Here is a 72,089-nt window from a genome sequence, read left to right as displayed (position 1 = left end):
TGTTGATCACTGAATCCCCCCCCCCCTCCTCCTCCTTTTTTTGTGTATTACTTAAGTTTAGGGAACAAGGGAGCAAGGTACCGCAGGGTTAGGACTCCTCAACATGGGATGGGCATAAAAAGAAAACAAAAATTCCTCTAATTTTCAATCATTAAAAAAATAGGATTGGGGGTATAAGTGTTTAACAGACTCTAATTGTAAAAAAGCAAACATAATGTTCTATTGTATTTTTCCTTTCTATTATGCAATACATGTGATATAAATTCAATAATACATTTACATTAATTAAACAAAAAACATATGTTCGTTTTTATTTAAAAAAAAAGGATGAAAATATCAAAAACAAGACAAACGAACATTAACACTTGTAGATTGTCAGAACTGAATTAGCAGAATATTAATGCATCAGTACAAACAATATTTTAAGAAAATTTGTTGCAAAACTGCATAAATAAATGATACTGTTTAAGGACATACTTACATTTTTGGGACTTGTTTATAGAGATGCTTCGCTTATAACATTGTACCTTGTTGTAATAGGAATCAGTTTTCAAAAAATCAGAAGAATCGGAGAACACAGTAATAGTGTCTGACTGATTATGACGTGACAAAAAAAATTAGCCAATGAGAGGCCGTTATTGACCAATGGTAAAATTTATAGTGGCCTCTCATTGGCTAATTTTTTTTGTTACGTCATAATCAGTCAGACACTATTACTGTGTTCGAATCGGATAATTTTAACATACAAAAAATTGTTGTCAAAAAAGTTAAAAATCGACATGTTTAAAATGGACGTACGGACATTCTGGTATTGTTTATAGAGTTGCTACGCTTTCTTAATTGTACCTAACTACTACAGGAATCATCTTGCAAAGTTTGGAATCGATGGGACAATTCTAACCTGTTTAAATTAACGAAAAGAGCTAACTCTCTGTGACGGAAGGACGTACGGACGTACGGACCGACCCTAATTATAGAAAAGCTTCGCTTTTAAAAAGGTATATTGACGTTATGCATTATGTATTTTAAAAAGCATATAAATTTACCTTTTTCACAATTTTTAAAGGGGTACCTTTCTCCTTTTTATGGGCATGCCATTTTATGTCTAGGATGTCTATCTGCCCAAAAAGTAAAATTTATGTTTGTTTTTCTGAATTGAATATTGATATTTTTTCTTCAAATTAACACTTTTTAAAGATTAGGTATCAAAAATAATTTCTTACAATTACGTGAGGTTTTTATGTCTATACACGAAAGAACATTAATATTTCAAAAATGCATAAGTTTTGATGATAACTATTCTTTTTAAAACTATTTTAACTGCAATTAATGTACTCTCTTAATTAAAGAATTAAATAAAAAAGTTTTAAACTAACTACATGATTTAATTAAAAAATTTGTTTATACATTGTAAACTTATCCCATGCTAAATTCTTTTTATCAAGTTTTTAATTTCATTAACATGAAAAAGTTTTTCTTTAGATGAAAAAGTTTAGTTCTATGTTGCTTGGAGCAACAGTTATGTATACCCTCCTCCACAATTTCACTAACTTTGGCAAAAAGAATAGTTATTTATCGCATCGTATTATAGACAGCTTTACGGGGAAATTTAAATGAAAAATTATAGGATGAAAACCAGTTTTGTTAACCCTGAGGGTCCGAAGGCCCGTGTAACAAAACTGGAATAAATTTTATGATTTTTATTTTAATTTCCGTGGAAAATTTTCTTTAATAAGATGCTATACTTGATTTTTAAGTAAGACTTTTAAAATACTTTTTTATTTTTACTTATTCTTATATTAAAGTGTGTAATAAATCTCGCTAACCGCTGAACAGATATGGTTCTCCTTTACCCTAAACCTTCTCATAGGTAATAAAGTTTATAACTATTTTGGGAAAATCGCTAAACCAAACCAGCTAAATGTTTCTTTTTGATTTGTAAAAAAGTTAAGCATGGGTTAGATAAAAATCAATAATGATATTATCATTTTTAAAAGCGAAGCTTTTTTATAATTAGGGTCGGTCCGTCCGTCCGTCCGTCCGTCCGTCACGGATAGCTTTTTTCGCTAATTTAGGCATGTTAGAATTGTCCTATTGATTTTAAACTTTGCATGGTGATTTCTGTAGTAGTTAGGTACGATTTAGAAAGCGTAGCAACTCTATAATCATTTCCAGAATGTCCGTACGTCCATTTTAAACATGTTGATTTTTTTACTTTTTTAACAACAAATTTTTATGTGATCTAATAATCCGATTGATCTGATTTTTGGTATACTGATTCCTGGAACAACAAAGTACAATATTATAAGCGAAGCAACTCTATAATCAAGTCCTAAAAATGTAAGTATGTCCATAAACATTATTCTTTATCAAACAGTTTTTCAACAATTTTACTTACAATTTTGCTTCGACATTTATACATTTATATTCTGATTATTCAGTTCTGACCCTATATAAGTGTTAGTGTCCGTTTGTCCTACCGTTTCAGTGCTTCGTTTTTATGGATGTTGTCATCCTTGTCTTTATTTATCCTTTTTTAAAAGGAAGTGGGGTCTAGTTATTTAAAACATTAATCGGGAAAATATTCTCTTTGTCTGTGAAGAGCAAATAAACTTTTTCTCTTTTAATTACTAATATATGCCGGGAGGGAGGGGACAATGGGCTGTTTATTACACCAGTCCCCAAAGTTTCATAATCACGTTTTCTTAATAAATGTGGGGACTTTTATTAAATTTTTAACCACTATCTGTTATCCATAGATGTGGTAATTTTTTGTATTAGTATCAGAGATGCACATCAATTTATTAGCCATTGTCTTATCCCTTTAGATCCCTGAATATAAATGTATTTTACATCAATTTTATTTTAGTTCTGAATTAATTATATAGTTTCTTCCTTAGGGGATTCTTTGTTGACGGGAGGGCCCTTAAGTTTTGTTTTTGGTGAAAAGTTTTTAGCAGTGGGTAGTTTCTCGTGTGTTTAGTTCAGGTTAGGTTATATATCGCAGGTTTAAGCCCAGCAAGGTTAGATCCTTCTGTAGCGATTAGGCATAAAGTAAAGAAAACTACAAACCCCCTTTATTAAATATTTTTTTAATTAAATGCGGTACTATTTATTTGTATGATTATATTCTTCAATTAAATTAATAACTATAAAAATGAGTAAAAGAAAAAACATTAATTATTTAGACATTGAAGAAAATATTAATCAACTAAATCTAAAGCAGAGTTGGTATTTTGATTTAAAATTATATTTTAGTTTTACAATTTAGATTTAGAAAATGAAGAAATTTATTTGGAAGAAACAATTTAGATTAATTATCTAAATCATATGATGCAAATTTCCATCTATTTTTTTATCTAGCCTTCTTATTATCTTCTATTTAGGTTTATTATAAAAATTTTCTATAATTTCCTTTTTTCTATTTACATTCTGTTTTATTTATCCATTATTATTATATCCGTTATTTTACAATTTTCTAATGAATTAATTTCATGACAAGATTTAATCACACAAACATAACATAAAATAAACATTATTTCCGAAGTTGGGATGTACAGCAGATAACCCAAATATTGCAAAACCTATTTTCAGCTACTCCGGTCAAAGGGGAAAGCAATATAATGAAAAAACAATTTATACATTATACATTCAAAATTTTAATTTTTCAAATTTTATTTTTTGGGAAATTTTAAGCTTTTTTAGCTAGTAGTAAATATTGAGATAGGATGAGGAACCTATGTACACAATCGGCAACTCAAATTCAACTGACCTATGAACATGTTTATAATTCAGGGAGGGAGGGGACAATGTTTTGTTGATTACACTAGTCCCCAAAGTGTTATAAGAACGTTTTCTTATTCTTTGGCTTAACAACTTTAGGGACTTTAAATGAATTTTGATTATTTCGTTCAATAATTTGAGTGCCTAAATGTTTCAACCACTAAGTGTAATCTACAGAAGGGGAAATTTTATTCATCATCATTGGAGATGTACATCAATTCATCTGTCATTGTTTTATCCCTGGTAACAATTAGATGGGGAACATAACTTTATATTACAAACATAAAACTAGTTTTTTTTTTATAAGTTAAGACAAGTGATTAAAGGAATTAGTTTTCTTTTAAGGTAAAAACTCTCTTGATATCATAAATGTGCTACTTTGATATCAACTGTGACAAATAAATGAATAACAGTGTCGGTTTGAAATAATGGTCGTTGGTGGTAAATTGGGGTGGTGTTAGTTGAACGATTATAAGTAACTTGTAATTATGCACAGAAGGGATGCTCTCAATTAGAAAATGACAATTAATTTTTATAAAAAAAATTACATACAGACTTTCTGGTAAGATTTATAGAGTAACTACACTTTTACATATTATACTAATTTTTACAGGAAATATTTTGCACAATTTCATATTAATAGTACGATTCTAACATATCTATATATGTCCATAAAACTATCTGAAATAGACGGACACGTCCTAAATCTAGAAAAGCAATGCTTTAAATAAAACAATTACAAAATTTTTTCCAATTAAAGAAAGTAAAATTGTAAATTGATTAGAAAACAAATGACCTTCAAAAAAATTGCATTTTTAATTTTATTCAATTGATTGTTCCAAAAAATGCATATTTCATTAAAAAATAGAAAAATGAATTCTTTGAAAAAAGAATTGATTGCTCTTGGGGGAATGAAAAATTATAAATGCAAATACAAGAATAGAAAGATAGGATATTTGACGATAAAAATAAAAAGAATAGTTATTTCTCGCATCGTATTATAAACAGCTTTCCGTGGATATAAAAAGTACAATTATGAGATTAAAAACCAGTTTTTTAGCCCCGAGGTGCCGAAGGCACCGGCTATAAAAACTGGTTTTAATCTTATGATTGTACATTTTTATATTCGTAGAAAGCTGGATATAATACGATGCTAGACATAGTTTTTTCGTATGGATGAGAACCGGTTCCTATCCACCGGATTCGAATGAATACAAGAAAAATTATTTATCCTCTAGTTCCTTAAGATGTTGGATTTTAAATATTTAGGGAGAAAATTACTTTCAGTAAGAATTCGATAGTTGACTAATTCTGCTTTGTAAGGCGAATGATATTATAGATATAAATATTATAGAAGATTAAATCCTTCTGTTTTATAGTGAATTGAAATTAACGAAGAAAATCTCAAGACATAGCTTTCATAAAAGGTGGTTTCCTAAAGAGTCATATCGAACACAGACTCCACCCCCCCCCCCCCCTATATTTTGAAATTAATTTTAAATTAGTTTCCATTTGTACTGGCTACCTCCAGGGGGTTATTGCCCCTCACAGGTGTTACACAATAATCATAGGAAAAAATTACCCAACCCCCTTTTCTTATAATAAATCTATTTTATAAGGAGGGGGGGGGGGTACTTCAGTGCTCTAGAGGCGTTTTGAGGAGAGAAAGTACCACAAAAACATAAAGGCTTCATATGATCTAATAATATTATAGAAAATAACAAAAAATCAAGTGCATTATTAGCGCAGCGATATATCACGTTAAAAATTTTATAGAACCTATGTATTATACAGTAATGATATAGATATTTGGGTTTGTAGGTTAGTCAGTAATATAGAATTCGTCGATACAGTATTATTAACGAATATCAAAGGACAGACAAGCCCTAAGCATAGAGTGTCTGTGCTACCAATAAGAATATGATATAATATTGTAAGAATATACCATATTAATCTTATTATAAGATGAACATTCTATGTACATAGTGTAGCAGACTAGGATTAGAGACATACATTCGGATTTTTATATTTTGAAATATTTCTACTTAATAAAGTAACAGGATGTGCGTGTACCGAAGGATCTCACTAACCTCCTTTACAGGGTAGCTTCCCCTAGGTAATGGGAAGTTTTTTTTTATTTTTCAATAGAAATCGCCCCTAAAATAAAATAAATTTATATGTTAGAGGTATCCTTTCCCAAAATAATTTTAAAACTTTCCCCCGAACTATTAAAACTTCAGTTTGCAGGAGAACCATATCGGTACCGGAGTTAGCAAGATCCTTCACTACACAAAGACAGATAGACATCCAGTTACTTTTATATACGGATTGTTGTATGTATACTTTTTTTTTCTTAACACATACTCGAATCTTTGGAGAGTGAGCATACGGCATATGTCATTTGTAGATATACTTATGTTCTTTTTTCCACCCATTGACAATGGTGTTTATTCACTTCTGCAAAAAAAAAACAAGGACGTTCTTGGAGGGAGGGGTAAATGTAAAAAAAAATAACCGCCCCCCCCCAAAAAAAATAAAGAAAAATAAACCGTTGTTAACTAGTTATTGTTGCACTTTAAAAACTATTTTTATGATCAACACTAATATCTTCAGGGAAGTAAAGGAATAAGACAATGGCCGATAAATTAATGTAGATTCCCAATGATGATACACAAAATTACCCCTACAGCAGATTACAATTACTGGTTTGGATACTAAAATTTCCCCAAAATTTTATGACTACTCATAAGAAATCGCTATTATAAAAATTGGGGAACGGTGCAATAAACATCCCAATGGCCCCTCTCTCCCTGAATATCTTATTTGATACTAGCGGCTACGCCATTAGAGGCCTCTTGGGAGGGTTTAAGCACCCTCCAACAAAATAGTTATTAACCATCACTGGACTTATTAAAAGAAGCGGTTTGTAAAATCCGTCGCTACGCACAAACATAAATACATACTTTTACTTTTATACTTTTGACAGCCATGCATAATAATTTGCTAATAATAAGGTGGAATTGCGCGTAATTGATGGAACACCATTAACATTATATATACATTAATATAATATTAATGGGGAAAAAGAAACTATATACCAATATGTATAAGAGAAAAAGGGCATATATAAAAAAAAGTACTAAAAATCATAAAATATTTTACTTTTTCTTCTATTGAAAATAAGAAAAAATTCGCTTGTTATAAGAATTCTGATAAAATCAACAATTTAATTAATTTCGAAGATTTTACTTTTGCCACTTTTTTTCATGGAAAAATTCATGCAATTGCCAGGGAGAGAGGGGATATTGGTCTATTATTTACAATGACACCTAAAGTTTTATTTCATTCGTTGGGTACCTACTCAATCTCAATTTTTATTGGTTGATCCAAATTAGTGAAGTTCAAAATTTTGAAACCAATAATTTGAATCTACAAAAGGGGAATTTTGGTTCATCATCAAATAGGATATATTATTATATATGAATTTATCATCCATTGTCTTATTACTGGATCCCTGGTATTTACAAATATCAATTTTAGAAAATGAAATTATGAAAGTAAATAATCACTAAAATACTATCTTTAAAAGCTGAGTCAATATTTGGTTTTATTATTTAATTTAGTTTAGTGCAAATTAGTTATTAAAACTTTTTTAAATATTTGTAAAATTCGAGAAAACTTAAGTGTGCTAAATATATCCTTAACTATACAATCATCTCTTTTATATTATCTTATTTGCTAAATATTTATGTGTACTGTAAAAATCAAATTTAAAATTCTTTCAAAAGTTCCATTTGTACTTTCATATTCTGATTATAATTTAGATGGTTAGTAGGGCTGGGGGTTGCTAGTGCCCGTTTCCTAACATATTTTACTCTAATATCATAACACAAAGCTCTTATATAGTAAAGAAGTAAGCTGTACTGTAATAGTATGTTATTCAACATTATTAGAACCCACCTAAAGGGTGCAACCCTGAAGGGTTACCTAGCGCCATATTTAAATAAATACACATCATATTTACAGTTAAAATTGCCTCGAAAACATACTGTGATATTGAATATAAAGCAATTTTAAGACCCCGACCCAAGGGTTGCAATCTGAGATGGAGGTTGCAACATACAAATACAAATTCTGCCTTCAAATGCATTCCACAAGGCTCTGCAAGGGTAAGGGTGTCCATACAATCTGGCAACTAACTAATTCTAGAATAAAACTGTCTAATAATCTGACAACTAATTAAATTCCACTACACTTTTTAGTTAAGGTTAAGGGTGTCCTTACAGTCTGACAACTAACTAGTTATAGGGTAAGTGTGTCCATACAATCTGGTAACTAACTAAATTCTACTAAACTTTGCAAGGGTAAGGGTGTCCATACAATCTGACAACTAACTCAATTGTACTATACTTTGCAAGGGTGAGGGTATCCATACAATCTGACAACTAACTAAATTCTACTATACTTTGCTGGGGTAAGGGTAGGGTCATACAATCTGGCAACTAACTAACTCTATGGTAAGGTTGTCCATATAATCTAGCAACTAACTAATTCTATGGTAAGGGTGTCTAACAATCTGACAACTATCTAATTCTATGGTAAGGGTGTCCATATAATCTATCAACTATCTAATTCTATGGTAAGGGTGTCCACACAATCTAGCAACTAACTAATTCTATGGTAAGGGTGTCCATATAATCTAGCAACTAACTAATTCTATGGTAAGGGTGTCCATATAATCTAAAAACTCACTAATTCTATGGTAAGGATGTCCATATAATCTAGCAACTAACTAATTCTATGGTAAGGGTGTCCATACAATCTGGCAACTACCTAATTCTACTATACTTTGCAAGGGTGAGGGTATCCATACAATCTGACAACTAACTAAATTCTACTATACTTTGCAAGGGTAAGGGTGTCCATAAAATCTAGCAACTAACTAATTCTATGGTAAGGGTGTCCACACAATCTGTCAACTACCTAATTCTACTATACTTTACAAGGGTGAGGGTATCCATACAATCTGACAACTAACTAAATTCTACTATACTTTGCAAGGGTAAGGGTGTCCATACAATCTGACAACTAACTAAACTAAACAACTAACTATAATTTTTAAGTTTAAGGGTGTCCATACTATTTGGTAATTAAATTTAAATAATTTAGTAATAAAATTCATATTGGTAAATTTGCACAAATTCATTTCTAATCAATAAATGTTACTTCAAATTAGCGTCGTACGGAAGGAAGGTGTCAAACTCTAATAAATCAAGATATTAGACCTACTTCCCTTTTTGACACCCCTTTCAATTCTCTACACATCCTTGCTAATCAATTTGCAAGCAACGGCTTCAAATAAATTCTTTCATTAATTATTGTTTGGTGTTGAACTTCTTTTTTTTATTTCAATTAGTGCAAGTTTGAATTCAATAAAACATTTAACAAACCAATGTATAATAAACATAGTAGTTCTAAAGAAGTTGTATCAACTTTTTTTTTTATAGCTAGCCGGTTCTTTTAGTAGGTAGTAGATGTAAAATTTTTCATAGAATTCAGATATGCAATCGGTTTTTTTGTAGACCTCTTATTTTTTAAGTAATTTAAGTTTAAAAAAAAAATAATTAAGTCGGTTTTAAGGTACTAAAACGCAACAAAATAAAAGAAGAAAATGGTCAGTAAGAACAAAAATAGTAAGATCTTTAATTTGACACCTTACTTTTAAAATTCTGTTAAGTAATTATTGAAAAAATCTATTTTTTTAACCTCTGTATAATAAAAACTTTAGACCTAAATATTTTCTCAAACAGACATAAAAAACATGGGTTCATATATACCATTAGAATCAGAAAAATATTACGAATCCATTGTAAGCAAAATTGAAAAAAATTAAAAAATTAAAAAATTACAGAAATGGCCAATTATTTTTTTTGTTCAGACAACACTATTGTCTTACCTTTTTTACCCCCTCTTTACCCCCTCTTTACCCCCTTCCCATTTTTATACTCAATTGAAGAATTAAGACGTTGCCTGTACAACATAATATGATATTTTCATATAATTCCTTTTATTGTAGTTTATATACTATATTGTAAACTTTTTTTTTCAATTTTGCTTACAATGGATTCGTAATATTTTTCTGATTCTAATGGTATATATGAACCCATATTTTTTTATTTGTGAAATAATAAAATTAAGTTCAAAGTTTTTATTCTCGTGGGTTTAAAAAAATCGATTTTTTCAATAATTACCTGACAGAATTGAAAAAGTAAGGTGTCAAATTAAAGATCTTACTATTTTTGTTCATAATGACCATTTTCTTTCTTTTTTTTGTTGCATTTTAGTACCTTAAAATCGACTTAATTTTTTTTTTTTTAAACTTAAATTACTTAAAAAATAAGAGGTCTACAAAAAAACCGATTGCATATCTGAATTCTATGAAAAATTTTACATCTACTACTTACTAAAAGAACCGGCTAGCTATAAAAAAAATAGTTGATACACCTTCTTTACAATAAATAAATTGGACTAATGTAAATTAGGCGTAGGGACAAAAATCGTCCAAACATTTCACTCTTTTCATTGGAATTTATACAATGTAACTAAACTAAAATATTTTGTATACTAAAAAATCTTTTTTAGAGGAAAGTATTAATGTGTCAAACAGCATATCTAGGGTAATAAATCCATTCCTTTTTGGGGTATAGCCCCTTTCGTAGCTACGCACCTTAAGGGGCGGTTCTTTGTATTTTTTTACAGTAGCTTTTCTCCTATTTCTAGCCAATGCAGGAGGCTCTAACCCTGCGGGGCAAATTGCCTAACCCTGTGAGGCAATCACCTAACCCAATATAACCTAACCTAACATAAGGAAATGGACTATTCCCCCTTTTTGTTATGTTTTAAATTCAGAATAAATATCCCTCGAAGGCAAAGAAAATATTATCTGTGTAAAAGTCTTGAACCCATCTATACACAATATAAACTAAATTTACATAAATATATTCAAATTCTCAAAATTCCATTTCATAAATAGCCACATTTATTTATATCAACGAGGATAGGGTGTTCCATTAATGTATAGCTCCAACCTTGCCTATTTTAAAAATTAGTAAGGTTTTTATCTTAAACTAAAATTTTCGAATATTGCTGGTGCGAATGGGTTGTACTTTTCAGGGAAGTTTTATTGATGTCTTGTGGTGGTTTTAGGCTATTTTGGTAAGAAGAAAAACTTATTTAACTTTTAGTCAGTTTAGATGTTAGAATTGTCTTATTCATTTTTAACTTTGTGTGATGATTCCTGAAACAGTTAGGTACAATTTAGAGTAATTTTTGAATGGTGATTTTTAGGGTGATTAGACACCATGTAATCTCTAAAATCAAGTTTAAAACGTTCGTATTTTGATATGTACCAAAGGATCCAGCTTACCGCAGAACCGACATGGTTTTCCTTTACAGTGTAGCTTCTTACAGGTCCTGGGAAGGGTACCAACATTATCCAAAGAGAAATCCCCCCCAAAATGGTAAGTTTTAAGAACCTAAAATTAAAAGGGGGTCGGCTTCCCCCCGCGCCATAATGAGTGCCTCTAGGGGCGAATCCGCTAGGATCTGAAAGTCACTTTATGTTTGTTAATGTTTGCTTTATGTATGTTGCCATCTTTGTTTAAGTGTGAGTGTATGGTATGACAAAATTAATATATTATACACTTGTACAATATAGTTCTAACCCAGAGATTATGACAAGTTAATGATTTTTTCTTGTCAACAAAATTATTTACTATATATGTACTTATTTTAGTAAAATAATAAGATGATTAAAATATTTTATTCTCCTTTATAGCTACCTTATTTTCTATAATTACGGTAGCTCCGTCCGTCCGTAATGGATAGCTCTTAGCGTTAAATTGGACATGTTAGAATTTTCCTATACATTTCAAACTTGACATGTACATTCCTGTAATATTTATGTACAATTTTGATCTGTAGCCACTCTATAATCGATTAGAAATTAACAATTGTTTTATGCAATTTAATAATAATCTGATTTTTTAAACATTGATTCCGAGGACAACAAGGCATTTTTTTTAAGCGAAGCATTAGTATAATCAAGTCCTAAAATGTAAAAATTTCCTTAAACAGAATCATATATTTATGCAATTTTGCATTAAGTTTATATACAATTTTGTGTTTGCAATATATTAATGTTCTGCTTATTAAGTTTGACACCGTTTCATTTAAAATCTTCGCTTTTATGGATGTTGTCATCCTTGTTTTATATTTTTTAGACCGGTAGTTATATCATATAGAAGTATCTTAATGAACACTAAACTTTAACTTATTTTATTTGAAAGATTTATTATCAAATGACGTCACTTCATTAAAAAGACAAAATCCCAAATTCTTTGTTGTATTAAACGATTAAAGCAAAGTTACATAATTAATGAAGTAGTTACTTTAATATATGCAAACATGTTAAAATACAAAGTTTAGTAAAAGAAATATTTTTTTTCTTAATAAAGCCTGCGCCTCAAGCATTTAGAGGCTCTGTATTTTGTGAGGTTTATGGACTTAATTTAGAAAAATGACAAACTTAATCGGTTCACTGGTTAACGATAAATTGATGTAAATCCCCAGTGTTGATAAACAAAATTACCCGTTTTGAAGATTAAAATTATTAGCTGGAAAGTTATGACACTTCTAGTTTTACCCAACCAATCCAAATTTAAGAATAACTAAAGTTTTTAAGCCTACCAATAAGAGAGAACATATTCATAAAATTTTAGGTACCAGTATAATTTTCAGTCCAAGGTCCCCTCCCTCTCTGTCCGAGCTCATTGGTAGTATGATAATCAATTAATGCTGGCGAAGGATTAACTTTTTAATTGAATTTCAAATTAAAATTTCAATATTTGACAAGGATTATACTCTTGTGAATTATTATATTACTAGCGGCTGCACACCAAGAATCTATGGGCTCTATATTCTATGGGATATGTTAGTTTAGAAAATAGCCTTAAACCAAACCGAGAATTATTTATGAAAATAAAATGTCCTATAACCATCCCAGGACCTGTAAGAAGCTTCACTGTAAAGGAGAACCATTTTGGTTCATATTAAGCATTTTGTTTTTAGGTAATTTTAGGATAGTTCTATAGTGAATTTTTGTTGAAACTTCTAAAAATGCTAAAAATGTCATCCTTGTCTATCTCTTTTTTATAAATACAAAACTAAAATTAATAAAATTCTAAATATGAATTCTGATGTTAATTTCAAAATTTAACAAAATCCTCTTTGTTGAAACTGAGATATCCAACTCTCTTCTCCATTTGTAATTGACTCCACCTTATTCCTTGTTATAAGCTAAGCGTTTCTATATTTAGTAAAGGTCCGCCCGTGCGTCCGTGCTTAACGCTTTCAGTGAATTAAAACATGTTAGAATTATCCTATCGATTTGAAACTTGCCCTTGTAATTCTTATAGATAGGTACGAGTTAGAAAGTTTAGCAACTCTATAATCGTCCACAGAAAGTCTGTGCGTCCATTTAAAATTGGGCAATAACTTTTCATCTGATTTTTAAAAGCGAAGCTTTTCTATAATTAGGGTCGGTCCGCCCGTCCGTCCGTACATCTGAGATGGATAGCTTTTTTCATTAATTTTTTCATTTAGGCATGTTAGATTTGCCCTATCTATTTCATACTGTAACACTTTTTAAGTAAAAGTAATAAAATTTAAGTATTAAAATTGTAGATAATTGATGTGAACTAAATAAATTTAATCTCTATGACGTAAATAATAGATACTAACCACACTTGTAAAAATGTGATGTATTATTGTAATATTTTGTATTTGGAGAGTTAGATTATAACCATAAAACAGATTACACTGAAATATAATATAGAAGAAAATTATTTGTGTTACCTTCATTAGCGGCGATTATTACAGATTATTATAACCATAAAACAGATTACACTGAAATATAATATAGAAGAAAATTATTTGTGTTACCTTCATTAGCGGCGATTATTACAGATTGGCAACCCCATCGGTCAAGAATCAAGGAAAATTTCTTTTGGATTTGGTAAATTTTTGATTTTTTTTTTTCTCAAAATTTTTTAGTCGGATGAATGGTAACTTTTAATTAAAGTAAATCTAAGTTATAATTTCAAAAGATATCTAATTAATTGTGAATAAAATTTGTGAATAAAAATCTAATTCCTTTTTTAAACGATAATATTGTCTGATAAAGGCAAAAAGATAATACAAATAAAGTTTTGTCTACTAAAAATAGAGGCAAAAAGATAAAATTTAGTTACGGTAAATATACAAAAAAGATAATTTGGTCTGATAAGGACTAAAAGATAGTAAAAACAAAGTTTGTCTACTAAAAATAGGGGGCAACAAAAATTAAATTTATGCTCCATTACGTTCTAAGGTTGATAATCAACATTTTTGAACTAGTTATTATTAAATTTGATGTAAAAAAGAAAACCTTTAATCAATCAATAAATCAAGATAATAATTTTTATGTTTATGAAGCAAATTTCTCATTTAAAATTGGGGAAAATTTGAAAATTATATATTATGCAGTTAAAAGATTAATTCAAGATAGATATAATTTAATAAGACAAGGTAATACAGGTATAGGAGATAGAGGTACAGCGGAGAATCTGGATAATAATTCATCATACAATAGACAAGAAGTAAATCAAGAAATAGCAGGTCCTTTCACATTTAGTCATTTTGGAATAAATAGAACTTTAGACAGGTTTCCTGAGTTTAGAAGATATTTAGGTGGAACGATAATAATTGGAAACAGTCAAATTGATAATATCTATCATTCTGATTCAGAATAAAGTTTTAAAAATATACGTCATCAAAATATTAAAATATTGAAAAATTTCATGAAAATTGTTGTATAAAAGTGTAAATATTTAAAACACAAGTGTTTTCACCGGACATACACTGTAATTATAGTAATTATATCATTTCATTAAAAAGTTGGGAAGTTGAAAATTTTTTAATTACCTAACATTTTTAAATTGTTAAGAAAATAATATTATAGTTTTGTACTTTAGACACAAAAGAAAAGTCTAAATTATAAAACTAAATATAAAGATAATTAAAAAAGGTAAAATAAAAGTTTTATATATTGAACACAAAAGAAAAGTTCAATTTATAAAGCTAATAATTATTGTTAAAGTAATTAAATGATAAAATTTTGCTTAAATATTCTTGGTTTATGGAAATTAAGAATTCTATGTTCTGAAATTAGAGGGCAAAATTGGACTGAAAAAATTCGAAGCTGTCAAATTACTCTTGGTTCTATAACTATTATAAGAATTAAGTTCAAACAAACATTGTAAAATTTTTAGGTAAAGGTAATTTTAAAAGATAATTCTACTTGTTAATCTAAAAATTGGTAAAAATAATTTTGAAAAATAACTCTACCTGATTTATCTGGAAAGTCATCAAAACATTGTTCCTGTTCAAATTTCATTGAAATCTAAAATAAAGATAGTCTCCACCAAGAAAATTGTTCCTGAAATATAATTTGGTAAGCTAAAAATAAAGAAGGTATTAATCAAAATAAAAACTTTCAACGGTAATCAAGTTTTATACTACACTGTAAAAAAAAAAACATTTTCCTTAAAACATAAAGGTAAAGAAAACAAAAGATGTCGGACACAGAACAACAAAATGATCCTTACTTTGCTGGTGCCAGACGAAGGAAGTTTAGTAATTGGTTTGTTAAAAATAAGGAAAAATATCTAGAAAGGCTACAAAAGTATAAAGATAACTTGGAAAATTCAAATGGAGAAAATTACAAAAGTGTACGTGAAAACCATGTAGATTTTAATACAGAAACAATGGATTTATTGCGCAACAGAGAAGCAGAAAGTTATGTGACAAATTTTACAGAGCTTACTGATGATATTTCACTCGGAAATCTCAGGGATGAAAGGGATAGAGAAATGAACTTTGAAAGAAGAAATTTTAATCAACATAAAGATAATTCTAATCAATTTAATTTTGATAGAGAAAATTTTAACACAAATGATCATGATAATAATCAACATCAAAATCAGTGGGGTGAATTTAGAGGTTTTAATTATAGACAAGAACAAAGATATCCAAAAAATGAAAGATATTTTGAAAGAAATGAAAGAAATTCTAGACAATCTAGAAAAGATAGTTTTCAAGAAAATAGAGATTCTTATTTAAATAAAAAATATATGGATGATTTACAAAAGAAAATTGATAATCTAAATATGGAAATAAAATATTTAAAACGAAAACCGGCTAGAGGAGAAAAATTTGAGGCTAAAACAGTATATAGAACTGCGGAAAACAGGGATTCTAGCCCTGCGGGACTCTCGTTGACCCATGCAGCCGAAGCTGTAGAACTATTAGAGGAATATTTAGTATCAAATCAAGCAGAAAAACAAAAAATGAAACAAAATGTTATTAAACAATTATCAAAAATTGGCAAAATACAAACATTGGAAAATAAATATAACTCATCAAAGTATTATAATTGTGATGATTTCACACCAAAATTTATAGATACAAGTCTAAGATATTACAATGTTGAAAAAGTTAGCGATAAGTTAAAAATTATAAAAAATCAACTCCTCTCACTGAAAAATGTAGGACTGATCGATTACATCGACCAGTTTGGTGAATTCGACTTTGATAGCTTTTCACAATTCGAATTCAATGCAGTTTTCCACAATTCTCTCCCAAGGGATACCAAAGATAGAATTGAATGCAAAAACATAAACCCAGCAAAATTGACTACCAAAGATTATCTTAACATTGTCAGTGACATTGTTAACAATGGACGTATAGCAAACCATAACATTGATTATATGCTTGAAACATTTAAAACATCCAAAAGAAACATAGAGGATATTTATGATGAGTATAGAAGGAAAATAAATAACTTACCTCCTAATGTTATGTCTGCTAGTGAGAAAGAAAGAAGAATACATTCTCAAATGATGAAATATCTACCAACTCAATTATTATCCATTTTGAGAATAGAAGAAGCTAAATTAGGTAGAAATCTTAATAGTGAAACACTCCATGATTTCATATTGCTTAATAGAGACCAAATAAATAAATATCTCAGAATGCCTAAAGGTTAATTCTTTAGAGAAAATAAAAAAAACAACCAATAAAAGATAAATTCAATGAAAAATGGTATAAAAAAGTTGAAAAACTAATTAATGATAAAAATGACTCAAAAAATGAGTTAGAGCTAAAAAATGGTTGTTTTTGGAAAAAATTATAGTTGGAAAAATGATAAAAAATAATGAAAGTCTGTGTTTACTGGCCTAACATTGGTTGGAAAAATGATAAAAAATAATGAAAGTCTGTGTTTACTGGCCTAACATTGGTTGGAAAAATGATAAAAAATGAAATCTTCAAAATGATAATTTCTTTGATAAACAAAGAATAATGGTACTATTTATTGATATTTTTACTGGCCTAACATTGGTTGGAAAAATGGTAAAAAATAATGAAAGCTTCAAAATGATAATTTCTTTGGTAAACAAAGAATAATGGTACTATTTATTGATATTTTTACTGGCCTAACATTGGTTGGAAAAATGATAAGAAATAATGAAATCTAAAAAAGATAATTTTTATGATAATTAAATTGATAAATAAAATTTTTATGATGAATAAAATGATAAATTAAAAGGTAAAGAATTGAATGTACGGTAATTAAAAAAGTAATAAAACACTTGTGAAAGAAAATTAAGAAATTGAACGTACTTATAATTAGGTGTTAATGCTTTAAAATGATAAGTCATCAGACCATAAAAAAGGACACCTGTAAAGTGGACCTAATAGTAATTAGGGGTAATTAAATAAAAAATGTACACTAGTTGATAAAATGATTAATAAAAACACTTGAAAAGGTAGATGATTCATAAAAATTTGAAAAGTTTTGAGGTCATATTAAAATTAAAATGATAAAATAAACAATTAAAAGATATATGATTCATAAAAATTTAAAAACACTTGAAAAAGTATATGATTCATAAAAATTTAAGAAAGTTTTGAGGTCATATGATTAATTAAACAAAATTATATTTTAAATGTGTAAAGTTACCAATTATAGTTTTGAAATAGGAGATATTTGCTGATTATTTTGAATAGTCTAATCTAAAAATAGTCTAAAATTTGAACCTAAAATGTATGGCTAAAAAAGATATACAAACAATTATGTGGTAATTAAAAAGACAATCATTTCTTCTAAAAAATTAAAAATTGTACATAAAGAACCATAGAGTAGGTTTTGTGTGTAAAATGATATTAAAAATGAGGTTTCATAAAAGTGAAATAAAATCGAAAATTTTTCATGAAAACAATAAAATTGGTTAGAAGGAAAAAATGTTTAAAAAATGAAGTGTCCTATACATTATAAATAAAATAGGGTCAGGAAAATTAAAGTGGGGTCTCTAATTAAAGAAAAGGACACTCTTTTAGTAAAATACAAGTGCAAAATAATTTACTTTGCATTAAAACAAATGTTGGGAAAAGATATAAAGATAAAAATAAAAGGTCAAACGTTACACACATAACACCACGAAAACTAAAAAACAACACCCCCCCCCAACTAACGGAAAAATTTAAAGATAGAAAATTATAAATACCAGATAAATAAAACCAAAAACACCCCCCCCCAACTAAATTATTCATTTTAAAGGGGTGACATATTAAAATAATTATTTAAGAAAACATTAAATAAAAGAATGTCCTTTTATAGACTAACTTTTAAAAAGGACACTTATAAAGGAAAATTTATAAGTAAAATAATGTGGTTTATGAGACATGATAAAAAATAACTTAGGTTATAAAAATGAAAGACTTGTGAATTATTTTTCATAGAAATAATGTGGTTTATGGAATATAATAAAAAATAACTTAGACTTGTAAATTATTCTTCATAGAAGATAATGTGGTTTATATGATATGATAAAAGATAACTTAGGTGATAAATAATTTGTTAAAATAAAGTTAAAAATAAGCTAGAAAGTCAAAAGAAAAAAGAGACTGTCCTTTTACAAATTATGCTTTAAAAAGGGACACTCGGTCAGTTGATATATCAATTTAAAATGAATATTGTTAAAAAATCATTAAATAGATTATTAACAAAAAATAGCAAAAGAAATGTAAAAATCTGTTTAAAATTGAAATAATAAATGACAGAAAAAACTTTAGAAAAACAAAGATAAGATGGTTCTTTTAAACAAATATAAGACTGTTCTTTTATAAAACATCTTTTAAAACTGGACAAAAAATTGTCAACCCAAAGTAAAGTAGCTAGGTATGACATTAGTTCATTAAAAATACTCTAAAAGCAAACATATCTCAAAATTAAAACAGTTAATCTCAGTTACAGTTTTACAAGAATTCTTGGTTTAATTTATTTTGAAATGTGAAATAAATTAAAATTATAATTTAATGTGAAATTTCAGAGAAGAAAATGGATCCAGGGAGAGATAGAGACAGGAAAAGATATGATAGGTAAAAAATTATTACTTGAATTCCTCTTCATTAGATGGGTTTTTTTCTGTAGCACGCTTTCTGTCGCAGTAATCTTTCAAAGTTTTATGTATCCACCTAAAGAAAGTCACCAGATAGACTAGTGGAACGATAACCTAAACAAAAAAAGTCTATGGGCTCAAAGATATCCCTCAAAAGAACAAATTAAAATGGTAAACGTTCAAGAAATGTCTTTATTTACCATAGCAAATTTTTCTTTGAATTAATTGATTTACGGTAACATTAATTCGAAGCTAGTTAAAGTTATGAAGTATATGTTAAAAGTAACTTTAATTAGATTACCCTTATTAAGTCAAGGGTAATAACACTTTTAAAATGAAAAGTAATAATGGTAAACTCATTTTAAAAGGGGTAATTTTATATGGGGTTCATGTAAAGTTACCTGCAAAACCATAACACAGGAATAACAGATAAGTAGGTAGCGAAGAATAGCTACGTTGATACCCAATAACTGCGTACACAAAGTTGAGACAAGTGTTCCATCCTAGAAAGAAAATTTTTCTTCAGAATTTAATTTCACACATTGTATTAAAAATTCTTACGCTTATGGTATTAAAAAATTCTCAATTTTCAGTGATATTTTTAATTAAATACTCAAAAAAGAAATGTTAATACTCAAATCTCCTGTGATTATAAAATACTCATTGAACTTTTTCTCAAGATTTTTTGTCAAGCTAATTAATGCCATACCTTAATTTATGAAAGTTAACTTTAATGAAAGATATTTATTATTGATAATTAAAACTATATAAGAAAATAAGATAAATTAGTATGAATGATAACTCACGTCAGTATTCAATAAGTTTATAAGACCCAACTGAATCTTGTGTTGAGATAGTAATGGGTTCTTCTCCCAAAACCTAGCGAGAGCGTCGTCGATAATGTGGGGCTGCTGTAAGGTGTAGTTGACCCTAAACAAAGATATAACACTTATGAAAATTCTTTTTAATTCTTTAAGATAAAATTTTGATTAAACTAAGATAATGAATTAAATTAGTAAGAGTAAAAGTTTATAATTTACATAATGCTATATTAAGGGGAAAAATTTTCCAATGATAATCAACAAAATTTTCTAAATGCTTAAAATTTTCTAGATACTTAGATTTGAATTTTCCAATGATAATCAACAAAATTTTCTAAATGCTTAAAATTTTCTAGATATTTAGATTTTAATTTTCCAATGATAATCCACAAAATTTTCTAGATACTTAGGATAAGTTTTCCAATGATAATCTGTAAAAATTTTCTAGATACTTATATTTGAATTTTCCAATGATAATCCACCAAATTTTCTATTTATTTATGATAACCATGCAAAGTTATTGAAAGTTTAAAAGATAATTTTATGCAAAGTTATTGAAAGTTTAAAAGATAATTTTATGCAAAGTTATTGAAAGTTTAAAAGATAATTTTATGCAAAGTTATTGAAAGTTTAAAAGATAATTTTATGCAAAGTTATTGAAAGTTTAAAAGATAATTTTATGCAAAGTTATTGGAAGTTTAAAAAGATAATTTTATGCAAAGTTATTTTAAAAGATAATTTTAAAAAAAAAATTGAAAGTAAAAATGATAAATTCTAGTAAACGTTTATGATCACTGGCCACTGTAAAACTAATTATTATAACATTATAGGAAATTGGGTTGAAACCAGTAACAACAAAAACCTGAAATCAAAGAAGCCAAAACGAACAAGGATAAAGAGATATTTAAATTGATTTCTTATTTAATTTTTCATTGCAAATTAAATGTAAAAGTAGTGGTTTATTTTCCTTGTTATAGAAAATAGAAAATTTTATTATTAAAGAAATTTTTACAATTTATGGCAAGGTCTCCTCAGAAAGTTTTCAGTAAAAAATTTAATTAAGATTTTTTTATTGAAAAGTAAAATTACAGAAGAAAATTTTTTTTTCCATTTCAATCATTTGAATATTATGAATAAGCAAATTTAAAATTTTTTTTATCTTTTGATTAGCAATTAGAACTTAAAAAATTTTTTATATATCGCTTTTGGAATTATTATTGATACAAAAAAAGAAAAAAATATTAAAGGGAAGTCACTTATACCTGCCTGATGAGTCAACAAGTTGTTCCGGATACGAGTTCAACAAACAAGAGCAGAGAATTCACCCATCTGCTGAGACAACATGCACATCCTTCTCTCCCTGAAATATGGAGAAATGTATTCATTGGATATTTGGAATATCAGGAGCTGATGATCCGCAACTACACATCCAGCCAGGAGTGCCTACAACTAGAATTACTGAAATAACAGCTGCCATCAGATGAATCCCTCATTAATCATTTTAATATTTCCAAAATGTGTTTAAATTTCTACAATTTTGAGTTCTAAATCCAAGCAAAAATTCCTTTTTCTTTAAATAAAGCAAAACTACAGTATGATTTTGAAATTTTTTTAAGTAAACAATTAAAAAGGTAATTTTTTTATTTTACATTCAAATATTCAAACTTATTCAAAAAATTTTTTTTTTATCAAACAGTCTAAATTAAAATTTTGTTTTACCTAATTAAAAGAAATTTTTAGCTTTTTGAGGGCAGACTGTAACACTTTTTAAGTAAAAGTAATAAAATTTAAGTATTAAAATTGTAGATAATTGATGTGAACTAAATAAATTTAATCTCTATGACGTAAATAATAGATACTAACCACACTTGTAAAAATGTGATGTATTATTGTAATATTTTGTATTTGGAGAGTTAGATTATAACCATAAAACAGATTACACTGAAATATAATATAGAAGAAAATTATTTGTGTTACCTTCATTAGCGGCGATTATTACAGATTATTATAACCATAAAACAGATTACACTGAAATATAATATAGAAGAAAATTATTTGTGTTACCTTCATTAGCGGCGATTATTACAATACTTTGTATGGTGATTTATGTAGTAGTTAGGTACTATTGTTCTGATTTTTGGTATACTGATTCCTAGAACAGAAAAGTGTAGTATTATAAGCAAAGCAACTCTATAATCAAGTCCTAAAAATGTAAGTATGTCTATAAACATTATCCTGTACCAAGAAGTTTTTCAACAAATTTATTCACTATTTTGCTTTGACTCTTATTCATTTATATTCTGATTTTTCATTTCTGACACTATAAAAGTGTTAATGCCCGTTTGTCCTAACGTTTCAGAGCTTCGCTTTTATGGATGTTGTCATCCTTGTTTTAATAATAATTTTATGACAACAAGGTACAAGATTAATATTGAGGCAATGTATTGCTTTGCTTTAAATTGTAAAAGCGGCTACTATGGCAACTTGAGGTGGGGGGAATTTAAAAAGTAAAAAAATTTAACCCAACAACCTGGAGGGGGGGGGGGAGATTGTTGGTCTACTTGCAATTAATTTGATTCTACTCAAAATTTTGTGATAACATTTCAGAATTTAACGCTCTAAATTTGACTTCAGATGAAAATTTTAATTTTTAACTACATTCAAATTTTGAGTTATTTTAGTTATTGAGACGTAGAAATTTCTTGAAGCCATATTATTCAGCATATTCTACAAATATTTCAATTTATCTTTTTTCTAATTATCAAAATTGCATGGCTTTTTTATCCAGTCAAAATACTTATTATTTAAAATTTCGTACATGTAATAGTGGTATCCAGCAACAAATTTCTTTACAATTTTAGATCTTCGCTTTTATGGATGTTGTTATCCTTGAGATAAAATACACCAGTCGCGCGTCAGACACGACTAAGCCTTAAATTTAAATCCGTTTGAAAAGTGATTGCAATATTTGGGTCAGGTTTCTTTTTTATTGTAAAAGATTTATTTCCTAGAGGCTTGCAGGCGGCTGAGGCACGGCTGCCGAGCCTTGAAAAATAAACATAAAAAGAAATTGTTGAAGTTTATAAGACAGTTGTAAAAATAGTAAAAATAAAAAGTTGTTGAAAACAAGTATTTGACTTGAGTGGAGCCAATCTAAGTTTTAAGGATTAATTACTTTTACGATTACAAATACCCAGCAGACTGGGATTGTACGTTCAACAGTTTAAAAAGTACAAAGGCAAATAACAACTTAAATGCTGTATTATAGGTGAAGCTTTTATAGTCCCTCATACTGGTCTACTATTGAGCAATTGAAATATAAACTGGCCTGCCATTGGTAATTTAGTCAATGTATTGGCCTAACATTGGTCATTTGTATTGCATGACGTCATTTTTTTATAGGATATATAAAGTGCTTCTTATAGGTGTAATTGAAGTTATTATCATGAAAAAACTCTTTGTTTAATATATTGGATCTACTGCAGTTCACGGTAAAATATTGCTGGTAACGAATATTGCCAGAAATCTATGAATTTAAAAGGCTGCTAGCTGGTAAACGTCTGAACCTACAGATCATGCCCGCACACTGTTTTAAGCGGCATAAAATAATCTGGAATAGCCATAAATCAATAATGCATAATTATCTCGCAGGGCAGAGAAATGCGCGAAAAAGGCCTATTTTACGCGTTTTTTCTATAGTGAAGCTTTCCCTGTGCATCATTGGATCTTGGCTATTCCAGATTATTTGTAGGCCTTCTTGTACCGCTTAAAATGGTGTGCGGGTATGATCTGTACGTTCAGCCGTTCGGCAGCTAGAAGCCTTTTAAATTCATAGATTTTTGGCAATATTCGTTACTAGCAATATTTTACCGTGAACTGCAGTAGATCCAATATATTTTAGTAAAGAAACATTTTACAAAATTTGAAAGCAAAGGGAAAAGACAATGGACGATAAATTGATGTCCATTCAATAAAAGCCCCTATTTGAAAATTTTTATGCTGTACAAAAATGAATCCTGAAATAGACTGTCATCACTTTTACAACACCCGCCGTAACCAGACTTACTTAAAACTTTGTGATGGTCAGTTGAATTTGAATTGCCGGAAGTGTACACAGTTTCCTCGTCCCATCTCAATATTTACTACTAGCTAAAACAGATTCAAATTTCCAAACAAAAATCAAATTTGAAAAATTTTAAATGCATAAACGATTTATACATTATACATTGAAAATTTTAATTTTTTAAATTTGATTTTTTTTAAGTTTGAATCTTTTTTAGCTAGTAGTAAATAATGAGATAGGATAAGGAAACACCGAGGAAACTGTGTACACTTTTGGCATTTCAAATTCAAATGACCATTAGAAGCGAAGATTCTCTATAGCTTTAGTATTTACTTTGTACGTAGCATAATTCAGGTTAAGTAAGGGTAAGAAAAGCCCCGCATGGTTTAAGCCCCAGTGAAAGTGAACTGAAAGTAAGGAAGAAATTAGACTTTAAATTAAAAAATTACACTGGTACCCAAAGTTTTATAACCACGGTATATTTTTGTTGGATTAAAAACTTTGGGTACCTTGTTGAATTTTGATTTCTTGCTTAGTGTCCAAAGTTTTTACCCAATAAGTTCAAGACGTAATTTTGTTTAATCATCATTGGGGGTTTATATCAAATTATCGCCCATTGTCTTATCCCTTAAAATCCCTTGGAAATACTTTTCCTTGTTAGAATTATGAATGGCAGAAAATATTATATTTCAAGCATCTTTTACAACATTATTTTAATCTTCTACAATTTAATATAATCTTACACACATACAGAGACAAACAAGGATGACAATATCCATAAAAAACATGGATATTATGACATTGTCGTCAATTTAGGTTGCTAACATACGCATCATTTATTGTTTATTTCGTTCCAGTAGGGGTTTTGTTGGGGTAAATGTGGTAGATGGGGTTTCGTAGTTTTATCCAACTAAAAGTTTCACTTTATCAGAGTACATGATAATCTGGTGTAAGATCCATATAATAATAAATCTATTATAAAAAGATTAGAGTAAATCACTAGAGGGAGAAAGGGTTAATTAACTGTATCTCCCCATCGCAACCGGCTTATGCAACCTTTCTATTGGGTCATTAAAAATCAACCAAAGGTATTACTTATTTCAACACAGCCAAGTAGCATAAAATAATTTAAAAGCAGACGAAAGAGGTCTTTGAAAAATGAAAGGAGGTAGTTGTCTGTATATACATCTATTCTATAGATCTGTTATAAAAAGAAAGGCACCCCCAACCATTTAGGAGGGGGTATTTACCCCCCCCCCCCCAAACAATTTTGGGGGGGTAAATACCCCCCCCCAAAATAGAAAATCTCTAACCAAAAAAATTTTTGCGCGCTTCGCGCGCATTTTTAATACTAAATTTTTGATAAAATTTAAATTACCCCCCCCAAAAATTTTACCCCGGGGGTATATTTTGGGGGGGGGTAAACAAATTTTACCCCTGCCAACAGATTTCAGGGGGGGTAATTACCCCCCCCCAAGCAAATTTTACCCCCGGGGTAAAAATTTTGGGGGGGGTAAAAAAAATTTGCGGCGCGCTTCGCTCGCTATTTTACCCCCCCAATAACCGAATTACTCCCCCCTTCAAAAAATTTTACCCCCCCCCAAAATAAAAAGCTTGGACGCCCCTGGGGAGGGGATAGTTTTTTTTAATAGGCTATTTATCATATTTCCCCCCAAAATAGTTTTATATTTTCTCGTTGACTTTCGTGGCAACGCCTCTTAAGGGGCGATTCTTCGTATTTTCACAGTACCTTTTCTTCTTTTTCTAGCCCCTGGAGGGGGCTCTAACCCTGAAGGGACAATTGCCTAACCTATCAAAAGCCATTTTGAAAATACGACGAATTGCCCCTTAAGGGGAGTTGTCACGATATAACTTCTCTGGACCATAGCAATTCAGTGGTTAGTATGATTTATTTGTAATATACTGATACTGTCATAAAGACAAACACTAGACACCAGACAGACATCCTGTTACTTTTTATAAAAGTATAATTGTGATTACAGTATAAAATAGTTTTGTCATGTTTTTATGTTTTGACAGGAAACAAAAGAGTTTGTTATTGATTAATTAGTTGATTAAGTTAACATAGCGATATTTAAGTCCTTTACTTAATTGTTAATAAAATATTAGCAACCCTGCAAATACTTAAAACCTACAAATTTCAGGTTATCTGAATGTATTATAAGATGGAATGAGGATAACTTTTTCTCACAAACTTTACTGTTAGCACAATTTACCATAAAACTACTTAATTGCATCGGATTAAATTACAGTTTAGTAACTAATTTTATAGATTTTGTTTTAGGATATAAGGACAATACAAAATATTTTAGCTGTTAGATAATGTCCGATCTCCATTGTTTTTTAAAAAAGTAATATGATATCAATATAAATCAAAATATAACATTATGTTTTAATATGTATATATATAAATATGTTTATAATATGTAATATTATCATGTTTAATTTGTTTATGATTTGTCTAATAAGAAGAATAAATCATTTAAAACACACATCTAAGCCAATATGGATAATAAATTTATGTACACTGTAAATTTACACCCCAAATTACGATAAACAAAATTACCCCTCCTGAAGGTTAAAAATTTTTGTAGAAAAGTTTTCACACTGAAGATTTGCAATCAACTTTCAAAATATTCCTATTTTTTATATTACCTTTACCTGACCTATGAATTTAGTAGCATTTTGAAAATTAATGCCATGAAAAAAATAATTCTACTGTACAGAAAAAAAGATGATAATAAATTCTAATTCTGCTTAACTCATTATTATTACGACCACTCATTTTAATCTCCAAGAATGATATTTAATTTTCTTTAAAAAATTTACTTCATTATATCTATACTAGAAGATACACCCCTAACATCTAGGGGTTCTGTATTCACAGGAGCAGAAAGGGGTTAAACAGATTTCTCAAAATCATCACAAGACTGAAATCTGAAAGACTAAAACCTAGTTCCTATCTGAAGCTTCCCTTACCAGAAAAACTCAATCAGTTCAGCAGTTATTTAAATCTTAGGCTTCAGACAAAAAAAACTTACTGCTTTATATAAAGGGATAAAACATGTAATACATAAAAGAAAACAATGTCTCACTCAATTTTCTGCAATTTACTTTTAAATCAGTTACGACAGGTACAGTCAATTACCTTAACAATCAATAATTGACGGAATTTAGTCGTACAGACGGACGTAAATACCCACATCAAAGAGTAGCTTTTCCTCTAAAGAAGTACGAAATGGCCACTAAATTTAATCTTGAAGAATTATATTTAATTTTGTGTGTGGAAATGTGAGATGAAAGAGAAATATAAACTTACAAATGGCCATTCAATTCATTTCAGACTTTACATAATAATGATATTGAATTAAAGATAAATTTTACCTGAGCTGGATCTTTAAATCATTTCAATGGTGCGCCAAATCGGGGTGAGCCAACTTTTCACTAATGAGAGCACAGCATTTTACGAAATGCCGCGCTGTGATTGGCTGAAATTCGGCGCACCCCAATTTGGCGCACCATTGATATGATTTAAAGATCCAGCTCTGTACAATTTCCAACAGGGAGGGAGGGGTCAATGGACTGGATATGATCACTGAAAGTGTATCACAGCATTTCACCATTTGTTAGTGTCAAAACTTTTTTTAGGAGTAAAATGTGAAGGGGTAATTTTGTTTTTTATAATTAGAATGATACTTTAACGAAGATCCAGTCTAACAAAACTGGTATTAATTTCATGATTTTTTCATCGTAAGATTTGTGGATATTTGACTGTAATATGCTGCTATATATGATACTAGCGGCTACGCCCCTAGAGGCCTCTAGCGGCACTTTAAATGTTTTTGTTTGTTAAAGTTAATTTTTTATGTACGATACCACCTTATTTGACGCTGAAGTCTCCCAGATTTAAAGAAAATTTTCAATTTTTTTGTCATTTCTTTTGGGAGGGTGGTAGTACCCTCCCCCAAAATAGTTATAAACCTTCCCAGGACATAAGAGAATCTACCCTGTTAAGGAGAACCCGATCGGTTTAGCGGTTAGCGAGATCCTTTGGTACACACAGACAGACACACAGACAGACAAACATCCTGTTACTTTAGTATAAGGATTTTAGTATTACTGAAAACAATTTCTAATACAGCGGATAATAATCAGTTTTTAAGCCATGCCATAAAAATGTTTAATCAGATTTAAAACTTTTTCTGTTAATTCAGTGTATTTTATAGGTATAATATTTAAAAGGTTAATATTATCTATATTTTCTTACGTGTCTCTCTGTTCTAACCTATCTATTATTTTAACTTTGAAAGATTCTAATCATATTAAGACTTGGTTCCTTTGTTAAAATCAGAAAGTTTCAAAGCATAAACAGTTGAGGAGGTGAAACAATTATTATTCTAACTTCTAACTGACATCATCAATAAAAACGAAGCAATGAAACAATAGGACAAACTGACATTAACACTTGTATAGTGTCAGAACTGAATAATCAGAATATAAATGTAAAATTGTAAGTAGATCTGTTGAAAATTGCTCAAATACAGGATATTGTTTAAGGACATACTTACATTTTTAGGACTTGATTATAGAGACGCTTCGCTTATAACAATGTACTTTGATGTCCTGGGAATCAGTATATCAAATATCAGACCTATCAGATAATTTTATCGCATAAAAATTTGTTATTAAAAAAGTTAAAAGCAACATGTTTAAAATGGACGTACGGACTTTATGGTAACAATTATAGAGTTGCTTCACTTTCTAACTCGTACCTAACTCCTATATGAATCTTCATGCAAAATTTGAAATCGAAAAGACAATTTTAACATGCCTAAATTAACGAAAAGAGCTATCTGTTACGGACGGACCTACCCGAATTATAGAAAAGCTTCACTTTTTAAAAAGTAAGCTTTTGACATTAAATGTGGTGTAGTTAAAATTATTTACTGAACAGGGAACAATAGGCCATTTATTACACAAACTTTATGATAATGTTTTCTTATTCGTTTGCTTAACAACTTTGAGGACTTTAATTGAATTTTGACAAATTGGTTCATTAAGTTAAGTATCCAAACGTGTAAAGCACTAATTGTAATATAATTCTACGGAAGGGAAAATTTGTAAAATGTCATTGGGGATGTACATCAATTTATTAACTATTTTCTTATCTCTTTTAATCTTCTGGGCAACACACAATAATTTTTAGCCTTCTAGATAAAAGTATGAAAGGGTCCCCAAACTTTTCAGGGTTAAGACAAGATAACAAATTCAACCTTCCAACTGCTTAAGAACAAGATTAGAACAGCTGTCAGTTACACTGAAAAGGTTAAATTTTGGTTAATTAAAAATCTTCTCAGAATAAGATTTATTTTAAAATATTAAATCTTATAAAATACCAAAAACTTATGATAATTAACTAAATATAAGTATTAGACAAAACAAATAAGTTTAATTATTCAAAACCTAGTATTCCAATGGATTTTCCTCAAAAATATTATTAAGTAACATTTTTAATTTTTTCTCGTGCTTTACGGCCACACCCACATCAGATTTGTAAAGAATTTTTTTACAAAATTTTGATTATCTTTAATACAAAGTAGAATGATGTCTGTCTGACCGTCCGTCCGTCCATCTGTCCCTTAAGATCTTGGTAACCACTGAACCAAACGGATTCTATCTTCAGGAAATATACCTACTGGTCCTATGGTGGTTTTAGGCTATTTTCTTGAACAATTCCCCCAAAAAACATCATTTTTTTAAAATCAGTTTGAAATTAGTGGTTGCTTCTCCAAGTTTTTTAATTACCTCTTTGGGAAAAAAAGCCCCTAGAGGCTAGGGGCGAAGCCGCTAGTTTTGTATAAAGTAGAAGTATACTAAGCTTTTCTATTTGTAATATACAGAAGGGTCAATTTTTTTAATCGATATTTGTTCATCAATTTTTCATACATTGTCTGTTCCGTAATACCCCTGGTAAATCTAAAAAGATAATATTTTCTCGTATTCATTTGAATCCGGTGGATAGGAACCGGTTCTCATGAATACGAAAAAACTATGTCTAGCATCGTATTATATCCAGTTTTCTACGAATATAGAAATGTACAATCATAAGATTAAAACTAGTTTTTTTAGCCGGTGCCTTCGGCACCACGGGGCTAAAAAAACTAGTTTTAATCTTATAATTGTACATTCTATATCCGCGGAAAGCCGTTTATAATACGATACGAGAAATAACTATTTTCGTATTCATTCGAATCCAGTGGATAGGAACCGGTTCTCATCCATACGAAAAAACTATGTCTAGCATCGTATTATATCCAGCTTTCTACAAATATAAAATGTACAATCATAAGATTAAAACCAATTTTTTTAGCCCGTGCATTCGGCACCTCGGGGCTAAACAAACTAGTTTTATTCTTATAATTGTACATTCTATATCCGCAGAAAGCTGTTTATAATACGATGCATGAAATAACTATTATTGTGTAACAACATTTTAAAACTTATATTTAACAGTTTTTTTGTTATACTGAAAATTTAATCTTGAATAAGTGTTTTGTATTATGATGAAATAAAAGATTAATTTAACTCAAGAAGATTCTTCAAAATAACTTATATCAACAAACGGACTCCCCCCCCCCCCCCTGTTTAACTGTAAATGTTTTGTGCAATATAAAGGGTATAGTTCATATGAGATTACATGTCGATAATATATCAGCTATTTCTTATTTACTAAGTGCCACTTAATAAACAAGCGGCTCTGATCAACAGATCTATAGTATAGATGTATATACAGATAACAACCTCCCTTCCTTTTTCGAGGACCTCTTTCGTCTGCTTCTAAATTATTTTCTGCTACTTGGCTGTGTTTATATAAGCGACACCATTGGTTGATTTTCAATGACCCAATAGAAAGGTTGCACAAGGCGGTTGCGATGGGGAGATACAGTTTTTTAACCCTTTCTCCCTCTTGTGTTTTACTCTAATCTCTGATCATCTAGGGACTCTATTTTCGAGGTGACAGAATAATAGCCTAAAACCAAACTATAAAGTCTATACAAACAAACTTACCAGTTTATATAATACTAGAGGCAACGCCCCTATTTGATGTTTAGTAGGGGGGGGGGGGGGATATTTGTACGGGCTATTTCTCTTGAGATTTTGGAGGTTATGTTTTCCCACCAGCAATGAGAGGAAACCGCCAAAGAATCTCAAATACTCTTCACATTAGGAAGTTCCAAGATTATTATATTTAGAGAAAAAGAAACAGTATTCTTATATAATTTGCTAAAATGAAATATTTTTAGTTTTATATCTTTTTTTTTATGGCAAAAATGAAACATTATTTTAATTTATGAGAATGGATGTAAAATATACGTGGATATTATGACAGAGGAAAAATTGTTGTCAATTTAGCTTGCTAACCTTGGAATCGTTTATTGATCAATTTGCTCATCCAGTTGGAGGGGAGGGGATAGGGTAATAGGGGTGCAAGAGGGAAATCGTTATTTTAGCCCGCTGCAATTTTATTTTATTTATATTTTTTTGATTCAATCATTTAATGTTGAAAAACACTTTTTTTAGTTAATTATGATTTATGTTATTTTTCAAGAGTCTTATCTATGATGTAATAAAACAAGAATTACAACATCCACAAATGCAAAGTTTTAAAATCAGAAGGTAGGACAGACGAACAATAACAAGTGTCAGAACGGACTTTCTGGTAACGATTACAAAGTTGTTACGCCTTCAAAATCGTACATAACAGTTGTTAGAATCATCATGAAAAGTTTTAAATAGATAGGACAATGTTAAAATGTCTAAATTAACAAAAAGAGCTAACCGTTAAGGACGAACCGACCCTAATTTTAGATAAGATTTTCTTTTAAAGATCTTAGGTAGGTATTAAAGAGTTTATAACATTTATTTTGTATTACTTAGTTTAATTACAAAATATTAAAATTATTTTTGGATGACAAAAGTAACTTTTCCTCAAAAAAGCATAGATTTTAAAAATCTTTAGAGAGAAAAAATGTACATTAAAAAATAAATACCAGTATGGCTTTGAAACCGATTAATATCCGCTGGATTACAACCGGTTCTCCTTTGGCCCCTCGGACCTACCAAAACTGGTTTTAAAACTTATAATTTTTCATTTTCATATCCGCGGAATGCAAAAAATAATACGATGCGATAACATTATTTATGTACAGAAATCAGAAGACCTTAAAAAAAAACAAATAAATTTTGAAGGTGAAAAAATTTTTACTAATTTAGGAAGCTCTTAAAATCCTTGATAATTTAAACCAAACTTAAATATACTGTTTTACTTTATGAAAATTAATGTTCAATAAAATGTTTTTATATTCGTCATTTAACCTAGCACCGCATTTCAGAGTGTACTGTAACACAGGGTTCGAAAGGGATAAGAAAATAGCCGATATATTGATGTTCACCGCCAATGATGTTACATAAATTTATCCCTTTTGTAGATTACAATTAATAAACTTACCTATAAAAATTTAATAAATGTCGGAAGTCCCAAAAGTTATTATGCCAACGAATAGGAAAACGTGATCATGAAACTTAGGGAACTAGTGTAATAAACAGTCCAATGTCCCCTCCCTCCCTCACTGTAACAATATGTAATAGTTTTTATCTCCTCACAAAATTGTTAATGCCAAAATAAATATTTTTTTGTCCTTCATGACATTTCGCATTTCCTGTTTAATGATAAGAACTATTTAGTTACAAGAAAGTTTTCATAAAGTTTATTAATAAAATTAGTTGTTAATAACAATTCGGTTTTTCTTTTTTATGGTGATTGTATAATGGATATAGGAAATACGTGGATATATTGACATGGGAAAGTTGTTGTTATTTTGGCTTGCTAATATGGTCCCTATTGATTGGTCAGTTCGTTCATTTAGTAGGAGGAAAGCGGATGGAGTAAATAGATAGCGTTATTTTTTTAATTTTGATCATTACTTTATGCTACATTACTTTATGGTACATGAAAATCCAAGTAATAATTACTCCAATATACTATGATGTTTGGCTGTACGTAAAAAGCAAAGGACTTTTATACACATTTATAGATGGGTTATGGGGATAAAAATAAAAAAACATGATAGCAGTGATTACTCTTTGGAGGTTGGCGTTACCCTCCCAAAAATATGTATAAGCATTCCCTTGACCTTTGCAAGGGAAAACCATATCGGTTCAGTGGTTAGCAAAATCCTTCGGTACAGACAGACACAGAGTCAGACATCCTGTTACTTCTATAAAGAAGGTTACTTCCTGTATTAACTTTATCACATAAATATTTTATTCCGATATTTTATATTTTCAGATAAATGAATTTATAAAATGGCGTTGACTATATCCTCCTTATACAGGAACAGAGTGCTCGCCATGTCTCCACAATATTTATACTACAGGTACATAGATAGATAGATAGATAGATAGATAGATAGATAGATAGATAGATAGATAGATAGATAGATAGATAGATAAATAGATAGATAGATAGATAGATAGATAGATAGATAGATAGATAGATAGATAGATAGATAGATATATAGATAGATAGATAGATAGATAGATAGATTTTATGTAGGTTAAATATGTTTATTTACTATGCTGTATACAATTAAAGCTAGATAATAACCTTAATTACTAATAATAAACTATTCTTTTATGAAGATACTCTATAACTCACAATGTCTGTCTTTCATTCCGTCCGTTTATCTGTACTTCTTATGGGTAAAATGCATTTCATCAGAGCTAGATCTTTAAATCGTTTTGATGGTGCGCTGAATCGGGGCGATTCAGAGGTGAACCGGAGGTGCGCTGATGGTGCGCCACAGCTACTGCTACTTTACATAGATCTTTAAAAAGATTATCGGCGCGGTGTTGCTAGATCGCTGGCGACACTCAATAACATATCCATACGTGCCGGTACAATTTTATAACTTAAGCCGGGTCAGTAAGGTGTTTTATATAAAACAATATATAATTTATTTTAAAAATTTTTTCAAGACTTATGATCTTTTTTAAGTCGGGTTATCGGTAATAATAAAAGTTTTATTTTTATTTTATTTTAAGTATGTTCGCAGGGATCTAAATGGATAAGACACAGGCTGAAAAATTTATGTTCATCCCCAATAATGATACAAATTACTTCTTCTGTAACTTACAATTAGTGGTTGAAACGTTTGGACACTTAATTTAATAAAACAACCCTTCAAAACGCACTATAAAGTACCAAAAGTTGTGCAGCCAACAAATAGAAAAATGTTTTATAATACTTTGGGGACTAGTGTAATAAACAGTCCATTGTCCCCTTCCTTTGTTTGTTCGGTTATTACTCAACTTTGCTACTCAGAAATGATATCGTCCTTGTTTATTGAAAATTCCATACCTGCATAAAAATATTTTTCCTTGTTTGTATGTATATAACAGTTAGGGAGCTGAATCTATTTTTATAGAAGCAGAAATATAATCTATGAATACGTTTTTGACCCTCTAAAAAACGTAATCTACCATTCTACATTATTATTTATGATTGACTTACAAAAAGCCCTGGGCGGCTTTTGATTTTCGTCTGCTAATTTTTCTTTACAAATTTAGGGTTAGGGAAGTATTATTTTACCATGAAAAGGGGGTGAGTATTCATCCTCTTTTCCTTTTTCCTTATGTTTAAATCATACATACTATTTTTAAATTATGTTAATCATAGAAATGTATAAAATACTATTTATAATTTAAAAAATTTTATGTAAAATACAAATAATAACTAGAATATACCATTACTATAATGTCAATTTAAATAAGGAAATCAATGTTTATGAATACGCTGATATGTAAACATAAATGTACCATTCCAGTTTCACCTCTATTGAAAGTGAAATGGTACATTTCAAAAATCTTATCGGCGTTGATGATATCATCACCAAGAGAGGGAAAAGAAGAATGGTAGATTACGTTTTTTAGAGGGTCAAAACTGTAATCATAGATTATATTTCTGCTTCTATAAAAATGGTTTCATCTCCCCAACTGTTTAATATACCCCTTTATCTTTATTATTAACAAATATGTGTACATATTTATATAATATATACACAGGCATTTGTTTGTTTATATAATACAGTAAGGACATTCATTTGTCCAATGTTCAAAAATATAAAATAAACAGTTGTTATGTTTTACTAGCGAGACGCCCCTAGAGGCTATTGAGGGTGCGATATCTTTTGCGAGGGTGGTGGTTCCCTCCCCAAAAATAGTCATGACTCTTCCCAGGTCCGGTGAGAAAGAGAACCATATCGGTTCAGTGGTTAGCTATATCCTGGTTGGTACAGACAAACACAGAACCCAGAAATCATAAAAACATTCTAAAATAACAAATTTGAAAGACAATCGAACAAAGACAAATATAGAGTAATAACGATTCAAACATGCTAAAATAACGATGAGGGTAATCAGTTACAGACGGACGGACTGACTGACCCTATTTGTAGAATATCTTCGCTTATCAATATAAGGTGATTATACGCTCCATGAATCAGTAGCCATTTCATTTTCTTAACTGTATCAAGCCGATGGAATTATTATTACTTGGATCTTCAGATTATCATGTATCTAATAAAGTGAAACTTTTAGCTGGGTAAAATGAAGATCCCCCCATCGACGTCCTTTACCCAATGTCCTTCCCTTGTATAAGAACGACTAATAAGTGATATCCATGCTAGCAACCTAAATGACAATTTTCCCTGTGACATAGTATCCACGTATATTCTATATCCATTATCCAGCATCATACTTTCTGGTGTCACATCAAAATTAATTACATGAAGGTTCTGTGACTGTACTGTAACACTGACTCTAATAGGGTTTTTGAAAACATGTTTGTCAGGGAGGGAGGGGACTGAAATGTAGACAGACTTACACAAGTTAACCATAGAGTAGATTCAATATTTCATTCAAACTACAAACAGATTTTTTAAAGTATTTATTTATATTGGATTAAATGCAGTTTTGAGTAAATATGATTAAATATGTATACTTTATTTAGCAATGGTTAAATATATTAAAATGATTCAAAACTATTGATTAAATATGCTGGAAAGTTCTGAAGTAGCGGGATGTCTGTTTGTGTGTGGAAACACCAAAACAGTAGAATGATTGTCTGTTTAATTAATACACAGGTATTAATTAACTATACACTCGTTGAAGTAGTAGGATATCTGTTTGTGTGTAGAAACACCAAAGCAATAGGATGATTGTCTGTTTAATTAATACAAAGGTATTAATTAACTGTATACTTTGAAGAGGTGGAATATCCGCCTGTGCAAACTCGTTGTAGTAGTAGGATGTCTGTAGATAGCTGAATTGGTCTAATAAGACTCGACCCCAAACCAGAAGTGTTCTGTGTGTGGACTCTCAATTGCAACTGTCTTAATGTTCTCTTAACTCTTCCAGAATAATTGAGAGTAATTGAGAGTAAAAACTTAAACTTGTCTGCAACTTAATTATTGGGCTGTTTGTTACACTAGTCCGAAAAGTTTTATAATAACGTTTTCTTATTCGTTGGCTTATCAACTTGGGGACTTGAATTTTGTTTATAGGGCTCTTAAGTTGAATGTAAAAGTTTCAAGCAATAATTGTAATATTCAGAAGTGGTAATTTTGTGTATCATCATTGGGGATGTGCATCAAATAATCGGCCATTGTCTTATCCCTTTAGATCTCTGAATGTTTGTATAGTGGTATATGTTAATGAATATAAAGTGTCTAGATGAACAATCTATTAATTAGACCAATAGGATTTAGTGAAGGGATATTTCGACCACATTCTTAGGAAGAATTTTAAAAATATGTAACAGTTAAATTTCGTAAGGAATAAAGCAACTTATAATGCCTATACAAGAAATGACGGCATACAATACATATAACCAATGAATGGCCAGTATATATTTAACCATAAGTTTATTAAAATGTATACTGGCCTATCATTGGTTATTTGTATTGTATAACGTCATTTTTATAGAAACTGTAAGCGGCTTCGTTTGTAATTATATCATCCAGAATTTCATTATAGTATACTTCAAAAAAAAAATTTCGCGTGTTATGAATTCCTTTTTATTGGACATCTAGGGATACAAATCTATTAAAATGTTTGTAAACATGTCTGGACATTGCAATGAATCATTCCTACATCATATATCAAATACTTTTTTGTACAGTATGACCCTCGAAAAAGTATCTTTAAGGCTTTACAGCCCTTATTTCTCAATGTATCATCAAAAATAGCATATATCCGTGTTCTCTGTACATTTCCACACAAACATATATAAAAAATTTAACTTTACCTCCATTAACACCGGAGATTTTTAGAGCTAAAGTTTTGAAAAAGTGACTGAGCAAAAAGTAACTTTTAACATGAAAAGACTTTTTCAGCAAAATTAAGATAGAAATTTTATTTTTTTTGTGACTAGCAGAAACTTTATACAAAAATGAATTAAAAAATTTAGATTTTAAGTTAAAAGCATTTTTTTACACATATTTTTTGAGTCTTTTTAGTTTAATGATATTTTGAAAAACTTACTTATTAGGCAAAATTGTTTTAGTAAAAAAAAACAAATAAATCTTTATGAATATAGCAGGCAAATTGTTTTTGTTTTATTATCCTAACTTAAATAACAAAAAAGTTATGAAGAAAATAAAATTACAACATAATGATTTTTTAGTCTAAAAGGCTTAATTAACCCCCTATTAAGTGATTGAGATGTCAGAAAAGGGGGCAGAGCAACTGTCATAATTAATCCTTTTCATAAATAAAGGTAAGTAAATAGCCTGAAATTTGCAAATAATCAATTCATTCAGTAGTATTTTTTGCCATTAAAAATTAGTATTTTTTGGGGGAATAAAAAAGAAATAAATAGTTAACTTGTTTTTCTTTGTAAGCCATTCTTCAGTTATCAGAAAGACAAAATATAACCATTCAAAAATTATGAGAAACAAAAAAAATCTTTTTTCTCAGTCACTTTTTCAAAACTTTAGCTCTAAAAATCTCCGGTGTTAATGGAGGTAAAATTAAATTTTTTATATATGCTTGTGTGGAAATATACAGAGAACACGGATATATGCTATTTTTGATGATACATTGAGAAATAAGGGCTGTAAACCCTTAAAGATACTTTTTCGAGGGTCATACTGTATATGTTCATATTTTTATATAATTAGATTACATCTTGATATAAGAGACAGTTTCATTTAATTACATTTTCTGTATAATATTTATTTATCGCATCATATTATAGACAGCTTTCCACAAATATTAAAAAGACAATTATGATATATAAGGCCGATCCAGCAAAATTGGTATTAATTGTAATTCTATTGTTTGTTAACAATTGTTTTAATACTATGCCATAGTTGATTTTTCAGTATTGAGAACTGGTTCTAATCCAGCGATATTAATCGGTTTCAAAGCCATACTGGAAAGAAATATGTTACTACATAAAAAAACATGGATTTTTATCCTCTATTAAGTACCCAATAAATCTTGTATAGAATATATTATAAAGGGTGTTAAAAAACAATCGTTCACAATTTGAACCAGCATAAGTACTTCAAATCTTGGAGATAGAACTCATAATGTTTAGAGTTTTTGAAGGGGCATGTAAAAACCTTTCTACCTGATTTCTAACTCAATCCTTGCCAATTTGGCATCAAAAATACAGATTTATCCAACTTTGAGACATGACTGCTCTGTCTATTTCTAGTTCTTGATGTTTGCCAGGTCTTTCCTTTTTATACCAGATTGGCTAGGATTGTGTTAGAAACCTTGTTAAGGTGTCTTTAGAAAGGCCTTTACATAAAAAATTACGAACTTTATGGTGAACTATTTACAAAAATTTAAGTACTTAAGACGGTTTGTTCTTTTTTTTTAAAGACAAATTTGTCTTAATTTGTAATAAAATATGCACTTTCGGCTTAGGGCAAATTTCTCTGCAAGGGCTAGGTCTTAAGCTCTAGTGCTCTGGAAGGGTGAGTAGATTCAATATTGTTATCTCATTGTCATTGCTTGGGCATGAATTGTATTATTTTTTATTAGTTTTGGACCAAAACTCTAAGGTTCATATTGAAAACAGTGAAGCGATTTATTTTTTTAACACCCTTTATGTATAATTAGAGCGATACCATGAAAACCCAGATTAAAAGGATTTATGCATAAGTTTTCTAGGATTAGCTTAATGAGAAGGGATATAAGTTTTACATGAAAATAAGAAAATGAAAATAAAGATTATTTTACAAATCATCATGATTCATGATTTATAGATATTTTCATAGAAAGCACTACAGACAGACGGACCAATTTAGTTTAAGACTTATTGATAGGGTAAAAAGCTCTTTATAGTACCTATAAAAAATATGACCAATGACAGGCCAATACACAGAATAAATTACCAATGGCAGGCAAGTATACATTTAAATTGGTCAATAGGCCAGTATGACGTCATTTTTTAATGGCACTATAAAAAGCTTATAGAAAAAATCAACCGTTTATATAAACAAGAAGCCGAAAAATAAAAATAAAACTTTTTTCTGCACAAATCAAATAACCGTCAAAGCATTATCGACAGTCTTTACAAAAAAAATTGAGTCTATCTTGAAAAGCAATCGAAAACTCGTGCGTATCTGACAGATAAACGAACGGACTGGCGAACATTCAAAATAAAAGAGTAGCTTCGCTACTAAAAGCTAACTTTTGTTTTTCTTTTTCAGTCCGTTTTTCAGTCCCCTATCTACATACTACCCCCAGACGGACCGGGTTCCCCCCGCCCCACAACGGAATCACAGATTTGGAATTCTAAAGGTAAGTGTATAAAAGCTTTGCATCGTATCTTGATTTATATGAAATGCCATGGAAAAGTCAAACTAATATTTATTTCCAATTGATCTATCCCAATATTCCCGAGAGCCTCATATCTTGATTTTTATCAAATGCCATGGTAAATCAAACTAAATATTGTCTTCCATTGTTCGATCTCAATATTCCTGAGAGCCTCGTATCTTGAGTTTTAATCAAATGCCATGGTAAATTCAAACTAACATTTATTTTTAATTTTTGTATCCCAATGTCCATGAGAAACTAGTAAATCGATATATTATAACTTGGATGTTGCACCAGATTTCCATGTACTCTGAGTTAGTAATACTCGCATCTGGATAAAATAACGAAACCCCCTTTCCACCCCTTCTACCCTTTAACGAAATTACCAATGAATTAGTTCTATATTAGCAAGTTAAATTGACGACAAATTTTGCACTGTCAATATATCCACTTATATTATTAATCCATTGCCTTGTGTCTTGATTTATATGAAATGCCATGGTCAAATTAACATAATATCTTCCATTTTTTTTATTCCACTATCCCTGAGAAACAAGTAAATCGATATATTATTACTTGGATGTTGCATTAGATTTCAATGTACTCTGATAAAGTAATACTCGAATTTGGATAAAATAACGATACCCCCTATCCATCCCCTCTACCCAATCCTCTCCACTTCTACTAAATGAACGAAATTACCAATAAATTAGGTTTATATTAGCAAGTTAAATTGACGACAAATTTTGCAATGTCAATATATCCACTTATATTATAAATCCATTGCCTTGTGTCTTGATTTATATGAAATGCCATGGTAAAGTCAAACTTACATTTATCTTACATACATTTCATTTAAATAAGAAAGAGAACAAATCCATGATGGAGGGAGGGGACATTGGGCTGTTTATCACACTAGTCCCAAAAGTTTATATAACCTTTCTTTTTTTAAACTTTGGAGACTTCTATTGGTTGGTTCTTTTATTTCAGTGTCCAAACGTTTCAACCCCTAATTGTTTTGTTCCATTGATCAGTGTGACCATTTTCGCAGTTTTATGATTTGTATTTTAATATTCGTGGATAATTGACTGTAATACGATGATGTACATGATATTTATGTACGGCTAAGAACCCTTCTGATCCAGCGGATATCAAGCGGTTTCGAAGCTATACATAATTTTAAAGAATACCTGAGAACCGGTTTTAATCCAGCGGATATTAATCGGTTTCGAAGCCATACTGGAATATCTATTTCTACAACCTCTATTATCATAGCGTTACAAGTTAAATAGCTTTGTAAATTTAATTTGGGAAAATTTAACTTTTCAAATCTAGTTTAGAGGCAAGATAGATAAATTTTCTCCATAATAACATTTATAAATCAGGGATCTAAAGGGATAAGACAATGGACGATAAATTAATGAAATTCCTAATGATAATACACAAAATTACCCCATCGGAAGATTACAATTAGTAGTTAAAATTTTTAGACAATAAACCAAATAAACAAACCAGTCAAAATTTCATAAAAAGTCCCCAAAGTTGTTTAGCCAACGAATAAGAAAACTTTATTACAAAACTTTGGGGGCTAGTTTAAATAAACTGCCAAATGTGACTTCCCTCCATGTTTAAAAATGCTAATGGTTGCGTCCCTAGCCTTTTGGGATTTATAACTCTGATAAGTGTTCAACTGATTTAAAGGAACAAAACAATGGAGGGAGGGGACATTGGGCTCTTTATTTCACTAGTTCCCAAAGTTTTACAATAGATATATCTCACTTTACAACTAGTAATTGAATTTTGATTGGTTGGTTTATTAAGTTGGGTGTTCAACCACTAATAATAAGCTACAGAAGGGGTAATGTTGTGTATGATCATTGGTGATGTGCATTAATTTATCAGTCATTGTCTTATCTCTTGCCGGAACTTTTACGTTAAAAATGCTATATTTGTCAACTAAAGAAATTTTCTTATAAAAGTTTGTGGTAAGGGGTATCAAATTTTATAAAATTTTATAATACAACATGAACTGAGGAGCCAGCTCCGAGAGCCAGTCGGCTCCGAAAATTGAAATTCATAGTGTAGTATAAGTAAACTTTATAAGTAAATTACATTATGTTTTTAACATTATGTTTTTCAGTTTTTCGGAGCCGGCTCCGGGAAAAAAATTAAATATTTGACAAAATCTCCACTATGTTTTCAAGAAATAGACATTTTTTACATTTTTTACATTTTTTTGTAAAATAATAAATTTTTCTTAAAATACTCGAAAAAATATACTGCTTAAAAATCGCTCAACCTATTATATTTGTTAATTAAAATCTTGTAAACGGCTTGAATGAATGTTACAAACATTTATTTATTGGGATTTATTTATTTTAATTAAGATCTATAAAACGGCAAATCTTGTTGACTATTCTATAAATCAATCTCTCTGTATTTATGTGATAACAAAGATCTCATAAACAGTTAAATCACACAACTTTTAACCGCTGGACTGATCAATACAAAATTTTCAGGGAAGTTTAATGTAGGTCTCGGGTTGAGTTTAAGTTGCTGGAACGATTATTGCAAAGGGGGGGGGTGGATGGAGATTGTCAACTAAGATCTCGAAAACTGCTGGAACGATTATTGCAAAATTTTCAGGGGGGTTTTAAAGATCATAGGTTTTATGCTATTTTAATGGGGGATGCGACACTAGCTCTTTAATATATTTTAATCACACAACCTGTCCTATTTATCAATCTGTATGTATGTGTGTATGTAATAAGATCTTAGTAACGGCTGGACCAATTATAATAAAATTAATATGGTAAGTTTTAAGCTATTTGAAGGAGATAGATAGATAGATATATATATATATAGATATGAACATACTCATTGTGAGGGGAGGGGGTGGAATGTTTAAATATTTTTTTCTACAAAAGCAAGGAAAAAATGGGTATATATGTCAGGGATGGAGGGGACATTGGACTATAAATTTCACTGGTACACAAAGCTTTCTAACTACTTTATCTTATTTGTAGACTAAAAAACTTTGGGTACCTTTATTTAAATTCTATTTGTTGGTTTCAAACTTTTCAACAATTGATGTAGAGATGGGGTAATTTAATTTATCCTCCAATATCTTATCCCTTAAGGTCCGAGAAATGTTTAAAACTTATTTATGACCCACTGTTTCCTTTCAACTATTATGTAATACATGATTTTTAAAAGCAAAGCTTTTTATGATTATGTTTGGTCCGTCCGTTTTTTCCGTTACTTTAGGCATGTTAGAATTTCATTTCATGGGGATTCCTGTAGGAGATAGGTACAATTTATAATCGTTATTAGAATGTTCGTACGTCCATTTTAAACAAGCTGATTTTAACTTTTTTAACAACAAATTTGTATGTGATATTATTTTCGATATATATTTATGTCCTTAAACATTATCCTGTATTTCAGCAGTTTTTAAAATTTTTTTCAATTCTAACACTCGTCTAATTGTCTTAGAGTTTCGCTTTTATGGATGTTGTCATCCTTGTTTTTAAAGAAAAAGAAATTTCAATTTTAGCCAACTGGTCGAGATACACGACACCTTTTTCCCGACCTTAAGTTTGAGCAAATAATTATAACAGATTATTTTCAACACGCATTTACATTTTTCTGGAAATATATATTTTTTGAATCAGAAATGGCTACATTAAAAAAAAAGTATATATGAAAAAGACAGCCAGATCGATACACAAATAGACAGATAAAGGACAGTTAAAGTTGGGTTGGAGGTAGGAGTTGAGGGGATTGGGTCAAGGTGATAATCGTTATTTTGGCTCGCTGCAGTTTCACTTTAATAGAGAAAATGAAATACTGATGTAATATTCAAGTAATAATATATCGCAGTTTCAATTTTAAACTTGTTAATACAAATAATATCAATATTCAATCTATAAATATTTTCCCTTTACCTAAAAATTATTCTAACAAGAATGACAACATCCATAAAAGCCAAGTTCTGAAACTGTAAGACAGATGAACATTAACTCTTGTATAGAGTCCCAGAACTTTATATACAAAATATGAATTTATAAGTTTTGACAAATTTGTACGTAAATTTGTTGCAAAACTTCTTAAATACAGAATTCTTTTTTAAGACATACTGACATTTTTAGGACTTAATTATATAGAGATGCCTCGCTCAAAATATTGTACCTTATTGTAAAAGGAATCAGTATTCCAAAAATCAGATCAATCGGATCATTTTATCACATATAAAATTGTTGTTAAAAAGTAAAAAAATCAACATGTTTAAAATGGACGTACGGACATTCTGGTAACGCTAATAGGGTTGCTACGCTTTCTAAATCCTATCTAAGTACTAGAGGAATCATCATGCAAAGTTTGCATTTGACAGGACAATTCTAAAATGCCTAAATTAACGAAAAAAGCTATCCGTTACGGACGGACGAAATAACGGACCCTAATTATAGAAAAGCTTCGCTTTTAAAAACTAAGACAATACTTAACAAGGATGACAACATCCATAAAAGCGAAGCTCTGAAACGGAAGGACAAACGAACATTAACACTTGTAGAGTGCCATAACTTAATAATCAGAATAAAAATGTATAATAAATATATAATTATTAACTCATCCAGAGTTAGGACACATCAGGTGTAAACTTCGCTGAGTTAGGGCCCCATGGAGGGGTTAGGCATATGGCAAAAACCCATCCCACCACATTTACAATTAATTTCTGATATATGGCAATGTGCTTTCATTTCTCGATATGCACTTTGTGGGAAAGTACCCTAAACTTCACTGCTGTCCTTGCTTTTTTATTAAACTTGCGGCTGCGCCCCTAGCATCTAGGGGCTCTATATTCGAAGGGATAAAGAAGGGCAGAAAAAAGCTTAAAACCATACCCAGACTTATTTATAAAAATAAAATAGCCTAAAACCATCTCAGGGCCTATACGAAGTTTCTCTCTAAAGGAGAACCATATCGGTTCAGTGGTTAGCGAGATCCTTCGCTACAAACAAAAAAGCTTTACTTTATATTCTAGGAGGATATTTTTTTTATGCAAAGCATATCTATAATTTGTATATATAAATATCAGTCTGAGGGTGAATCACAAATTCCTATCTGACATTACAGATAGACTGCTTTAATTTTGATTGAAAATATTCTCGATACCGTTGAGCATCTAATATATGATTTACTTATTCCATCAGCCTGTAATACCCTGATAATTGAGTATCTACTCTTTGCCTTAATTAGTTGGCTAGTCTGTCTGTAACCCTCCAGATGACATCAATTTATGTAGGAGATAAAAATAAAAGCCTAGCAGCTAGTCCTTAAAATAGAGTAACAGGATCTGTGTCTGTCTATACTAAATGCAAAATCAATGTGATTCTTCTTTACAATTAAACTTCTAATAGGTCCTATACAATTGAGCAATGACGTCCAAGGCGGGGGGGATGGGTTAAAGTTGTGTTACCTCCCCCCCCCCCCCATATAAAAATTACCCCTACCCATTAAGGAGGGGGTATTTACACCCTCCAAACAATGAATAATCCCTAACAAAAAATTCCGGCAAGCTTCGCGCGCTTAACTTCTTCCACTTTCAAGATTTTTTACTACCGCCCAAATTCAAAAGACTATATAGTTCCACCAGATTAAAACAGTTCTGAACCATGATAAAAAATAAAAATATATGTTATAGTTTGCAATGGCCCTTTCATTTAACAATGCACTGGGTATGTCTAAACAATGTCTATTCAAAGAAGTACCATTTTCCCAATTATTAACAAAAAAAAATTAAATTACTCCCCACCCCGACAGTTTATCACGGGGGTATTTACCCCCCGTCCCCTCCCATAAGATTTCAGGGGGGGTGTAATCCCCCCCCAAGCAAATTTTACCCCCGGGTAACATTTTTTTTGGGGGGTAAAACAACTTAAGGCGAGCGAAGCGCGCTTTTTACCCCCCCCCCCAAACACAAATTACCCTCCCCTTAAAAAATTTTATGATTAATGCCATCTACTTATAAATCATATTGTACGTCGGTCTATCACTAATGTCCTTTCTCATTTTCTCAGCTTTTACAAAGACAAACTTTGATGTTTGATGGTTTGTATGACCACTGAACAGCATTATTTACTAATTTTTTTTAAAGACTTATCTACTTAAGAGGTAAATCATAGGTTATATGCTATTTTAATGAGGGGGATGCGACACTAGATAACAATTTTTGTTCTAATCAGACAACCTGTCCTATTTATCAATTTATTGTTCTGTATGTATGTGTGTATGTATGTCAACTAAGATCTTATAAACGGCTGGACCGATAATAACAAAATTTTTAGGGAAGTTATACTGAGTTCCAGGGTAGGTTTTAAGCTATTTGGAGGAGGGATCAATACAAATTTCCAAGCGAATTTTACAAATTTCATTGTTAGGCTATTTAGGTTAAAGATAGATGGATAGATGGATAGATAGATAGATTATTAAAGATTTTAAAAAAAAAATTTTTCCTCATAAATTTAACAATTAATGCACTTTTATATAAATGTACTTTTCATAACATAATGCACTGTATTAAGATGATAATAATTCACATTTGTAATTTTGTGTTAAAAATGTTACAAAATTGATTTTAGATTGGGGTCAACAAAAATGTTTTAAAATTTTATCTTTTTTAAATTAAAAAGGAAATTTTTTTTCTATGCTCAACCCTTCCAGGGAACCCTAACTATGTAACCTTCGGCTACTTTATAAAAAAAAACAGTCTAATTGTCTTAAAAATGTAAAAAAGATTTTTTACGCCCCTTGTTTGTACGCATTTTTATAAATACCCAATATTAAGACCCACACTTTCACATTTTTAGGGAATTTTTACAGGCGTAACAAAGATATCTATAAGCTTTTGTGTCCCTTGCTGAATTATTACAAAATATTAAATAACGAGAAGTAAAAAGATCTCTGTAAATGTCTGTACCAAAGGATCTCGCTTACCTATAAACCGATATGGTTCGTTATTAAAGGGTTGCTTCTCATAGGTAATGGGAAGGTTCATAACTATTTTAGGGAGGGTTCAACTACTTTAGGGAATCGTCCACAGTATCTCCTATGGTAAGGGCCAAGTTGAGTTAAATGTTTGAACCAAAAACAATTTTTTGATAAAGAAACCAATGCATAAAGTTTTATAAATTAAAATATCTAATCAAAGTATTGAATAATTTTAATCATGTTTAGTTCTACTAATCTTCTTTATTTTTTTCTGGAAACTTCGTACCTTGTTTCAGTTAAGTGACAATTAAGTAGCATTTAGTATAAAAATTCTGTCTTTTATTTCAGAAATATTTTACCGCATTTTAACAAATTTGTATAACTTCTAGAGTTAATGTGATGGATATAAATATTACATAATAGCAATAGCAACTGCAAAATGTTTTCGTAGGGGCCAGAAGATAGCCTAAAACCACACCAAAACTTAAATCTAAAAATATATGAGCATTAAACCTTTCTGGGACTTAGGTGAATGTTCCCTGAAAAGGAGAACTCAATAGTTTTCGTAGTTATATTTAATTCTTAAGCTTCAGACAAAAAACTTACTTCTTTATTTAATAGAATAATATAATAAATGTGCAGGTAAAGAGTAGCATAGCTATAGGAAACACAATAATTTAGGAGGTGTAAGCTCGATGATAGTATAGACCATGGGGAAGGGATAGTCTTTAGTAGATTGTTATCCATTACATTTTCTTTTTAAAATTTACCCGCTACCAAAATTATGAATTAATTTGTTTGATATTGGGTGTGGGGGTGGTGGTGTAATTGATTTCCACATTCTTATCTCTAGTCCCTGGTATACATGCCATACAGGAACACAATATTGGCGGCAAAAGGTCCTTTTTAAGTAAAATTTGGATTTAGAATGTTTCCTTTCTACCAAGAATTTAAGAATAAGAATATGTTTGTCCACCGTGCATAACGGTAAACTCTTTTTGTTTCAGACATGTCATAATTTTACTGTCGCTTTCCAACTTTACATGATGAATCCTATGTATGATGAAACAGGGTACGATTTAGAAAGCGTATAAACTCTACAATTGTTACGTATGTTTCTTTAAATCATGTTTTTTTTAACTTTTTGACAACATTTTTTTATGTATTATAACTATTATATGTATATATCTGATATTTGGAATACTGATTCCTCGGAAAACAAAGTACAATATTATTAGCGCAGTATCTCTATAATAAAGTAAGTAGGTGTGTCATTAAACAGTGACATGTATGAAGTTTTACAACAAATTTACATACAATTTTGTTAAAACTTATACGTTTATATTCTGCTTATTCAGTTCTGACTCTCTACAACAGGTCCGTAGTCTTACTTTTTCAGAGCTTCGCTTTCATGGATGTTGTCATCCTTGTTAGTTTATATTGGATTGGTCAGGTTTATTTCAAAATATTTTAATTATGCCTTGTTAATATTAGATAGTAATTCAAAATGATGTAGAATTTTATATTGAAAATTAATATTTTTAGTTCACTTACATTTTCCTTAGTACATGAAAAAATATATTCCCGGCCATAAACTTTTTTTACATAGCATATAGGAGCAAAGCTACTCCATATTTTTTCTTTATACAGAAAGAAGTAAAAGTGTTGAACTATGACGTCAGAAAAAAAATAACAATTAACCAATGAGAGGCTGCTATATATTTTACCATTACAAATACTGGCTTTTCATTGGTTAATTGTTAATTTTTTCTGACATCATAGTTCGACACTTTTACTTCTTTCTTTATACAGATACTAAATTATATGGATATATTATGTACACGCATCATGTAAGATCTTGTAAATGTAAATCTAGTGCGTCAATTAGAATCTTTTGATAAGATAAGTATAGGTCGGATGAATTGGAAGGCTTTGATTAATCTTAAAAGCTCCATTTACATTTGAACACAATTTGTAAATGATTAATTTTATTATCTCTTATTTTAAAAAAATATTTCAACAGCCTTCATGATTGTCCTTGTTATTTTTTATAGATAACTTTCCGTTAAATATCCCACACAAATTTTGTCACTTTTTCTTAATTTAAAAAAGGCTTTTCAAAATGTTTGTTGCATTTCTATATTTGTGCAAATGACGAGATTATCAATTTATCTATGCAAAACATTGCTTTTAAAATTTCCCATTCTTTTATAATATACTAGCGGCTACGCATATGGAGGCCTTTAGGGGCAATTAAGGGGGGGGGGGGGAGTTTAATTCCATAATCCAATCCCAAAGAGGCCTGTAGAAGCCCTGAAGATGAGTTTCGAGGAGTCAACCCCTTCCTTTTCCCCCCTCATTTTTAATTCTAATAAGATAATAAGATTCCCTGGCTCCAGCTTGGTTATAAACATTGCTAGGACACATGAGAAGCTACATTGTAAAGTAGCAAAATCCTTTGGTACTAGCAACATATCCTTACTAATTTATATAATAGAATTACTTTTATATGATATTATTAGCATATAGATATAAACGACGCATGTTGATTTCTTAATATAAAAAAGTTTATCAAAATATCCATAACGTACCAATTTGTAAAACCGTTTGAGCATGGGTTATAGGAATCTACATTAAAATATTAAACTCTATGGTTAAATAAGAGCCGAGAATTTCACATTTCCCCTTAAACGTAAAGGCGGCAGAAAAGACAGATGGACAAAGTGAGTTACAATTTCACCCAAATTACCCTAGTGAACATTGATAACCAACCACCTTTTAATAAATTGAAATTAGGAGTAATAGGTTAGGGCACATCAGGTACAGGTTCCGTTGGGATAGGGCCTTCCCCCAGAAGTTGGCATATTTAGGCAAAAAAACAACCTCCACTTATTTAAGAAAATTTTAAAAATGGGAGGTTATAAGTGCACAACTGGAACTTGTTTGGAAGTTAGTTATAGAGTAGCTTTAATTCTAAAAACAAACTGTAAGAAAAGAAGTTTAAAATTATTTGTGCTTAATTTAATTGTACATAAAGTGTCTAAAGTTTGTTAAAGTAAAGCTTTTCTATAATTAGATTAGGTCCGATAGAAGTTTTTCATTGCGAATGATAGTAATTTAAATTAAACTACGTAGAAAATTTTAAAATTACAAGCTTAATTGGTTAGCCAGGTTAGTCAATCTTACTTTTTTAAGTTCATTTTTTTGGAGGGGGGATATTTTTCATTTTTTGGGGGGTTTTGGGTGTCCGAACCCCCACGAAAATAACTTAAAACCATCACAGGACCAGTAGTTGCATTCCCTGAAGAGTAGAGAAGAGATATACGGGAAATCGAATAGATCATGTTAAGGGATAAGGCAATAGACATTAAATTGATAAACATCCTAAATGATGATAAACAAAATTACCCCTTCTGTAAAAATGAATTTATAATATGTTAGACACTGACTTCTAGTTTGGAACCAATAAAAATTATCAATAGGAGGTTCAGCGGTTAGTGAAATCCTTTAGACAGACAGATACAGAAAGAGACTTTTAAATAAGGATGACTTTTATAAAATACTAACGGCTACGACCCTAGAGGCCTCTAAGGGCACGTAATGTTTTTTTTCATCTGTTTTACCAACAAAAATTATTTATGGCCGCTAGATGGGGTTAGTTTTTTTTTCGTTTTCTCTTGGGAGGGTAGTGGTACCCTCCCCAAAAATAGCTGTAAACCTTCCCAGGAACTATAAGAATAAACAGAAATACAATCAAACAGATATAATTTTTATATCTGAATAATTCTTTCAAAAAAATATTATGTTTTAAGTGGAGGCGGAGCTATTCCTTTTTCATAAAAATAACAAACATTCATGCGAATCGGTGAATTGTTCATACAATATTCGCTAATTTGTATATAATGCATTCTTAACAGGGATCTAATGGGATAAGATAAATTGATGTAAATCCTTATTGTTACTACACAAAATTACCCCTTTTGTAGATGACAAGTAGTGGTTGAAACGTATATACACTCAACTTAATATACCATCCAATCAAAATTCATGAAAAGTCCTCTCATCTAAAAAACGAACTATGAATTAAGATAAAGGTATTGAAGAAATCAGGTGTTGCTTGCAGTAATTTTGCTTATACTCATAATAAACTTAATTGGATATTTAAGAGAAGAATAATTAAACTTCTGGTAAACCATTCTTGACCTCTTTGGTTCCCATGAAATCCAAATGTAACTTACAAATAATGATACATTTTACTTAATTCATTAAGACCATAACACTAATTATAACACATTCTAAAACCTTTGTAACTACAGTTTGACAAATAGCTAAAATTACAATTTTTTATTTTAAAAAAGAATGTACGGATTTTCCGTACACCAAAAATAAAAATCCGTACAATCCGAACATTTTATTAGCACTTTTTTGAAAATCCGTATAATTCCGTACATTTCCGTAAATCCGTAATTATAGAGTAGCTTCGCTACTAAAAAAGAGATGTTAGAAACTCTATGTGCATGTATGCAATTTTTGAGACTTCTACATAAAAAAAATTATGCTTACTTCTCCAAAAACTCCGAGTACGGCCAGGGTATCGGGTTCAGGTTCTGCCAAAGCAGCAGTAAATCTGGCCTAAAAATGCGGATAAAAATTAAATCAGTAAGTTTTGGAAAAATCTTTGAATTTTGCAGTTTTTGAGAAGTAAAGTTAATTAGGTTACTAATGAAGATTTTCACTATCATTATATTATCATAAATAAAATTAGCAGGGTGTCTTTTTGTCTGTACTGAAGAATATTGCTTAACCGATATGGTTCTCCTTTACAGTGTTGCTCTTCATAGGTCCTGGAAATATTCATTACTATTTGGGGGAGGTTACCACTATTATCCCTAAAGAAATCGCCGATAGAAAAAAGCCCCCCCCCCTAATTTTTTTCAAACTTTTACTTTATAAGAATTAAATTAAAAGTTGGTTGGGTCGACTTCCAGTCCAACACCAGTCCATGCATGTGCCAAAGTGAGAGAGACTACGAAAGGCTCATTAAAACATATCAACTTGATTGAACAGAAGGAGCAGCGGAAGGATAACTTTGGTAATTCTCAAGCTAATACATAAGACAAGGCAATAGGAGTTGTGGAAGGTAAGCGCTTGAGAAACCAAACACGGAAGTGTACTAAAGTTGACCTGAAGCCGTTCTTGATAGTTCAGTTAACCTGACTATCAGTTCATTCATGGTATGACCTATCAACTGTAGACTGGGTGCCTTAGGCGCACAGTTGTTATGACGGGTAACAGAGAATCAGGGTTCGATTCTGGAGAGGGCGCCTTAGAAATGGCTACCACATCTAAGGAAGGCAGCAGGCGCGCAAATTACCCATTTGTTAAAGACAGAGGTAGTGACGGAATATAACAATACAAGACTCTTTCGAGGCCTTGTAATTGGAATGATGTTAATCTAAATTAATGTCAAAGGATCAATTGGAGGGCAAGTCTGGTGCCAGCAGCCGCGGTAATTCCAGCTCCAATAGCGTATACTAATGTTGCTGTGGTTAAAAAGCTCGTAGTCGGAAGATTGTCAAGTGGGAGCCCTGGCGCAAGCGCTAGCGGTTCTTATTGATTGGTTGGAAAGGACAAGTCAATTGACTTTCAAAGGTTGATTGAGCTGGGTCTGTGTTTACTTTGAAAAAACAAGAGTGCTAAAGGCAGACCAGTAGTCGGAATAGTTGTGCATGGAATAATATAACAAGGAGTTGTGTATGTTATGTTGGTCTCAACCATAACTTGATGATAAATAGAGACTGACGGGGGCATATGTATTCAAGCGCTAGAGGTGAAATTCTTGGACCGTTTGAAGACATCCAAAAGCGAAAGCATATGCCAAGTATGTTTTCATTGATCAAGAACGAAAGTTAGAGGATCGAAGGCGATTAGATACCGCCCTAGTTCTAACCATAAACGATGCCAACCAGTAATCTATCGCATGTCTATTGACGTGGTGATAGGCGACTTTTGGAAACTAAAGTTATTTGGTTCCAGGGGAAGTATGGTTGCAAAGCTGAAACTTAAAGTAATTGACGGAAGGGCACCACCAGGAGTGGAGCTTGTGGCTTAATTTGACTCAACACGGGAAAACTTACCAGGCCAGAACACTAGAAGGATTGACAGACTAAGTGCTCTTTCTTGATTTGGTGGTTGGTGGTGCATGGCCGTTCTTAGTTGGTGGAGTGATCTGTCTGGTTAATTCCGATAACGAACGAGACTCTCACTTACCAATAAGGACACTGTTTCCAAATTGAAGTCGGGTGGAAACATTAACTAACTTGAAGATGTGTGTCTTCTTGGAAGGGTTAGTTGAACGAAGTAGCTAAAGAAAGAGCAATAACAGGTCTGTGATGCCCTTAGATGTTCTGGGCCGCACACGTGCTACGATTGAATATATAACCCGTCCCTGGTTCGAAAGGACTAGGCAAGCGGTTAATATATTTAACAGTCGGGATTGTCGCTTGAAAGTGTTCGACATTAACCTGGAATTCCTAGTAAAGGCAAGTCAATAGCTTGCCTTGATTGAGTCCCTGCCCTTTGTACACACCGCCCGTCGCTACTACCGATTGAATGTCTTAGTGAGAACCATGGAAGGAGCCCTAACACTTGACCTGGGTACCTGAAGTAGTTCAAGCTGTGTCATTTAGAGGAAGTAAAAGTCGTAACAAGGTTTCCGTAGGTGAACCTTCGGAAGGATCATAGTGGAGTTGTATTGTCGGGAACAAGGAATCGTAGAGCTAGTCTTAACGAATCCATACCAGGCCCAAGGCGCCTGCCAAAGAGAAAGCGCAGGTGAAGGCGCTAAAGCAAAGCTAGTGGACAAGGGAACACTAGGCTTGTAGCTTGAAGAAGATAGTAGCTAAACACTAGAGTGAATGTGAATCACTGGTCACATGAACATAGCTTGGTTGAACGCAAGCGCAGGAAACAAAGCAAGGCTTTGGTTTCGTATTCCTTGTCAGAATGTGGGCATAAGGAGGCAAGGCACCCGTCCATAGGGCGGTTCTTCCTACCCTTCGTTTAGAAGGTAGGAGAGAGGACAGTAATATATGCGACGGATCCAAAGAGCTACGTAAAGGTCTAATTTGAGAATTAGCGGCAGTTTGACCACGACCCTCTATTACAATACTTTTAACCTTTTAATATTCATTCTTTTTTAAATCATAAATTAAAACTTTTTTCATATTTAAGGAGTTAAGAAACATAGAACAATCTTAGAAGTTAATTTATTTATTAGTAGCGAAGCTTCTCTTTAGTTTACTTTGTCTATTCATCAGTCCGCCAGTCTGTAACGCTATGGGGGACATGCAATTTTCTCAGCTGCCATTGAAGATAGACAGTGAAGATTCTATATCAGTGAGCATTAAGTGTAAATTTATCTTTTACTGTTAAGAAAACAAGGATGACAACATCCATAAAAGCAAAGCTCTAAAAACGAAGGACCATAGAACATTAACACATGTAGAGTGTGAAAACTTTGGGTACTTCTTTTTTAAATTGATAAGTATACTGGCTTCTTTAATTTTAAAATGTTCCAACTTTTTAACCAATAATTTTAATCTAAAGAATGAATAAATTTGATAATCATAATTGAAGACGCATAATGACAAAGAAAAACGTATACAAAAACACATATTAGAATTTTGGCCTCTCAGAAAATTTTGTATAGGTTTTTCATTTCAGTTTAGCTAGGATTGAGCTACCAACGAGTTTAAGTCTTCTAAATGTCCGGCTCAATAAGCCTAACATATCTCCTTTTGAAAAGTTCTCTCTCAGATCAATATTTCGATACAATTGTCGTTTAGGCTTACTTTAATACTATTTTTAAAAAGATTGAAACTTTTGACTTTTAAACGGAAACCCTCAATAATAAAAAATACAAAAAAAAATAAAAAAAAACAAAGCCATTAACAGTTTATAATTAATGGTGATTCCAAATCCGATATTGTATTTTACCTCAAATGATTCTCTGAACCACAAAAGTTTGTAATAATGATTGGTTGTAAGATTAAATCAATATTCGTCTGATATTTTGATATCTTGAACCTCGTTTTTATGAATATTGTCATTCTTGTTTACTTAGATCTGTAAAGGTTAATTCAAGGGGAACATAGGGAGCTTATGTCCAACGGCTCGTACAACTATTCATTCTTAAATTGTCAGGGAAGCTTACTATTGTTATATAGACAGATTTTAGGCTATTTCTTTTTATTTGATTCTATCCATCTATATTCCTATCTATTTTTCTATCTATTTTTCTATCTATCTATCTATCTTTCTATCTATCTATCTATCTATCTATCTATCTATCTATCTATCTATCTATCTATCTATCTATCTATCTATCTATCTATCTATCTATCTATCTATCTTTCTATCTATCTATCTATCTATCTATCTATCTATCTATCTATCTATCTAGATCATGTTTACGGACATTTTGGTAACGATTATAGAGTTGCTACGCTTTCTAAATCGTACCTAATTACTACAGGAATCATCATGCAAAGTTTGAAATCGCTAGGACAATTCTAAAAAGCCTAAATTAACGAAAAGGCTATCCGTTATGGACTGACTGACCTTAATTATAGAAAATCTTCGCTTTAAAAAAAATAAAAGTGAAGTAAAAAAATATTTATTCTGAAATTGATTCTGAAATATAATATGAACAACAAATTGATCACATATTATATATATAATTTTATTTAGTATATATTTAAAAGAAAAAATTTAAAACTTTTTGGAAAAAGCTAACCGTTTCAGACGGACGTACAGACAGGCGGACCGACCCTAATTCTAGAAAAACTTCTCTTTTAAAACAAATATTGTAAATCAATTTGGAAAATTATTTCAAAGTTTTTATGGTCTAATAGAAATCCTGATGGGAAAATATCATACAGATATAATATTTCACAAAATAGTATAGAACAAGATTTCACTCAGGGTGGTTTGAACTTTCTAAAACCTGACACCCAAGCATTTTCAATATGGCTAAATAGTTTTATGAATTGTCTAAGATTTTCTTCTCAGCATAATGATACTACCATTAGCTTAATTTTAGAGCATAAACATCTAAACATTCAAGCAATGTTACCTACATTTAGTTATAAAACAATCATTGAGCATAAAAATTTTTTTAAGAGTCTTTATCCATGTGCAGGTGGTAATTATTTTCATAAGCTAAGCGAGTTTTTTATGATTTAGAGCATGAACCAATCACTTTCTTTCAATCCCCCATTATCTCATCAAATTTTGCTTATATTTCAACACCTTTTAATAAACATGATTAAAATGTATTACTTAAAGCTAAAAAGCTAACCATTGCTTCCATATTTGAAACAAGAAAAATTGATGATAAAGTATTATTTTTGCCATACATAAAATCTGATCTATCAAATACAATTAGAGATGTTTCTTGAATAAATAAATTGAGTAAACTAGTAGAGTCAACAAAAACAGCTTTTCCTAGAGATTGTGTGTTTAGCATGAAGAGAGCAAAACAACTTATGATTCCAATTGGAACAGTTTTTTTAAAGAACAAATCTGTTTTCTCTCTTCATTTTAAACTAATTTATAGAAATAAAAACTCATGTGAGCTACCTGCATTAAAAACTAGAGTAAGTGATCAGTTATGTATTCCAAACAAAGAAATGCTTAATATTTCATTAAAAAAATATTTAACATGCCAATTATCTTGAACAAATGAATAGAACTCTAAATAGTAGAAATAAACTTTACAAATTTAAGTTAGCTGAATCAAATTTATGTTCAAAATGTAATATAATAAGTTCAACAGAACATGCCCTCAATTTTTGTGTTTTTCTATCATATTTTATACATTAACTTGCATTATTTTTAGATTATGTTCTAAACGATAGTAAGCCAGAATTCATCTTTTTAAAAGAAAACTTTTACGTGTACAATATGTTTTATGAAGGCTTTTCAAACGATTTTCATCTACAATTAAAAATAATGGTAGAGGATGATTTCATTAAGTGGGATGTCAACAATTTCTATGCACACTCTATTCTGTTATCTCAATTTACATAAGATCTAAGGGAAAGTTCGTTAAATGTCCCACGCGAAGATTAAACTATGCATCCAACAAGGACAATCATATCATTATCTATAGCATAACTAAAGAAAATAAGATTTGATAAATTCTAAATTGATATTATAATAGATTTGATTTAGATTATAGAGGCCATGCAAAGACATTAGCTAGGTCTTACTTTGATTATTGCTTTTCAAGGTTTAGATACAAGTAAATATTGAGCTTTCAGATAAAATAACTATTTAATACTAATTCCCTTCCCCTCTATTTAAATATAGACAGATATATAGACCAGTTATAAAGAAATATATTTAGAATGATAAAAAAAGCTAAAGAGTAGCTCTGCAATGAAATATTTATGCTTATTTATATTTATTTTCTCAGCTTTTTATCTTAATACTAGCGGCTACTCCCCTAGAGGCTTTCTTAGGGCATTTCAGGTGGGGGGAGGGAGTTAAACTCTAAAAGAAAAAGTAAAATGATGGTAATTTTTTTTTTTTTTGGGGGGGGGGAAGTTGATTACCCCATTTTCATATCAATTTTTAAACAAAAAATTGTGAGGGGAAGAGGTCATTTTTTTAGTAGAGACAGACACAGATTATCACTTCCTTAGATAGATAGATAGACAAAAAGCTTAATAGATAGATAGATAGAGATCGATAAAGAGACAGACAAATAAATAGATAGCTAGATAGATATAGATAGATTGATAGATAGATAGATAGTTAGACAGATAGATAGATAGATAGACAGATAGATAGATAGATAGATAGATAGATAGACAGATAGATAGATAGATAGATAGATAGATAGATAGATAGATAGATAGATAGATAGATAGATAGATAGACAGATAGATAGACAGATAGATAGACAGATAGATAGACAGATAGATAGACAGATAGATAGACAGATAGATAGATAGACAGATAGATAGATAGACAGATAGATAGATAGATAGATAGATAGATAGATAGATAGATAGATAGATAGATAGATAGATAGATAGATAGATAGATAGATAGATAGATAGATAGATAGAAAGATAGATAGATAGATAGATAGATAGATAGATAGATAGATAGATAGATAGATAGATAGATAGATAGATAGATAGATAGATAGATAGATAGATAGATAGATAGATAGATAGATAGATAGATAGATAGATAGATAGATAGATAGACAGATAGATAGATAGATAGATAGATAGATAGATAGATAGATAGATAGATAGATAGATAGATAGATAGATAGATAGATAGATAGATAGATAGATAGATAGATAGATAGATAGATAGATAGATAGATAGATAGATAGATAGATAGATAGATAGATAGATAGATAGATAGATAGATAGATAGATAGATAGATAGATAGACAGATATTGATATAGATATGGAAAAAAAGGCAAAGTTTAGTGTTTTTTTATGCAATATTTTTAAAATAAGAAGTAAAATCTATATTGTAAATGTCTGGAGCCAAAGTCGGAGCTAGTACAATATGAATTCAACATTCCATTCTCATGGCCCTGGTGTCATATTACACTTACATTATGAATTGAAGAAAAATCGGCTCCCAAATCCCAAAAGAGTATGTTAGAGCCGGCTCCGATATTCATAATTTATACATAAAAGTTTTCCAACATGTAAATTAATGAAGTATTCATGTAAACAAAACAAGGGTGACAAAAATTATAAAAAGAAATACTTTAAGTTGGAGATGCCATAAGATGAATTAAGGACTTTAAACATTTTGGAATTTTTGTATTGTTAAGGGGGAGATATTACCCAATATTCTCCCGCCCCAAAAAAAAACTCTGAAACGCTTCGCGCCATGATTTAAAGAAAACTAGGTGAATGTTTTACATTTCTTGCATTCAAATGTTGTTTTTACATTTCTATATAGTTGTTAACTGGTTTAATTGAACCCCAATCATAATATTTATGGAGGAGAACATAATCACCTCTCATTAAAATTATGGACGTCATTGAACCAACAAGGGTTTAAAATCTTATAATTTTAAACAAGCTTCGCTTTCAACAATGTTCAGCCCTCTTGTAAACTTTTCTTGTATCTCATAATAAACTTTGACAAAAATGAAATTCATTAATCAAGTAATGTAATAGAGTTGGGCTCGCGAAACCACTTTGGAGTAGAAAGATAAAGATTCTTCCCCACTCAAAGATCAGTCACGTGACGTCATATAAATGAGGGAGACGAGAGGAGAAGAAGGAAAGAAACCCCTAAAAAGAGATGTATAACCCGTCTTTTTTTTATGACGTCTTATTTATTAAGACATTTTGTCCAGCTACTAAATTGCCACGAATTTTCATTGTTTAACTTGTCAAGAATATTAATATTAATAAATGAGTTCCATGTTAGCAAGCTAAATTGACAACAATTTTTCCCCTGTCATAATATCCACGTATATTCTACATCTATTGCTGTAAAGACGGTTTCGTGGCCCAAACTGTAAAATATGAAGTTTGATTAAATATTAAAGTATACATTAATATTAAATATTGTTACCAGTAAAATATTACATAATTCATTAACATTTTAATCAATTTTTGGTTAGCTTACGGCGTAATATGTAAAGCGCCTTCTAGTTTCCATAGATATATAATCATTCAAAAATCCTATGAAGTTAAAGGTTCTCTTTAAATTTTTAAAAGCGAAGCTTTTTTATAATAAGGGTCGGTCCGTACGTCCGTCCGTCCGTACGTCCGTCCGTCCGTCCGAGATAGATAGCTTTTATTCGTTAATTTAGGCATGTTATAATTGTCCTATCGATTTCAAACTTTGCATGATGTTCCTGTCTATAAATTATTATTCTAATTTTTTCAATATAAAATGTAATTATTTAATAGAAATACAATATTGTGAAACAAATCTTAAAATTTAAGATTAAATTCAAATTTATCTCTTCCTTTAAAATACAATTTAACTTTTAATGGCTTTATAAGAGATTTACTAGAAATTTGCCCTTTTTTGTGTTTTAAGTATTACAGTTAATAGTTTAAATTTAAAAACTATTAATAGTTAAAAGTTAGAGGCAAAATGGGGAGAAGACAATTGCAGATAAATTGATCTACAACTCATATATTCATATACTATCCTGTTCTATTGTTTAAGGTAGTAAAGATTTTTGTCTGTCCGTTTAGATCTCACTAACAACTAAACCTATTGAGCTCTACATTTTAGGAAAGCTCTACATAGGCTATTTAATTCAAAATTTTAGTTGTTGGGGGAGTTTTATTCTCTTTCTCGAATGCAGAGCCCAGAAAGGCTAGGGGCGCAACCTATAATTATGAAAAGTTACAAAATTACAATCGTTAGAACAAAAAGAAATAAAATTAGTCTATGAAGTCTTGGTAGATTTTCTGTAAAAGACAAAAGAGAGCTAGAGGAGAGATTTAAGTTAAATTTAAAATCAATTGTTTGACATTGTTTGCAGATTCATGTCGAGACATTTTAAGTAGTGATCGAAAAACAGGGATGAATATCTTTCTTAAAAAAGGGATGAAAAGGTCAGGATAATAGCCTAAAACCATCCTAAGACATTTAAAAAGCTTCCCTAAAAAGTACAACTCATTTGGACCAGCATTTCCTGATATCATTAGTTTCAGACAAAAACTAATCTTACTACTTTGTATTGAGAATATTTTTTTTGTTTGGGTATATGTGGAGATTTTAATTTTTTAAAATTTTAATATTGATTGAAAGGCTTTTGTGGAATAAACATGCTTCTTTCAACTCCTCATTTTTATTGTAGGTATTTCTGACTGTTAGTCTTGGGTTAAGCATTGGTGCCTCAATAAGGTAATTTTTAATAAGTAGCGAATCTACTCTATGGTAAGTGTAACTGTAAGTATGTCCTTATGTCCATTAGATTTTTTTTATCCCTCTACACTTTTTATTCTTGTCCTAAATTATTAACTATTTGATACAAGCACTAAGGTTTTGGGAATTTTTATTGTTGTTTTTTTCATAGTAGCTTCATAAAAGTTTTTCTTTGTTTTTGGCTATTTGTTAAGCTCCCCACCCCCTAAAAACAATCTAATAGGAGATTTAGGAGCTAAGATAGGATCCCAGCTTAATCCATTCTTATAATCATTACCTACTAAAGTAAAATTACTTGTTAACACGTGACCTTCCCAGCCCAATCTTATAATTATCATCAAGCACTTAGGTTTACATTTTTTTGAGTAAAATTGTAGCTTGCATTGATTGAACCATCTGGGGAGTGCAAAAAAGGAAAGTTTGCATTCGAGGCGACCAGGCATTCATGGGATTTTAAATTAGCCCAAAATATATACAAAATACTATATTATTAGAATAATGACTCTTTTATACATAAGGGGCCTTGCCCTCAGCCATTAGTGGCTTTTTTCTGGGTCCCCACTTCTTTCCCTTGTCATTTCAATTTTTTATTTATTGGAAAATTTTAATTCCCCGACCAATTAAATTAAATTAATCCATAGAAGTTTGAGCATAAGAAAGATAAATAGATAAGTTAATAAGAAATATTAGATCAAGAAAAGCGGTTAAAAGATAATGTTGTATTAATAGCAGAACATTAATTCAAAACGACATAACAATATATGTAGGGTAGGATCGAGTTTGATATTACTTAGTTCTATAAAATATTTGAATGATATATGCCCTTAATCTTATTTCTATCAGTAATCTTCAAAAATGGTAAATATATAAGGTTCAAGTTTAATTTAAATATCATTAATGACAACTATATAAATGAAAAACAAAATTGTTTAATTATTAGGTATTGAGGATTTTAAAAGGATTTTTCTTGATTATTTTTTATTTATTTGATTAAATTCATAATAGCATTGTTTATCAATGAAAGTTGCTTATTTCTTACATATAATAATAAAATACAAACTAAAATTTCTTTTCCCCTGTTAAGCAAGGGTTGTGTTTGCAAAGAAAATTGCAAAGGTTTAAGTTATGTAAGGGCCGGATGTAATGTTAAACTTTTACTTTATTCAGTCAGCTAAAATGGCTACTGTGAAATATTTATGGAATTTTAAATGTAAATGTAAATTTATGTTAAACATTCAGAAATAGTGCTGAATTTTGTAAATAAATAAAATAATTCGATATTTTTAAATGTCCTCAACTTGATTCTAATTAGAGATATGTTTAAAGACTGCAAAAAAAACTGTTTTAAAAACTCCTGTTAAAATCTATTGTGTCTGATATAATGCAGTGGATTATGTGAGGGTTAAAAAGAGGTTTATGGAAGAAAGAGGGGGGGGGGGAATAAAAGGCTTTCACTTTTTGCAGAATTCATATATTTTGAATATTAGAAATGTTATTTAAGTAAAATTTTATAATTTAATACATCAAATCCAAGTTCCCTAGAAATTTATAATAGACAAGGATGCTAAGATCTTTTTAAATTCAAACAAATAAAGACAAATGAACAATCCGTAATTCAAAACATATGTACAAAATGGGATGAAAATATTGTACCAACCATAAATTCTAGATTATACCTCTTCATTGCAGGATTCTCCAAACAACGATTTAAAACAATAAAATTGTTCTAAATTAATTAATTTAAAACCAAAACAACCATTACAGCTATCACAGACAGCAAAAATCAAATTGTCAAAGGAAATACAACTTCTTTTGTTTGAATTAAATTCCTAAATAAATGTAATTTTATATAAAACTATTGAAAGGGTGAAAGTATTTCTAAATTATATTACAAAATCACACAAAGTATTCTCTCAGATAAAGAAAATTTATTGTTTTCCTGTCTAAGCAGAGCTGGATCTTTAAAAGCATAGCCGTTGCCGTAGTCGTGGTCAGAGTTACAGCCACCAACCTAATAGCGATCTTTAAATCATATTAACCACGCGTTGCCATGGCCACAAATAAAAAATGCAATCTTTAAATCATATTGGCAACGCGTGGTCGTAGTCGTAGCGTGGTTAACCACGCTAAAAGTGACCACAGTCCGTTTGTGTGGCTAAAGCGTTGCTAAAGCCACAGCCATGACTACGGCCACGGCTACAGCCACGCCAACGGCTACACATTTAAAGATCCAGCTCAGAATTTTTTATATTTGCTTCATTTCCTTTATATATTTAGTTACAGAAATTTTTTTGAAGATTATTTAAAGTACAAAAATGTAAATTACAATCACAAGTGTCAATAAGCAAAATAAAGTAAAAAATTCATAATGTTTAAAAATTTGTTAGCAGCTAGAAAAAGTAAATTGTTAGAAAAGAGAGTTAGATAAATTATATTAATGTTAGCTATTAATATGGTAATAATTTTCCATAATTTTCTAGGATTTATTTTCTTGCCAAAATAGTTAGTATGCAAATAAATTATTCTCCAGGAAACTAAAATAGTATTGTAGGAAATCAGAAAGTTAATAATACCAAACCAGAAGTTTGTCATTCACTCAACCCTTATTCAAAAAGCTTGTTGTATGGCTTATTCATTTTTAAAATAAGTGTTTAATGTTTTGAACAACTGAAATTTAATGGAAAAATGAAGAAAGATATTTTTCTGTTTTAGAGAATTTGGATATTTGTTTGCTACATATCTGTAAACTTTCTAAAAAAGAAATACACATCTGTCCTAAAAAAAAATAATCAATGTTGGAGCTAAAAATATATGATAGTTGCAAGCTACATATCTGTAAACTAGAATGTATGATATTTGTGAGCTACATATCTGTAAACTAGAAAATATGATATTTGTGAGCTACATATCTGTAAACTAGAATGTATGATATTTGTGAGCTACATATCTGACTGGTATAAGCTATAGGCAATTAAATGCACAGAGCTTGCAAACTTTTGCAACTAATCTAAGGTGATGCCTAAGGCTCATTGATCTTTATAGTTACAGTAACATGAACGCTCTAAATTACCTGTCAAGGTGATGTTATGATGTAATCTTTATGACCCTTGGAATACCCTCCTTGATGTAGCTTGAGCTTAACATGATCCTATTAGAATGTAACCTGAACCTATAACAATATCATAAAGTATTTGATTTGGGGGCTTTCAAACTTAAGTTTTAAATCTAGGGGTCTAAAGTTTTAACGTCAATATATGAAACCCTAATTCTATGGGAATTCTTCCTTTAACCACTATTAACACGCAGTTCATTTCTTGTTCCAATGAAACATTCAATACTAGTTTTTGAAAAATATATCAATTTCCTTGGGAAAGTTTTGTTCTTGTTTTTAACAAACATGTATTTTCTATCTAATTCTAACTAAGATAGTTTGTGTAGCAATTCTAGTTTAGAGGGCTGTGGTGGTTAAATACCAGTTCTGCAAAATTTAGTACAAATTTTTCCACACACAGATAAATAGTTTCACAGATTGTACTACAAGCCCAGGACTGGGATGAAAAAGGTGTAACTCCATATTATAGAATCTTTTAATTATAAATTACAAAAGGTTAGTTGTCAATTTTCTGTTCTGAAATAAAGAAAATCTAAGAATGTTTTCTTTTATCCTTTATTAACTTTAAGTGTTTCTTATGTTAATTTTGAAGAGATTGTTATTTTTTCCTTTTGTTATCATGAGTATTATCTTACTTTATTTAATTCTTAAATGGAACCAATTTATGTTTGATATAACTTTTAGAAATGAGATCATAGAAATCATATCTAAGTTATCAGTATAACTATAAGAATAATGAGGTATACATATCACTCAATATCTAGATTAAGAATAAAACTAATTGAAGATCCTTTCCTTTTCTCTTCAAATTGTTCTTAGAATCATCAGATTTGTTCTAAAATAAATGGAGAAAAAGGGAAAATTATAGAGATAGGATAGAAATTAATAGAAGAAATACAGAAATAAGGGGAAAGGATTGTTATTAAAAATATCTTTAAGTTAAGGTATTAAAGTATCAAAGTTAATCCGTCCAATTTTTAGGTATATCTTAAGTTCTTTAACCCTTTACAGTCGGGCCCCTTGCCGCACCTTAATCGGTCGGGGGGGGGGGGCATTCAACGCCCCCCCTTATTATCTCAGTTCCTATTAGAGCTAGAGGGCTAAATTTTTTTGTGCAAGTCCCCTGTTTGATAATGAATTTCCGACCTTTTATAAGTCTAAGTCAATTTTCGCTTATTTCACCCTTTTATTTAACAACCTTTGTTTTTAGGTCTTTTTTTACTTAAAAATTTCAAACGGCTGTAATTTTCTTATTTTTGAAGCTAGAAGAAAATTTTTTTTCCAGAAAATGTTTATCTTTATGTAAATTTTACATTAGAAATATCACAATATAAATTTCAGCGGCCGCAGCTGTACTTGGCAGCTGCCAGCCGCCGCAGTCGGCGGTCAGCGGGAAAACAGCGGCGGATCTTCATGAAATTTTAATACGTTGTGTAGACATGTATAAAAAGCTTAAGTTTAAAATTTGAAATCTCTAAGTCAAAAATTGCGGCCACAGGAGCCTTTTAAAGATTTCTGGAGACCTGGAGGATCAGGACCTGCAGGATCATATCTGGAACCTGAAAGTGACTTGAACACCTGTATTTCATATAAGGATGTACTACTAGAGGATTTTTTAGTATTTTGGTATGATAAAATGCTTTTTTTAGTCAAAAAAATATTTTAGCTGTTTACCTGGATGACCCTGCCAGGTTTGCTGGCATCCTGTGCCCGCCAGGATGAAGATATTCAAAAAATTCCAACTCTCAGTTATGTGTCATACCCATACTTAAAAAGTCAAGCAGTTTGGGCTCTTTATCTTTCACACACAGAAAATAAGATAGAAAAAACCGGATGGGGGTGCGTCCCCCCCCCCCCCCGACCGTTAAGGGTTAAGTGTATAATTTTGGAGAGTTTTTTTCTAAGCAAGGTGTTTTATACCAGAGAACAAATTGATCAAAAATGGTTCAAACTAGCTATAGAAAGTTCTATCTGGTATTTATTAATATTGAATTTGAATCTATATTGCTCTGATATTTGTTTATCTCTTCATCTATGAAAAAATGAGATAGAGAGAAGGATGCATTTATAAGGAGGATAGAGAAACTTTAACAAGTTTTCTCAGATCTTTTTACTGCTAAAACATTTCTTGAAAGGCAAAAAGTTCGCAAAACTTGGAGATAATTTTGGGAAGAACAATTTGTTTGCTTGTTTGTTGAAATTATTGATTTATTACAACTTTACACTGTAAAAGTTTCCTCTTACACTGAAACTTATTTTTGTATGAAATGCTTTAAAGAATTGCAATTCATTAATGCTTTTTAGTTTAGGTAGTTCCTTTAATATTATCAAATAACTATATACTTTTATTCCCATATATCTATATGTCTTTATATTAGATTTTTAAATGTTTTTTTTCTAATGCAAGAACTTTAAGCCTACAAATTAAATTAAATCCAATTACCTACCTTATTTTTGAATATGCCTAGTCTAAAATTTAACATTAGTTAGTAAAATTGTTATGAATTGACTCTGATCCCAACAAACTGAGCTGACATAATTTATTATCAAAGTTCTTTATTTATTTACAAACTTAGTTATTATCTACATTTCTATAATTGCACCAGTTCTTTACAAAATGAAATTTGATATAAAAAAAAATATTAATATTATTCAATTCCATTAATTTTCTCAGAAATTTGGACTGGAAATTACATAAACTTCCTAAAGTTTTATAACTACATTATCATTAGTTGGATCTAAAACTTTAGTTAAGGTTCTTAAATTTTGTTTGGTTCCAAATATACTAAATATAGAACCAGACTGAGCCTGATGTCGTTGAAACTGCTATTAATTTATTATGTAATGAATCTTATCTTGCTAGATATTTGAACTAGAGGCCGCTAGGAGCACTTGAGTTTATATTTTTAGTTTTTAAAAGAAAAAGTAAACAAAAAAAATTATATGGCACGGAGGTGTTATTTTTTCTGGGAGAGTTTAATTTTGGAGGGTGGTGGTACCATTACCACAAAATAGTTTTAATATCTGTTCTGCAGTTAACGAGATCCTTCGGTACAAACAAACAAACAAATAGACAGACAGGGTTCCTATTACTTTATTATAAGAATACCTTTCCATCAGTCTAATTATCTATCTATTTATTTAGTCGGAGAATGGCTGCCTTTCTCGAAGAGAATGAACTATTTGTACCTGATGACGACGATGATGATGATTAGGTGAGGCTTTTAGTAAATTTTCATTTTAATTTTGATAAATCTATCAAATACATATGCAACATTTACTGAAAGCCTGTTGATGTGTTTTCTAAGATCTTGGTAAACGCTAAACTCATTAGGCTGTGCTTTTGTGGTGGTTTTAAGCTATTTTCTAGAGTGTTGCAACGCCCTTTCTTTAAAAAATGGAAGGGCATAGCTCCATTTACTACTATGTCGAAACCATTTGTAAAATATAAAGAAAAATATATTATTTGGATCTTATACCAGATTATCATGTACACTAATGAAGTGAAATTTGTAGCTGGCTAAAATAATTATTAATGATTCCCCTCCATCCTCAACCCAATTCCCCTCCTAATGTATTAACAAACTGACCAATAATGGTGTCAATATTAGCCACCTAAATTGACGACAATTTTCCCACGTAAATTCTATATCCATTAAGAAAATACTGTTCAAAATGTTTCAATTAATCGTCCGATATTGGAAAAGCCAATCATTCTCTCCTTCTCGTTATTAGGGTTGGGTCGGATACTTTTTTGGCCGGATACCTGATACCGGATATCCGGCTGATTTCTAATGCCGGCTATCCGGTATCCGGCCGAAAATTGAAAATGGCCCGATATCTAGCAAAATACCGGATATAATGCCGGATAACTGGATATTCGGCAATAAAAATCAGTATTCGGTCGGATATTAAAAATGACCGGATATTCGGCCAAACCGGATATCCGGCCTAACCCTTCTCTCTATAGGATGTCAACTTTAATATGTCTTACTTTGTCCAGATCATTAATAAAAAGTAACCATTCCCTAGGGGCTAAAATTTTACACTAGTACAGTTAAATTTATGTCTTTGTTAGCTTGGATTAAGCTGTGATTATACAGTTATAATAGTTTAAATGGGAATCATTGATATTTTTGCAAGAATCCCCACTCAATAATATTGGAACTTTATCATTTTTGTTGAAAAAGAGTTGCATTTTCGCTTCTTTATTACAATCTATAACTTTACTAAGGTTGCAGCTTTTTTATTATTTTCTTACTATTATGTTCTTTTTTGTGTATACATTCAAGAAGGGAGAGGAATTTTACTTTAAATTACACTGGTATCCAAAGTTTTATCTTATTTGTTGGTTTAAAACTTTGGGTACTCTTATTTAATTAATATTGGTCGGTTACAAACTAGTAGTGTCTAAACTCTTCAACCAATAATAGAAGGAGTAGGTTTCTTTCATTGTCAATTATCCCTTTAGATCACATAGACTGTAAATTAACGGGAACCCAAAGTTTTATTTCTTTCTTATTTGTTGGTTCAAAATCTTCAGGAACTTTTATTGGTTGGTTCCAAACAAGTAGTGTCCAAACATTTCAACCAATGATTTAAATCTATAGCAGGATTAATTTTGTTTATCAACATTGGGATTATGTCAATTTATCATCTATTGCCCTATCTCTATATGACTTACTTTTATAAATATTTTTTTCAGGCCTAAGATGTAAATTAGAAGTGGCACAATTTGGTGAACTTTATAATAGAAATATAGAAATATATCTCTTCATTGTGATAATCCTTTTCAAGTCAAGCTTTAGTCAACGTTCACAAATAATCCTTAATGATCAAATCATAATTAATACACAATTACAGGACTTAAGGGACGTCCAAGCTTTTTTTTTGGGGGGGGGAGGAGGGGATAAAATCTGGATATGGGGGATAATTATAATTTTGGGTAAAATCTTTATAGGGGGGGGGGGAGTAGGTAAAATATTATTTATTTTAAAAAATTGGGGTTGCTTCATTTGGGGGTTATATATACCCCCCCGTGCCCCCCCCCCCCTATTCTCCTTGAACGTCAGATTTCTGCCTTTTAAAAGGTTTAAGTTATATTGAAAAAACATGCTTTTTGGCAACTAAATTATCTTTAAAGACTTGAAAATCTAAACAGAGTGTTAAAAACCCTTTTAGTAAATTTTTCCCATAACTTTTCATATGCAAATAGTTATTATTCTTCAATAACTAACAAATAGAAAAATTGATTATGATTTGGTTTTTAAGGAGCACTAGTAAAAAGTTTTATCATTTATTCATTTTTATTCTTTTTTAAAATCTGCATTTATTATACAATTAAAAATTAAGTAAGAAATAATTCTAAGCCTTTTGTAAATTAGATTATAAAGAATGTCATTTTTTCGCATATTTTCCGTAAAGTTGTGCATTAGTCAAATGCGCTTATTAAGTCAAACTGTTCTTAATTATGAACATTTCATATATATACAGAACAGAACAGTTTGACTTAATAAGCGCATTTGACAAAACGTTAACATACAACTTTACGGTAAAAAGGCGATAAAAATGACCCCCTTTTAAATATATTTCAAGAGTGGGTTATTTTTTACTTGATCATACAAGTGTCCAGTTAAAAATAAGTTATATAAAAATTAAATAAAAAAAACTTTTGGTATAGAAATAGATTATAGTGAATGTTGTTTAATAAAAATAAAATCTAACAATAGGATCTAGTGCAGTTCACGGTAAAATGTTCCTGGTAACGATTATCTCCAAAAATCTATGAGCTTTCAATGCTGCTAACGTCCAAACGGTGGAACAGATTATTTATAGGCCTTCTTATGCCGTTAAAAAAAAAATGCGCACATGACATGTACGTTCAGCCGTTTGACAGATAGCAGCCTTTAAAATTCATAGATTTCTGGAGTTAATCGTTACCAGGAACATTTTACCGTGAACTGCACTAGATCCTGACAATTTTTACAAACATCTTTCTTTACACTACTCTTCTTAGTTAGTCCACTTATAATATCTCAAATTTCAAAATAAAATATTTTTGTTAGATATTTCATATTTATTATTTTCTATATTTTATTTTAAAAATTTTTTTACATGGTAGAATAGTTATTTATCGCATCGTATTATAGACAGTTTTCCGCGGATGTTAAATAAAATATTATATAGTTTAACCAGTTTTGTTTTGGTACCATTTTATGTGATTTGTTTATTTAAAAATCGTGGAAAATTATCTAAAATACGATGCTATACATGATTTATCATTATGGCTGAGAACCGGTTCTAATCCAGCGGCTTTTAATCGGTTTAGAAGCTATACTTGAATAAATTTTACCAAAATAAATCTCACTTTATCTCCTACCAAATCATTGAAAACTTAAACTATCACATATATTTCTAATAAAAATCAAGTTAAATAGTTTGTATAAATTTTATTGTACAATATATGTACTATTGTATTTAGATTGTTTATAATTCACATTGTGCTACAATATAAAAAAGGTTGAGGGTAACATTTAAAAAAAAGAAAATGTATTATTATTTAAAAGCGATTAAACCCAAATGTGCATTATATCTACTGTTGAGTTAAGTTGAATAAGGTTTGAATAACAAATTTTGGACTACCAACTTATTTTGTATTGTAGGACAGTGTGATTACTCTTCTAATGGTTGCTCATGTAGTTTGGCTGTAAACATTAGGATTTTAAGATATATAGAATTAGTCTAAATAGTTTGAGTCAGTTTTAATTTGGAAATATGGATCCCAATACAAATATGTTAAGAATAAATTACAGATTAATTTAATTTTAGTGGGGATGTAAAGAAAAAAATGAATATTAAGTAGGTGGTTGGATATTTAGGGTGGTGTTGTATACACCCCCTAAACTCAAAATAACACCACTTTTATTTCCAGTGCAGTAGTAAACCCTTTTTTCATCTAGGTTAAAGAGGATCTAAATTTTCGGGTGCACACCACTATTTTTAAGAGATTAATAATTTTTAAAAAATACAAATTGATTAAGGAATTGTAAAACTAAATCATCAAAAGAATCAAATATTTTGCTATATTCTATAGTCTATAAACCTAGTGAAAAAAAAACTATCTTTCCAGTTTTTAATGTTCTAAATTTTCTCCTCTTTATATACTTCTTCATTACTAAATAAAATCACTTTAAATATTTGTCTTAGTTTTTTTTATCAAATTTTACCTATAATATTAAAATATGATATGTTATAAAAATTTTAAGTTTCAGTTTTTAAAATCTCAGTTAGGTTATTGAATTAAGCGCAGCTACTCTGTAACTTATTTGTATGACTATAACATCCTTGTTTATCGAAGGATTTTAAAAATTTAAGAATAGAATTAAAATTTTGTATAGAACAAAAATACTGATTGACAAAAAATAGTTTGCTTTATATAGTGCTGCGCTTCTAATAAACAAATTGTCTATGTTTTTATTATGTATATGCTCAAAACTATTTTAAATGTAAAATATAGCTTATTTATTAATTTCTAGTATTTTTTCTCTTGTTAATAATAAGATATTATTATAGTTATTGTTCTCATTCTAACTTATATATATTATTTCTTTTCAATTATAGTGTTTAAAACTCTCACTGATTAATATATAATTAGGATTTTACATATATTAGATTTTTTATATGTTATTATATATAATGCAATGTTGTTAAATTATTGTTAATGTTTTTGTTAATATTTTGTCTGTAACAATTAAATAAAAATATGATATTCATTAATTAAATTGTTTTAAAAACTAAGTTCTTAGTAATCATTAGACTATTGTAGTGTTCTCTTAAATAGAGATGAGTTATAACCATTTTATCAGGGCTCAGCAGCCGACGGTGAGCCTTAGCGATCGTTGAGTG

The 72,089-nt window shown here is 30.2% G+C and overlaps 1 protein-coding gene and 1 pseudogene across 1 annotated transcript; both read left to right on the top strand.

The window, feature by feature from the left end:
• Positions 1–33,586: 33,586 nt before the first annotated feature.
• LOC145304227 (essential MCU regulator, mitochondrial-like) lies at positions 33,587–69,073 on the top strand. The gene is made up of 5 exons (XM_080146101.1): positions 33,587–33,682; positions 40,031–40,121; positions 61,005–61,051; positions 67,330–67,399; positions 68,890–69,073. Exons 1-4 carry the CDS (start codon positions 33,612–33,614, stop codon positions 67,397–67,399), a joined length of 279 nt encoding a protein of 92 aa, XP_080002227.1. The 5' UTR covers positions 33,587–33,611; the 3' UTR covers positions 68,890–69,073.
• LOC145333064 (small subunit ribosomal RNA) lies at positions 52,095–53,873 on the top strand (annotated as a pseudogene).
• Positions 69,074–72,089: the final 3,016 nt, after the last annotated feature.

Source organism: Acartia tonsa, chromosome 1 (assembly GCF_053477335.1).
Source record: "Acartia tonsa isolate MP-2025a chromosome 1, ASM5347733v1, whole genome shotgun sequence".
In the NCBI taxonomy this organism is placed as follows: Eukaryota; Metazoa; Arthropoda; class Copepoda; order Calanoida; family Acartiidae; genus Acartia; species Acartia tonsa.
This window is presented reverse-complemented; position numbering and strand designations above follow the sequence as displayed.

Coding starts and splice junctions, on each gene's coding strand:
- LOC145304227 (XM_080146101.1), top strand. CDS start 33,612: ATGGCGTTGACTATATCCTCCTTATACAGGAACAGAGTGCTCGCCATG. Junction 33,683..40,030: donor CCACAATATTTATACTACAG/GTACATAGATAG, acceptor TTTCTTTTTCAG/TCCGTTTTTCAGTCCCCTAT. Junction 61,052..67,329: donor AGCATTGGTGCCTCAATAAG/GTAATTTTTAAT, acceptor CTATTTATTTAG/TCGGAGAATGGCTGCCTTTC.